At 42.7% G+C, this 71786-nt stretch overlaps 1 protein-coding gene across 4 annotated transcripts; it reads left to right on the top strand.

Moving 5' to 3' along the window:
• Positions 1 to 13010: 13010 nt before the first annotated feature.
• Positions 13011 to 57132, top strand: LOC128103297 (cytochrome b5 type B). Of its 4 annotated transcripts, XM_052727546.1 has the most exons (6): positions 13011 to 13535; positions 37161 to 37289; positions 37719 to 37748; positions 47214 to 47302; positions 48443 to 48471; positions 53112 to 53184. In XM_052727546.1, the coding sequence occupies exons 1-4, from the start codon at positions 13374 to 13376 to the stop codon at positions 47292 to 47294; spliced, it is 402 nt and encodes a 133-aa protein (XP_052583506.1). In that variant the 5' UTR covers positions 13011 to 13373; the 3' UTR covers positions 47295 to 47302; positions 48443 to 48471; positions 53112 to 53184. The 4 variants fall into 4 exon arrangements, with proteins under 4 accessions (XP_052583506.1, XP_052583503.1, XP_052583504.1 ...); XM_052727543.1 differs by lacking the exon at positions 47214 to 47302 and having other exon boundaries at positions 13036 to 13535; positions 48443 to 48516; positions 53112 to 57132; XM_052727544.1 differs by lacking the exon at positions 47214 to 47302 and having other exon boundaries at positions 13045 to 13535; positions 53112 to 57132.
• Positions 57133 to 71786: the final 14654 nt, after the last annotated feature.

Below are 71786 nucleotides of genomic sequence, written 5' to 3'. Positions count from 1 at the left end.
GCTGTTTGAAACCTGGGGCCTATGCAGGATTGCTTGGCTCGGCCTGGGAGGAGGGGACTGGACTTACCTGGACTGAGTCTACCAGGTTGATCTCAGTCTGTGGGGAAGGCTTTGCCCTGGAGGAGATGGGAATGGGGGGGGGGGGCTTGGGGGAAGGTGAGGGGGACGGGAGGGAGGAGAACAAGGGAATCCATGACTGATATGTAGAACTGAATTGTATTGCAAAAAAAAAAACAAAAAAAAAAAACAAAAAAAACTTAAAAACTTTTTTTTTTTTTTTTTTTTTTTTGGTTTTTCGAGACAGGGTTTCTCTGTGTAGCTTTGCGCCTTTCCTGGTACTCGCTTTGGAGACCAGGCTGGCCTCGAACTCACAGAGATCCGCCTGGCTCTGCCTCCCGAGTGCTGGGATTAAAGGCGTGCGCCACCACCGCCCGGCTAAAAACTTTTATTTATTTATTTGAAAGGGAGTCTCACTGTGTGGCTTTGATTGGCCTGGAAATCACTATGTAAACCAGGCTGAGCATGAATTTACAGAGATCCAATTGCCTCTGTTTCCTAAGTGTAGGGATTAATGGTGGTAGGCATAACCATGCCCAAAACATTTTAATCTAGTAAGTTTACTTATCATATTGATGACAAATTTACTCCTGTCACTCATGAATATTCATCTCTAGCTGAGGGTTTTCACATGGTAACACATTCTAGAAGGGTCCTCTGCCCTCAGTTCACATTGATCACTGACTGAGAGATCTGAGCGAGAGAAGACAATTTCCACGCTGGGTTCAAGACTGTCTGCTAACTTGTCATCCGGCAGAGAGGGTCTAGTCTCCTGGCTTATAGTATATTCCTCCTCTGAAGTCCTATCATCTACCCACGTCCCTTTGATAAAGATGGCAGGGGTCCCTGCTGCTAGAGGAAGTCCTAACCACTCTCCTATTGACCACCTTTGAAATCCCAACTCCAGTCTCCAGACCCTGAAGGCTTATCTACTTTTTTGTTTGTTTGTTTTTAGAGACAGGGCTTCTCTGTGTAACAGCCCTGGCTGTCCTGGAACTTACTCTATAGACCAGGTTGGCCTTGAACTCACAGAAATCCACCTGCCTCTGCCTCCAGAGTGTTGGGATTAAAGGGTGTGCCACCACCGCCCAGTCTACTTTTTCTTTTGAAGGACTCCAGATGAACTTTTTCAACCTCTCCCTTTGCCAGAGGTTCTCCCATTCTATCCTCTCAAGGTCGTTAAAAACATGTGCTTTCCTGTACAGAGGTAAAAAGGAAATGATGAGAATACTTTAACTAAATCATCATATGAATGACAAAGGTATTTTTATCATGATTTAAAATTCAGTGTTTTTCAGCACTGTTCACAGACAAACTGCATGAGAACCAATGGAAACACTTGCTAAAAATATTGATTTCTGGTTCTATATCTGTACCTACTGGTCTCCGCATGTGAGGCAGGGAATCCTCAGAAGATTCACGGGTACTGAGGTCCATTTTGAGCTATTCATTTATCAAATAGGTTCAGAGAGCTTGTTTTCACTGCTTTTGGTAATAATGTCTTCTGGAAATTAAATTACACACACACACACGCACACACACACACATAAAGGCATACTATATGTGTCTGTGTCTGTGTGTCTATGCTTTCATTGGTTTCAGAGAACTGGTTTCTGTTATTATTCCTAGCCACTTCTGGAGTCACGTGACTGCGCATCCCCTATCAGAAGTCAGGCAAAATGCTTAGTCACTCCAGGGCTTTACATCCTATGTAATTTGCATGCAGCATGATCACACAATCTATGCACATGCGTGGCATGGCTATGTAAACCCATATAGGCATGTGCAAAGTGACCTACCTATAATGCTCCCTCCTCTCTCCCTCTCCCTCTCCCAGAGGTCGCACGCACCCCCCACCCTGCACCTTTCTCTTATGAGGCCTACCTACCTCTACTCTTCTCTTCCCTAATAAAAACTCTTAGAGTGGGTTCCAGTTTACCTTGTGTTTTCTTGAGCCGGTAAATAATGCCGACAAATAAATAACATTGATGCCGTGACCAAACAGGCTCTGCCAGCACCCTGCACCAGGATCCTGAACTGAGGTTGGTTCATTTGTAATTGCCCATTCTCCATCTGCCTGGCCGCCAGATCGCTTCACACAACACCTGTGGTGATATTTTATTTGTGCTGAAATGTGATTTTATCAAGTTTGTCTGGAGATCAGAGGTCATAGCGAGCCAGGAACAGCAGCCAGGTGGTGGTGGCTCATGCCCTTAATCAGATCACATGGCAGGCAGAGTCTCTGTGTAGTTAAGGACACAGCCAAGCATGGTGACCCCAAGCCTTTAATCCCAGTACCAACCATAGGGACCTGGAGGTCTGTATAGACAGGGAGTGTCAAGGAAGTCATGTGGCTGGGCTTAGAGCCAATGAGAAGGCAGAACAGGAAAGCAATAAAACACAAGTCACACAGGAAGAAGGTCTCTCTCTCTCTGGGGAAGTGATGGCGGCGAGGTGGTAAGATAAGGTAGTCGTGACTCTCTTATCTCTTGGGCTATTTACCTCTGTATTTGGCTCTGTGTTTCTTATTTACTAAGACTTTCATCTCCCACTATGGCAAGAATTCAGTAAAAAACCGTTGGTGGCCTCACAGGCCAGGGGTTATTGGCCCCAGGTCTCAACCGTAGCTACAAGCGGTTACACGCAGCTGGAACTACTTTCGGCCAGATCGCCAACTCTAGCAGCTCAGGTCCGAATCGGCTCAAGCTGGAGCATGTGGCTGGACCTTAGCTTTTAGCTTTTTTCTCTTCTCCTGGTATCTCTCTTTGGATTTCCATCTTGGACGCTAGGTAGCTGTTTTGAAATTCCCTCGGACTTCTACTGTTCTACACAGACTTGGTAAGTCAATTAAGATATCAGATATCTTAAAGGGAGAAACTACTTAAAAGAGAGAAATTTTTCCCACATTAAAAAAATGGGAGCTATCTTTACAATTTCCTTAATTGGTCTTTGTTTGATAAAACATTAGGCAGTCTGAAAATGGAACAATTACATGAGAGGATTAATGTTGATGGGATGTATGTAACATCAATTATGCACATTATTTGTTTACTTATCCTTATTTTACAATTTAAAAAGATAGTCAATTTAAGTGCCAGGATAAAAGCTTTAGAAAAACCTGTTAAAATGAATTATAGAGAAATTCAGACTCAGACAGAAGAATTTAAGGGTGAAATTATTTCAGAATTGGATTATAAGGTTACAGAAAGACAACCTGTTTTCAAACAATCAAACTTAATTTATCCGATAACCACACAGCAACTACCTGATCAAGGGTACATACAAACTAATTGAAGAAGATTTAAGGAGGCTATAGTCTCTTATGGCATACATTCTCTGTTTGTAAAGCAAATGTTAAACTCATGGTCAGCCTGTAATAGGATTATTCCTCAAGACTGGAAATAATTAGTAACCGCTGTCCTGGAACCCAGCATGTGGTACAGAGTTGAGGCTAAGACCATAAAAAGTCAATGGAGAGCTAGAGGTATGGAAATCTCCCAGAATCAGCTTCTTGGAGAAGGCCAATATGCTGAAATACAAAGACAATGTTTATATAATAACCAGACCTTAATTCTATGCCACATGGCAGCCATGAACGCATGGGACAGAATTGAGGAAGCAGGAAAGAAAATTGAGTCTTTCACAAAAGTTATACAGGGCCCAAAAGAATTCTTCATGGATTTCTTACAAAGGCTGTCTTCAGCAGGAAATAGAATGGTCCTGAATTCAGAAGCTAGCCAGATAATAATCGAATCTTTGGCTTTTGAGAATGCGAATGCAGCATGCAAGAGAATAATCAGGCTGTTCAAGGCAAGATCTGCACCCTTGGAGGACTGGATCAAGGACATAAGCAATTTTCGGGAGTAGACAGAGACAGCTGGCAACCTGGACAGTCATCCAAAGTTCCTCCGTAAAATTGGGGCATCTGTCCTCAGCCCACAGGCCTAGAGTCTCTCAGTCACTTCTCTGTGTGTCCTGCAGAATGTCTGGCAGTTTCCTCTGCAATGCAGGAACCTGAAGGACCATTTTGCCAAGCAAATTTCAGTGGTCACCTTCCTATGGGTCCTACATGTCCAGTTGGTCAAGCAGTCCAGGCAAGAACAGTTTTTTGCCCAAATGGCTATTTTTGCCAAGAAGAAGATAAACTCCAAATAGAGTGTCTTCGATGTCCATCCTCCTCTCTGAAGTAAATTGGTGCTGCCAGGAGCAGACATGCCTTACTGTCCAGAAAGTCTAAATTTTTAAAACACTTTAAATGCCATATTCTGTAGGTCTTTGATGTGTTTGAAGATTACCTACCTAATTGAATTATATCTATATATACCTAGAAAACAACATAATTATGTTTGATTATCATAGATGACTAATTATTAATCTGTATTTCTTAATTATCCATTACAATTTAAATGAGTTACATAAACATAATACCTCCAACGAGAGTAGAAATATATACACAGTATAACAAAATTAAGTTTAAACTTTTATCAATAAACTGAAATCCGTTGGGCAGTGGTGGTGGTGGTGGTGGTGGTGGTGGTGGTGGTGGTGGTGCACGCCTTTAATCCCAGCACTCGGGAGGCAGAGGCAGGCGGATCTCTGTGAGTTTGAGGCCAGCCTGGGCTACCAAGTGAGTTCCAGGAAAGGTGCAAAGCTACACAGAGAAAACCTGTCTTGAAAAAAACAAAAAACAGGGTTTGGGGATTTAGCTCAGTGGTAGAGCGCTTGCCTAGCAAGCGCAGTGCCCTAGGTTCGGTCCTTAGCGCTGACAAAAAAAGAAAAGAAAAGAAAAGAAAAAAACAAAACAAAAAAATAATAAAAAAATAAACTAAAATCCATAGCAATGTAAAACATTTCTAAACAAGTTGTTGCTCTTTAAAAGTAGGTTCATTAATCTACCCTTTCATCCTATCATCTATTACTATCCCCTTTTCTTTTTTTAGAAAGAGATTGCATTTATAATCAACCTGCTTTAAATAAAAATATTGGTTTTTCTGTCCCACACCAGAGGGCTCTTCTGATGTGGGACAGAATAATCTCTCTACTATGTTAAAGTTAAAACCTTCCTTTTTGAAAAAAAGAAAAGGGGAAGTGCTGTGGATGTCCTTCTGTATGCTGTGAAAATGTGTTGCTCTGATTGATTGATAAATAAAACACTGATTGGCCAGTAGCCAGGCAGGAAGTATAGTATAGGCAGGATAAGCAGAGAGGAGAGTTCTGGAAAGTGGAAGGCTGAGACAGGAGATACTGCCAGCTGCTGCCACCGCCATGAGAAGTAAGATGTAAAGTTACCAGTAAACTACAAGCCATGTGGTAACTTATAGATTGATAGAAATGGGTTACTTTAAGATATAAGAACGGGATAGCAAGAAGCCTGAGCCATTAGGCCAAACAGTTTAAATAATATAAATGTCTGTGTGTTCATTTGGGTCTGAGTGGCTGCGGGCCGGGGAGGGACTGGAGATAACTCCAGCTACAAACTGGCTTCCTCCTTGGTGAGTTTTTCCGTCATCAGTCAGTATAAACAGTTTCCTGGACCCGTGGGAATGACCATCAATCATCCAGTGTCACTCTGGTGTCCTTGGAACTGGGGGTACCCCTGTCCACAGTCTTTAGTGACTATGATCGGCCCCCACCGCTGACTGTCACCCCTGGCCATTCCCCATGACTGCGGTCTGAGGCCTTGTTTTGGTTTATTTCTTGTCTCTTGGACCCTCATCCTTGGGCTACTACCCCAGCCCTCGCTCTTTGCTTGACAGAGCACTGAGCAACTTGTGCCATTATTGATCCTTACTTAGTGTCTGGGATGCCTGAGATATTATAGCCATTAGATCTCGTTTATTTTATTTTATTTTTTATTTTTTCTCTTTGCTGCAGCCATGGGAAATAAGGCCTCCAATCCCGTACATAAGCCCACATCTCCTCTGGGATGCCTTTTAGAAACCCTCAAACCTCTCAGCTTAATACCCTTCTTACAGACTTCCAAGCTTCTCCACCTCTGCACTAAAAAATGGCCTAAATATCCCATGGATAACAATAAAAATTGCCACCTAATGACTCACTGGACCCCGATATTTTACGGGAGTTATCTAACTTCTGTCAGCGAATGGGCCAATGGAAAGAGTTACCTTATATCCAAACTTTTCTCTATCTCAGCTCCAAACCCTCCCTTCTTGATTCCTAGTCACCTGCCCACATGCTCCTAGCTGTGCAACCCGAACCTGAGGAACCTCTTACTACTGCTTTAGACCCTGCTAATGAACCCCTGCCTTTCCGACCTCCTGCTCCTTCTTCTCTAGCAGCTGTTCCTTCGGCTCCTCCGGCCCCTCCTCCTCTCCAGCACTGGGCCACTCCAACCGCCCGGCTCTGGCCCCCACCTTTACTCCCTCTGTCATGAATTCCCAACTGCTAAGGAACCCCACCCCTGCCAAACCAACCTGGTGGCCATCCTCACTTTGTGAGAGGTGGCCGGGGTGGATTGACTGGTTAAGGTACATGTCCCTTTCTCACTGGCAGAACTCTCTCAGATAGAAAAGAAACTGGGTTCTTTTTTTTTTTTTTTCCGTTTTTCGAGACAGGGTTTCTCTGTGTAGCTTTGCGCCTTTCCTGGGACTCACTTGGTAGCCCAGGCTGGCCTCGAACTCACAGAGATCCGCCTGCCTCTGCCTCCCGAGTGCTGGGATTAAAGGCGTGCGCCACCACCGCCTGGCGAAACTGGGTTCTTATGTGTCCAACTCTACCTCTTTTATTAAATAATTCCAATACATCACCCAATCCTATGGTCTCATCTTTTATAATATATATATGATCCTAACAACCTACTTCCTGTGGAGCATAGATGAGTCTGGGAACAGGCTGGGATACATGCAGATGAGGTCCACCAGACTAATGCAGCCCATCCTCCTGGAGCTGAGGCGGTACCCGATCAGGATCCATGGTGGGATTGTAACACCCCAGGTGGCTCCCTAGCTAGGGATCAGTTTACTACCTGCCTCCTAGCAGGTCTTTGTAAGGCTGCCCTCAAACCAGTAAACTATGAAAAGCTTCAAGATATAGTTCAGCCCTGTGAAAGTCCCAAAGTTAAGGAAGAGCAAACTGATGCCCCACCAGCCTGTTCAGAAGCAAGTCTAGCAACACCCACTGACATTATTAAAACAGAAAATGATACAGCTGAGTCAGTTTAAATAAAATGGGAAAGCATGGTTTTGTTTTTATAACAAAAGCTGCTGTTGGATCTAGAAAGTAAAGATTTTTTATGTATATATAAAAATCTATCTCTATAAATTGTCTAGCTGAGGCAGGGCCTTCAGCTATCATTTGGTTTATAAATAGGTTTTAGCATTTGCATTTCCTAATGCCTGCACAGTTTTCAGGTGCTTGTTGTGTGAAAGTTCTGTAGATGAGTGCAAATTTAACAAAATGAAATGGTATGTGTAAAAATGTACGATTTTCACTTGTGAACTGTAAATTATAAATAAAAATATTTTGTTATAATAATAATTAAAAAAAAGATATAGTTCAGGGCAGGCAAGAGAATCTGTCTCAATTTCTAGAGCGACTTACAAAGGCCCTCTTACGGTGTACTAATCTAGACCTGAGAGCCTAGAGGACAGACAACTCCTTATGACCTATTTCTTTTGCAGAGCTTCCCCGACATTAGGGCCAAACTTAAGCATCTGGAGAGAGGGCCCTTGACCCCACAGGCAGAAGTCTTAGTGCTGGCTTTTAAGGTAGAAATGGGAGAAATGAGAAAGCCCATAAACAGCAATACCAAATTTTGGCCAAGATCATCCGACCAGGTGCCCAAGGGCCCCCAGGTCCTTGTTTTAAATATGGTTGAGAAGGTCATTGGGCTTGTACTTGCCCTGCCCCACATGGGCCACAGGGCCATGTCCAAAGTGCCACCAAGAGGAACGTGGGTCAGTTGACTGCCCCCATGCACCTCGTGATGGGGACATCAAATGCAGACCACCCTCCAGCCAACCATATAGGCCTGGCCATGGATGACTGAAGGTGCCCAGGCTCTGACCCAACAACTGTGACCTCCCACAGGGAGTCTCGGGTAGCCATTACAGTATGTGGCGATCCATTTCCTTCCTCATGGACACTGAGGCCACTTACTCGATCCTGAGGGAGTTTTGGGGACCCACCTCTCCTTCTTGTCTCCCTATTGTTGGGGTAGGGAGACAGCCTTACCTACCTTATCAGACGCCACCACTTAACTGTATTTTCAGGGATATCCCTCTCACCCAGTTATTTTTGGTCATGCCAACTTGCCCTGTGCCCCTAATGGGAAGAGATTTTTTTTAGCCAAGGTAGGAGCTTTCATTTCGTTTGCTCCCCCCATTCGCCTGATCCCAGACTCACCAGCAGCTCCTCTCCTCCTCCTCCTGGCCTTTTATCCCACCCCCAACCCAGGGGAATTCCTCATCATACACGGTGACATAAACAGGGCCCTGCTCTCTTAAGGTCCAGAGGACACCAAGATCAACTGCCTTGTCTCCATTTCCAGAAGAATGAAGTTTTGTCCCAAAATCGTATTCAATCCTACTGAATTGGGTACTCCATATGTTTTTCCTTCCTGATTCCCTCCTCTGCCTTCTCCTGTCTCTACCAACCACATTCTGCTTCATCAGTTTCCCTCTGTGTCTCTAATAACATATTCAAATTTCTAATTAACTACTCAGCTAACTGTTACAGGACCACCAACAGCCATAGCGTGGGAGGCACAAGGACCATCAAATATACTCAGGAGGGAGTTGGCTTGGACCCACCCGGACAGGGCTCAAAACAACAGCGAAGACCATCAGCTACCTCAAGAAAAGCCCGTCCCCTCACCCCCCAAAAAATTAACTGACACCCACCAACTCAGCTGGAAGCAGTTCCAAGAGACATGGCACCCCCATTCCCATTCACCCACCACCCCTAATCTATATATATATATATATATATATATATATGGAATGTTATTATTCCTAGCTAGTCACTCCAGGGCCTTCCGTCCTACATAGTCCGTGTGCAGTGTTGTCACATAATCTGCATGCAGCATGATCACGTAGCTACTACATAAACCCATATACGCACGTGCAAGGTGACCTATAAAAGCAGGCTCTCCCTGCTCTCCAGGGGAGCGCGTACCCCCACCCCCCCACCCCCACCCCGCACCTTTCTTTTCGGTAGGCCGACCCACCTCCACTTTTCTCTTCCCTGATAAAAACTCTTTTTTTTTAATTTATTTTAATTTATTTTGCAATACAATTCAGTTCTACATATCAGCCACAGATTCCCTTGTTCTCCCCACTGATAAAAACCCTTATAGTGGGCTCCATTGTACCTCATGTTTTCTCGAGCCCGGTAGGTAAATAATGTCGACAAACAAATAACAGTTTCTTTGATTTTTTTTTCATTTGTTCAGAGCTGGAAATTGAACCCAGGGCCTCAGGCATGCTAATCAAGCATCTTATTTTTACATCCTCAGCTGCCAGAGTTTCTTTCTTGTTGGAAGTGGTGACACACACATTTAATTTGGGAAATGGAGGTAGGTAGATTAGGAATTAGGGTCACCCTTTGCTGCAAGGCACAAAAATATACAAAGTAGGATTTCAGCTGATTGTGACAAAGATAATACCTGGAAAAAGCCAAGGGCCTTCCAGAGGTCAAGCTGAGGCTCAAGGAGCCTTGGTGATATTGGCTTTTGATTATCAGCTGTTTCCTGCTTCTTATGTGCTGTTGTAGCTTTTCCATCATTTACTGGGCACCATTTCCCCTCTACTAAAGGAATACTTAGATAACCTGCGCTGACAGCTATGCACAGCCAGGATCGCAGTTCAAGCCTCCCTGTAATTATCGCCATTGGCAGCATCCGGCCAGGTCCATCCCCAGAGGAGGAAAGTACCTTATCAGAGATACCTCTGTACTCTCTAAGAACAGAATTAAGCGTCCAGACTACCTGTTTGAGAAGGTCTGGCGGATGTGCCAATTAAGCTTAACTTCCTCCTTTCCCAAATCTTACCTCTAGTTCCAGATCTCCCTTCAACTATCACCAAAGGTATCTAGCTGTACTCAGGTTGCCTAGTGACTGAACACACCTTCCTCCATCCTGAAGAAAAAATGGCAGATAACTTGAATAGATAGGAGCCACAGGAAAAAACAAGGTGGTTTTATTTTCTCCCATTGACTAGGAACTTATAGATTCTTAACATTTTCTACCAAACACGTTTAAGATTATAGTTGAGCACATAAGACCCCTCTTCTTAGATATTACCCAAATTTAGCCTTTAGCTAATTCATTTCCCCATTGGCCACTTCCCTTTGGGATTGCAAATGATAATTAACGGTTATTGCCCCTCTATGTGATTCTTATCACACCGCTATTTGAACTTGGAAGCCTGGCTTTGCCCTGCCAAGGGATTACTGCTTGTAAGTGTATACATACTGGGACTTCCAGGGCATGAGAGGACAGAGAAGAGTAAAGAGAATTGAAGAACTAGATGGGCAAGAACTTGAGAGGAACAAACTGAGATGGGGAAGAACTAGGTTGAAGGGCTAAAAGAGAGGACTAGAGGAACGAGATGAAAGATGAGGAAGAGCCAGATGGGGAAGGACAAGATGGGAGAGAAGGATATGGGAGAGGAGCTGATATGGGAAAGAACTAGATGGATGAGAATCTAGAAGAACTAAGATGAAGGAATTAAGATAGAACCTAGAGGGGATAGCAGATAAATGTAGAGAGAAATTGGGCAAGAAAGGAGTTAAAAATGAGAGCAGAGTATAAGCTTGTAGAGAAAGAACTGGCACAGAATAATGAAGTGTATGGACTAAGGAATTTTGTGTACATAGATTCATTTCTTTTCTTCAAAGATTAATTATCAGCTGGTTGTAGATTCTTCCTGGACCCTGGGAGGGGACTATCGAGGGGCTGGACCCACATAGTCCCCGACAACCCTTGGCTACATGGTCAGTTTGAGGCCAGTCTGGGCTACATAAGACCTTGAGACGAACAAAACAAAACAAATAAACAAACAAAAAACAAAACCCCAAAAATCAAAATAAAAAAAAATAGGGGCCAGAGAGCTGCAGACAGATGGCTGAGCTTGTAAAAGTGCTAATCATCAAGCTTGAGGATTTGAGTTTGATCTTTGGAACTTGCATGGCAGGAGAGATCTGACTACTACAAGTTGTCCTCTGACCTCCACAGGCACGCACCCTCAAAGAAGTAAATAAAAGTACTTTTTAAAAGTGAAAAGAGCCAGGCAGTGGTGGCGCACACCTTTAATCCCAGCACTCGGGAGGCAGAGCCAGGCGGATCTCTGTGAGTTCGAGGCCAGCCTAGACTACCAAGTGAGTCCCAGGAAAGGCGCAAAGCTACACAGAGAAACCCTGTCTCGAAAAACCAAAAAAAAAAAAAAAAAAAGTGAAAAGAAAAAAACACAACAGGGGCTCAGAGGGTAAGAGCTCTTGCTGAGCAAATGTGAGGACCTCAGTTCAAGTCCCCACACCCACACTAAAAGCCAGACAGGCCCCATGCCCCTGTAATTCCAGTTCTGGGGCGCTGTTGGTAGAGACAGGCAGGTCCTAGGAGCTTGCTGGCCACCCAGAGAGCTAAAACAGACGGCTCCAGGTTCAGTGAGAGACCTTCTCTCAACGGAGTAAGTACGGGAATGGTAGAGGAAGACATCTGACAACTTCTCTAGCCTCCTGTGCACATATGTGCGTACACACACATTTGGAAACCACATACCCACACAAAATAAGGAAAATAAAATTAAAACACGACAAAGACCTTGCCTCTTAGTTCTCCTTCAAACCCTATTATAAAACTTGTAATGTAGTAAGCTTTCAGGAAAAAAAAATCCCTGAAACAAATCAAAATGTTTGAATTTAGTGGTTGTGGAAGATCCTAAGAATCATCAGGGTTTGCTCCCATAGAGACACATCTAGGAGGGGGAACCTGAAGTGAAGAAATGCCTCCCTTGGGTTGGCCTGTGGGCATGTCTATAGGGCATTTTCTCAATTGCTAGGGAACCCATGCTACTGTGGGCTGCACCATCTCTAGGCATGTGGGCCTGGGCTATACAGGAAAGGTAGGTAGTTCAACAAGACGAGCCTGAAAGCAAGCCAGCAAGCAGCAGGTCCTCTGTGGTCTGTGCTTCAGTCCCGTCCTTGAGTTCCTGCCCTGCCTGGCTACCCTGGATGATGGCTTTTAACCTATAAGCCAAGGAAACCCTTTCCTCCCCAGGCTGGTTTTGGTCAGTATTTTATGACAGCAATCAGGGCAAACCACAACACATAGTTTGTGTAATCAGGGAAGATGGAAAGTGGACATAGCACATGAGGATGCACACTGTGGATCTCTGTGAGCCCCAGGCCAGTCAGGCTTTCACAGTGACGTATGTCTCAAAATGAATGGGTAAATAAGTAAAATATTAGTGAAAGGGATTGCAAGTAGCTCACAGAAAGTCCCGAGTGGCAGGCTGTGGAAGTAACACGATGAAAACATTCTAGGACGATCAGCCTATTAGTTTTAATGGCAATGAAAGATAAGAGGCTCACAACTCTGAACATTAACTTGGAATTCTGAAATACCTAGACTTCTAGCAGGGGTCATCTGAAGTTAAGTCCCATGTTAGGTCATTTAGAAACTAAAACAGTGCAGACAAGCCCTGATCACTGAAGAATTCTATTAGAGATCATTTTGTCAGCAGTGGAGGAAACCTGGGGTATCTACCTTTGCCCCCAAGTTCTACTGTCCTTGTGCGTAGGGCCCTGCTGGCCAACGACAGCTGCACTTTACACAGCGACTTCTATGTGCTCAGACCTTTCCTTACACACTCCCATTTAGTGAGCCAAGTGTCTCCACAAGGAAGGGAGAGGTCATCACGCCCATTTTTTTTTTTAATCGCAGAGCCATTTGGAGCCTAAGGGGAACCAGAGTCACAAAGCTGTAACCCCGGGGACTGCAGTTCTGGTCGCGAAGATAGAGCTTCCGGTGACTCGGGGGACCCAGGCTGGAGGGAAGGGAAAAGAGACTTTGGAGACCCGGCTCTCTTCTTTTAGGACTCCAGCACGCCCTTGGGCCCAGAGAAGACGACTCCTCTCCCGAGGTGACACCTGTCACCCGGCAACGTTTAGGCGCGGGTCCAAAAATCACGGTTATCTGATTGGCAAGGTTGGAGGGGCTGGACGGCGCTGATTGGTTAGCTGGCCGTCGGACCAGGCTTCACCCGGTTACGGAAGCCGACGAGGGTCGAGCGCGGGGCCGGGCCTGAAGGAAGTTAGGCGCAGAACCCCAGGTCGCGGTGGCGAGGGACTCGGACCCGATGGCGACCCCAGAGGCCAGCGGCAGCGGCGGGAACGGCGAGGGCAGCGACCCCTCCGTCACCTACTTCCGGCTGGAGGAGGTGGCGAAGCGGAACTCCGCGGAGGAGACGTGGATGGTGATCCACGGGCGAGTCTACGATATCACCCGCTTCCTCAGCGAGGTGCGGGCCTGGGAGGCGGGAGGCCGCCGCGTGCTGCTGCTGCTGCTGCGGCTGCTGCTGGGGTGAGGGGTGGAGGCCACGCGCAGCCGTGGGGGACCGCGACCCTCAGAGGGACCTCGTGGTGACAGCGGTGCCCTTCTCAATGCAGGGAGCGCTTGCAGTAGGCTAGATCACATGCCGGACCATCACCCCGTTTTCCGGAAAGGGAAACTGAGGCTCGCAGAAGCCTTGAGAACTCTCAAGGTCACACACTCAACGACCTAATCCATTGGAACCCGTTTCAGAACTGCTCCTTTACAGAAAGTATGCCTTAGGAAGCAATGCCCTTGGGGCTTTTATTTTCTTGAGGAGAAGCCCAGATTTTTTTTTTTTTAAGTTAAAAACATTAAACTATGTATCTGTACGAGGGCTTGTGTATCTGCGTTTCGGTGCCTGCAGAGGCCCGAGGTCAGAACCCCAGGAGCTGGAGTAACTGGAGGTTGTGAGCCCCTGAGGTGGACTCTGGGTGCTGAACTTGGATCCTCTGAGAGAGCAGTTTGTGCTCTTAACCAATGAGCACTCTCTCCAGCGGAGCCCAGATTCCTCCCACCCCTGTTACTGATTAAGCAGTTGATTTTTGTTGTTGTTGTTAAGACAAGGTCTCATTGTGTATCCTTGTCTGTCCTAAGAGTCTATGTAGACCAGGCTGGCCTCAAGCTCAGGGAGATCTGCCTGCCTCAGCTTCCTGAATGCTGGGGTTAAAGGATGGCCTGATTTTTTAAATCTTTTCTTACCCTATTTTTTTGGGGGGGGAGGGGGGTTTCGAGACAGGGTTTCTCTGTGTAGCCCTGACTGTCTTGAAGCTTACTCTGTAGACCAGGCTGGCCTCGAACTCACAGAGATCCGCCTGCCTCTGGCTCCCTGAGTGCTGGGATTAAAGGCCTGTGTCACTACCGCCAGGCTTCCTCTCCAATTTTGAGTTGACCTAGAAGCCATGATTTTTCCCATTTTGCCATTGACTATATAGTCCCTCACTCTATTTTTCATTTTTAAAACTTTTTAAGGTATTGGGGATTGAACCTGGGTCTTGGCCATATTAGGCAAGTGTTCTACCATTAAGCTCAATCTCTGATCCCCTCTACCCTTTTTCTTAGCTCTCTTCAGATAAAATCTCATTACACAAGATCTCTTTGAGACCGTTGTGCAACAGATCATTTTTTTTTCTCTCCTGAGACAGGGCCTGATGTGTCCCATGCTGGCTTCTGTCTCGACTACACTGTCATCTATGTAGACCTTGAACTTCGAATCCTCCTGTGTGTGCCATGCTAGGGATGCAGTCCTTCCTGCTTGTCAGGCACTCTGTCGGCCGAATTACATCTCTGGCCTTAGGTTTGACAGTTGTTCAGCCGTACCGTCACCCCTGAGGAAGCAGCACTTTCAGTCCCCTGAAGTGGACCTTCTTGTTCCTCTGCTGTCACTCTTAACATCAGGGAGCCAGTGATGAGCGGTCACCAAGGGTTCGTCTGGAGCTTTGACTTGTGTGACCGTTTTTATTCTGTGATAGGATGATGATACCCTTATGGTTGATATCTGATAATACAGCTTGGTTCTGAGGACAGTTCATTTCTTTTGGTGTGTGTGGTACTGCGTCTGAAGGCCTTGCACATACCAGGCAAACTCTTCTTCTCAACTGTTTTCCCAGAGCCACACCTTCCCTCCAGGGTCTCAATATGAAGTTTTGCAAAGAGGACATTATGCTAATGCATTTTTTCTAGTAGACAATGAACAAAATTCAAGAATTTGGTAATTTCTTACATTTGTATAGTAGACGATTACCACCCCCCACCCCCAAGGCTGGGAAAGGAACTCAGGACCCTCACACATGCTAGGCAAGTGAAGTATTCTACCCCTGAATGTCATTGTGTGTTTGAGACAGGGTTTTTCTCTGCAGCCCAGGCGAGGCACTAAACTCTTTGGAGTCCTTCTGTCTCAGTCTCCTGAGAGCTGGGATGGCAAGTCTGCCACCACATCTGACTCTCAGGTTTCTTCTTCCTTTTTAAACCTTATAAATGGTTCTTCAGAGTGAACCCAGGGCCTTAGCTGAGCGCAGGGCAAGCACTGTACCCCTGAACCCTACCTCCATACCCAGCCCAGTTGTTTGCTTTGCTTGTCATTTTGAGATAGGATCTTATGTAACCTTGAACTCTTCATTCTCCTGCCTCTACCTCCCCAGTACTAGAATTAATGATAGCCGTGTAACACCACTCCTGACCAGGCCTCTTTTCTTTTTCCTTTCCTTTTCTTTTTTTTTTGACATGGCATCTCTCTGTGTAGCCCTGGCAATCCTGGAACTCATTCTGTAGACCAGGCTGGCCTCAAACTCACAGATATTTGCCTGCCTCTGCCTCCTGAGTGCTGGGATGAAAGGTGCCCCAGCTTAATTTTTTAAAAAACAGCTAGTTGAGAGTGACATGATAGGATACTAGAAACAGTTTCTGTGAGATTATGATCGTATAATTATCTGATGAGTGACGGAGTCGGCCTTAGAAGATCCCTTGATTTCTTTTGTCCACATAGTATTACTTCAAAATCCTAGTCTTAATGATGTCTTCTGGTATTTGCCTTCTAATACATTTTCTGTTAAAGTATAGTCCATAATATGGAGGCACTCCTTTTTACTTCAAGTTTTGTGGTTTTAATTTTCCCAGAATTTATTGATTGAGCGTAGACAGTGAATTTGGAAGGACCCAGATAAGGAAAGGTTAGCAGCCGATTTCACCATGCACTGATGGAGCCAGAGACGGCATCTGGTAGGCAAGGCTTCCCTTGAAGCTTGAGATATGCATCCTTTTCTGCAGTTAGCTGTTTCTTTGTCGTCTTTTTTTTTTTTTTTTTTTTTAAGACAGGGTCTTACCTGTATTCCAGGGTGGCTTTATGGTACCCAGGATGGCCTTGAGTTTGTGGCAATCCTCCTGTGTCAGCTTCCTGAGTGCTGAGATGACACGCTTGAACTACCATGCTTATGTTGCAGTTAGCTGTTCCCGGTTAACCTGTTCCATTATCTCTATCCCTGTTTTGTTCATTCCAAGCTTATTCATTCAACTACTTAGGCAAATAATAAACCTTTACTCGGTGTCAGATACTGTTTTAGGTACTAAGGATACAGAAGTGAATAAACATCTGTGCCGTCTAGAGTCTACAGTGCCTAGGAAGCAGACAGTCAACAGAGCAAATGAGTGAATTGTATTCCATGGTTAGATGTAGATAGGTGCTGAGATGAAAGAGGATGGTGTGGTCTGCGTGTGTGTGGTAAGAGGGTAAAGATGAGGGGCTGACAGTTTCCGCATAGAGGCCAGGGATAGTGTCATGAAGGTGACACATGAAGGCCAGGAGTAAAGCGAGAGAGCATCCCTGGGGGAGGGCACAAGAGCCGTGAGGCAGGAATATGTCTGGTGTGTCTGGGGACAGTCGGTGAGGCTGCAGTGGTCGGATAGTAGCCCAGGAGATCAGAAGGGTTAGAGGGCCGATCACGTTCCAGCTTTGTTGGCCTTAGGATGCGATTTGATTCTTGTTCTGAGATGGGAAATCATTGAAGAAGCAGCATGATGTAATGCAATTTCATGTTTAATTGGGTCATTCTGATAGCTCTTGAGAAAGCAGTGATGGGGGACAAAGGTAGAATTGAGGAGCATAGTTAAGGAAGATGCTGTAATTAAAGCAAGGAATCGTGGCTTGGACCAGAATAGTGGTGACAGCGGTAATAAGAAGTACATGCTGGCCGGGCGGTGGTGGCGCACACCTTTGATCCCAGCACTCAGGAGGCAGAGGCAGGCAGATCTCTGTGAGTTCGAGGACAGCCTGCGTTACAGAGTGAGTTCCAGGAAAGACTCCAAAGCCACACAGAGAAACCCTGTCTCAAAAAACCACAAAAAAAAAAAAAAAAAAAAAGAAGAAGAAGAGAAAAGAAAAGAAAAAGAAGGATAGTATAGCCAGAGAACTATGCAGAAGCCAGAAAATCTGGCTTGGTAGGTAACTCACACTAGGTGTCTGTGGAGACTAGATGTTGGATCCCCTTGAACTAGAGTTACAGCAGTTAAGAGCCACCTGGTGTGGGTGCTGGGAACCAAACTTGAATCCTCTGTAAGCACTTACAATTAATCTCTGAGCCATCTCTTCAGTCCCTGCATTGCTTGGTTTTTTTTTAGACAGGTTCTCACCATGAAGCCTTGGCTGATCTGAAACTCACTGTGTAGATCAGGCTGGCCTTGAACTCACAGAAATCCTCCTTTCTCTGCCCCCCTCAATGCTAGGATTAAAGATATGCACCACCAGCCTGGCCCCTGCATTTTTTTTTTAAACCTGTGTATCTGTTTTAGTTCCTGTTCTGTTGCTGTGAAGAGACACCATGACTAAGGATATTTATAAAAGAAAGTCTTTAATTGGAGGTTTGCTTACAGTTTCAGAGGGTTAGTCCATGAACATCCTGAAAAGGAGGAATGATGTAGGAATAGTAGCTGATCCACAAACTGCAGGGAGAGAGAGAGAAAGAGAAAGAGAGCCTGGGCCTAGTGTGGACTTTGAAACCTCAAAGCCCATTCCCAGTCACACACAAGGACACATCTGCTCCAACAAGGCTATATACCTTCTAATCCTTCCCAAACAGTTCCACCAACTGGCAACCAAGCCTGAGTTCAAATATATGAGTCAGGGGGCATTCTCATTGGAATCCCACAGACTCTCAAGGACTTTTCCATGTCAGTACTTGGAATATTCTTCATTATAGTTGGATAGGACTTGTAGATAACCTGATTAATTTAGGCAGTTTCCTATTGATAAACATTTGGGGTGTACCAGTATCTAGTTTCCCTCTAACCCCAAGTCACTTTTATTGACATTTTATATATAGGCAATGAAGTGTACAGATATTGGACATAGAGTTAAATATTTAAGCTTGGGCAAATGTTACATTTGTGACCACCATTAAAATCAAAAAGAATATTTCTACCACTTCTAGTGTTGCCATTGATCTGATTTCTAACGTAGAATAGTGTATATGTCTCTCACTTCTTTTATCTGTTCCTTTTCTGTTTTTTTTCTTTGTATGGATATGCTATTTATTCACCTGTTGGTTAACTTTTGGGTAGTTCGAGTTTTTGACTGTTATGACTAAAGCTGCTATGAACTTTCGTGTACAAATCTCTTTGTAGACATAAACTTCCATTTTTATAATAACCTAGTAGTAAAATTGGTAAGAGTGAAACAATCTGTAAATTTTTAGGCAGTGGTCAGTGCTTCTCTCAGAGTTCACATCATTTTGCACTCACACCAGCATGAGTTCTTTAAAGTCTGCTTGTCTTCACTGACACATTGTATTTGTTAGTCATTTTACTTTCAGCTATTCTGGTGGGTAAGCAGTGACTCGTGACCTTTGGTATTGTTTTATGGGCTTTATGACCATCTTTTTATAAGATATCTTTTCAGTCTTGCATACTTTTTTTTTTCACTTGTTTTGTTTTGTTTAAGTAAGTAGCACTATAAAGACCCTTCCTTGTCTGTAAACTGGAACTAGTAGTACCTTCTTCGTAGGGTGGTTTTGACTAGTAATTTAAATGGGACACATAAAGACTTAGTATCCAGCATAGAGCTTAGTAACTTATGGATTTTTGCAAATAATGTAGAACTGTGTTGTTCCCAGCAATATTTATTTATTTATTGCTGGGAAGGTCAAACCTGGGACTTCCCATATTCCAGCCACAGTTTGCAATGCTACGTGACAGATGCTTTGAAATAGTTAAAGGTGACTTAGATGCCTAGGAGTAGCAGGAAGGAGCTGGCAGTAGTTACTGTCATATTTGGGAGACAGTGGCTTTGCCTGAAGGAAGGCAGAGGAATACAGTCTCTATTTGGTATAATCTCTAAACACTCATGAGAATTGCTAAACCTGAATTTGAGACGGGTAGTTTGGTGTCCTTGTCAGGTTACACCCTTTGGCATCAGGTTTGTTTCCTAGGCAACGCCCCTCTTCCCAGGCTCACTCTCATCCCAAGCAAATGCCATCATTTCCTCCTGTCACTCCCTAGCTCTGTTATCTTTCTTTTCCCTGCCACACTTTAATCTTCGTGTTTGGCTTTGGTGATATAATGTATTTGGCTAGAGATTGTGTTTTTATCACCCAGCCTAATTTTTGCAGCTTCCTCAAGCTGATCTTTCTCAGTTCCATTTTCCAAGTCAGGTGGTGTCTAGTAGAGTTCCGTTGTTACATTTTCACTGCATCAGTATGGAATTTCCATCCACACACGACATGAGTCGTTTTTTTCCAGCTAGAATTTTATACGGTAATTGTCATTCCTTACACTCTCTTGTCAGTCCGTCAGTCCTGTTCTTTCCATGGACTTAGTAATCGGGAATACATTTCCATTAGTAATCTCTCCTATCTCTTCTCTTCTCAAGCATAGATTTTTTCTGTCCTCTGTCGGAGTCTGTAGTAAACTAATTGAATTTAAGACTACTGCTCCCTACCACATAGTCTTTGGATGGTTGAATTAACTAAGATCCGTCACAAGATGATAGTCCAAGTTTCCTCATAGCTGTACAGTGTTTTATTTGGTTATTTTTGCTTGAGTGAGTTAAAAATATAGGCCACATAGGCAATTGTTTCTTCTCTTTTGTTAGTTTATATGGTAACTTACATGTGCTTTAAATGCAAGCCATCTGTGGTATCACTTATCTGAAATCCCTGTACCTATTAAGTTGAATTGGGAAAATCTTGAGTTTGAGAACTGTCTGAGTTACAACAAAACTTCAAAACTAAATATACAAGAGATTTGTATGTAAAGTAGGTGCTAAAGAAAGTGGGCATTGTGTATTGTATAATACTAGGTTTTACTTAATCAAAGTAGGTGGGAATCTTACTTGTTTTGGTGTAGAGTTTGAACTGAGGACCTTGGGCTTACTAGGCAAATACTCTGTGATTGAACTCTATCTCTAGCTCCTGTGTATGTGATTTGTTCAGATTTATTTTTAATTTTGTGTGTGTGTGTATATCTGTGCACTTGAGTGCAGGAGCCTGTAGAGGCTAGAGTAGGGTGTTGGGTCTCTTGGAACTGTAGTCATAAGTGCCCATTGTCCTCCTTAAGAGCGGTAAGTGCTCTTAACTGTGGAGACGTCTCTCCAGCTCCTTGTGACTTTTGCTGTTATTGATATGTTTTGTTGTGTTTTGCTATGCTAAGAATCAAATCTTCTGCATGTTTGATAAGCAAGTTGCCACTTCCCAGGCCAAGGAAGAATCCCACCCCACCCCCAACCCCTGAGACAGGGTGTCTCTGTATAGTTTTGGTGCCTGTCCTGGAATTTGCTCTGTAGACCAGGCTGGCCTCAAACTCACAGAGATCAGCCTGCTTCTGCCTCCTAAGTGCTGGGATTAAAGGCATGTGCTACCACCGCCTGGCTGAGGAAGAAATTTTTTATTGTCCAGTAGACTTAATTAGTATAGACACCCAGTCTAGATTATTGAGGATAACCTGCACTCTTGTCTTGTTTGACTGTGGTTTAGACAAAAGCAAATTTTGGGCTTGTGTTAACTGTTGGTATGTAAATTAAACTTCTGTTTTATAACAGTAAGTGGTGTATATGTATATGTATACATATACATATATACATAATACACACATATACATATATATATAACTATCTTTACCTTTTTTACTTTTGTTGTGTTGAGGATTGTCCCATCTATACACTTAGCTCTCCTCTTTTTTCTTTTTGGTTTTGTTTGTTGGCTGGTTGTTTTTTCAAGACAGGGTTTTTGTTTTATTCATTCATTCATTCATTCATTCATTTATTTTCTGAGACAGAGTTTCTCTGTGTAACAGCTCTGGCTGTCCTGGAACCCACTTTGTAGACTAGGCTGGCCTTGAAATCACAGAGATCTACCTGCCTCTGCCTCCTGAGTGCTAGAATTAAAGGTGTGCACCATCGCTGCCAGGCTTAGACAGGGTTTCTCTGTGTAGCCCTGGCTGTCTTGGAACTTACTTTGTAGACCAGGTTGGCCTCAAACTCAGGGATCTGCCTGCCTCTGCTTCCTGAGTGCTAGGAGTTGAGTGCCACCCCCACCCTGGCTTTAACTCTCCATTTTAACCATTTTTACCTGTACAATTCAATGGCACTCATTTCATTTACAGTATTGTGTAGCTATCACCACATTCTATTTCCAAAGCTTTTTATCACTTTGAACAGAAACTCTATAAGCATTAAGCAACAACTCTCCATTATACTCCCCAAATTCATGGTAATTTCCAATTGTGTTTATGAATCATTCTGTTTTATATAAGTTGAATCATATAATGCCTTTTGTGCTTGTCTTAACTTACTATATGCTTTTTAATTTATATATTTACTTGTGTGTGGGTGGGGGGTGGGTGAGCCATACTACAGTGTATATGTGAAGGTCAGAGGAGATCTTTCTGGAGTCTTTTCCTTTCTCACCTTTCTAGTGATCAGACTCAGGTCGCTAAGTTGGGCAGCAAGGACCATCACCTACTCAACATTGATGAGCCATCTCATCAATCCTTTACTCTTTGAATGAAAAACATTCTTATTACAGATTTTTTAACCATTTTAAGTATATAGTTTGGCATTAAGTACATTCACATATTTTTTTTGCAGCTATCACCACCATCCATCTTCAGAGCTTTCTCAGTCCAAATTCAAACTGTACCCATTAAGCAACAAATCCCAATTCCCTGATGCTCCCAGCCTTAGCAGTTCACTGTTCTGATTTCTGTTTCTATGAATTTTATCCATAGAAATGAGATCATATAAGTCAGCTGTGGTGGTTCATGTCTATGATCCCAGTATTCGGGAGGCTGAGGCAGGAGGATTACTGTAAGTTCAAGGCCAGCCTGGAGTTCTTTGGTTTTAGTTGAACTTAGGTAGTAATTCTTCTAGATGCTATTAAGTAGAATTCTTTCCTTCCTTCTTTCCTTTCTTTCTTCCTTTGTTTCATTCTTTTTATTTATTTATTTATTTTTTGGACAGGGGTTGGGGGGATTATTCATTGCTGGTTCATGGAAACGTTTTTTTTCCAAGCTTGTTCCCCAAAACCTTGCTGACTTAGTTTGTGAGCTGTTAATACTTTTCTTGTATATTCTTTGAGCTCTTCTGTTTCTCTCTTTCTCTTTCTTATTTTTTTTTCTTCCTTTCGTTCTTCTTATTTGGATTTCTATTTATTTGTCTAAGTGTCTTGGCTAGAACCTTAAGTACAGTACTGAACAGCAGTCCCGAGAACTGGCATCTGATCTTGTTACTGATTAAGAAACAGTCTTTCACTTTTGAGTATTCTTTTGTGTGTTTTTCATAAGTGCTCTATATTATATTGCTGAAATTTCCTTCTTTCTAGTTTTCTAAGATTTTTCTCAGGGTATTGAACTTTGTCAAATGCTTTCTCAGTCTCTAGATGACTAGGTTGTTTTCCCCTTTCAATTAATGTGATGTGGTACATTGATACATTTTATTTTTTTTTAGAAATTTTATTATGATTAAACATTTTATTTATTTAAAATGTAATTGTGCACATGTACATGCCGTAACACACATGTAGAAATCAGCAGACGACTTTGAGGAATCTGTTCTCTCCTACCATGTGGGTCACGGGGAATGAACTCAGGTCATTAGGGTTGGTAACAAGTGCTTTTACCTTATGAGCCATCTGAGCCATCTTGAGGGTCCTCTACCTTGTCGGGGAGGACTGTCACCGAACTGAGTCCTCATGTCCGCTTCCCCTACTCCTGGATTATAAGCACACGCCACTGTGCTGAGCTTTGCACATGGGTGAGTCCTTATGCTTGTGTGGAAAGCACTTTACTGACTGAGCAATCTCCCCAGCCCACACTGATCATAAAAAAATCAACCCAGAAAGTTGGGTGTGGTGATGAACACCTGTTAACCCAGCACTGGGGTGGGGCAGAGGCAGGCAGAGGCAGGCAGGTCTCTGTGAGTTTTAGGCTAGCCTGGTCTACAGAGTTCACAACAGCCCAAGCTATGTAGAGAGACTCTGCCTCAAAAAACAAAACAAACAAAAGAAATTCACTTTTTTTTAAAGAATTCTTTTGTTGCCATTTATATTTATTTCTTTTAAATTTTTTTTTTGTAATTTCATACATGAGTATACTGTATCATTTCTATCCCTTAATCTCTCCCTTCTAACTCCTCCCATGCCCTCCTTTAGTGTTGCTCACGTGTACATGTGTTTAGGACTGATGCTTGGGATTGGATAGTCTCTCAGGAGGCTCCTCCCTGGAGAAAAACGGATTCTTTTCTCAGCAACCAATCACCTGTAGCTCTTCATGTAGGAGTGAGGGCTTGTGAAGTTTCCTCTATTCATGTTGGCATGCCAACTGGTGTGGTCATCATAGGATTTAGCTTAGGCAACCATGTTGTTCAGATTTCATGTGTGCAGAGTCCCTGTCTAGCAGCAGGTATCCTGGTCCTCTGGCTCTTACACTCTTTCTGTCCCGCGTCTAGGGTGTTCTTTAGGTGTAGGGTTGTTCAATCCAGGTATTTCTAACCTATTAGCATTAGCATTATTTGCCTATAGTCACATGCAAGGATTGAAAGTTGAGCTTTTGGCTGGGCAGTGGTGGTGCAGACCTTTAATCCCAGCACTCAGAGGCAGGCAGATCTCTGTGAGTTTGAGGCCAACCTGGTCTACAAAGAGAGTTCCAGGACATCCAGAGCTTTCATACAGAGAAACCTTGTCTTGAAAAACAAAGAAACAAACAACAACAACAACAAAAAACCCACCTCCGCCCCCCCCTAAGAAAAACAAAAAAATGTTGAGCTTTTAATATTGAACTGCCTTCATTGGCTTTCCTGGGAACAGGGTGAATAAAACTTTTGTTTTGGGTATCCCATGGCAAGCTTGAAAGTGTTAAGAGCTTTAAATGCCACAGGTCACGTATGGGGCAAATATTGAGTAATAAAAAATCCTGTATCTGTCTTAAGCCTTGCTTTGGTTTGCTCTTGAGCTGAATAGGTTATTACACAATTTGTGGCTTCCCACAGAAGATCATCATTTTTACTCAGAAAGGCTGAGAATAATTTATCCTGCTCTCTTTAAGTTGAAACTTGGTTTTCTTTCTTGACTCAACAAATAAAGGAGTGAGGATGGAGCTGTAAAGAAGAGCATTTTGTTTTATTTTTGGAACAGGGAATCATTATAGTCCTGGCTGTCCTGAAATTCACGGTGTAGACCAGACTGGCCTTGAGTTCACAGAGATCCACCTGCCTTGCCTCCCTAGTACTGGGATGTTTGTTTTATAAAGAGACAGTCTCAAATCTCAGTGTTACCTAATACCCCGGCTGGTCTTGAAAGGCTAAGCTCAAGCAATAATCTTCCTGCCTCAGTCTCATGAGAAAGCCCAGACTACAATGTATTGTATGTAACCCTAGCTAATCTCAGACTTGCTGTGAGGATGACTTTGAACTCCAGGTCCTGCTTTCACATCACAAGTATCAGTATTGCATGTTTGTACCACTGTGTTCAGTTACCAAAGCCTTTTTTTTTTTTTAAATAAACACTGAATGTCTCCTATATAATTGTTGAATACTATGTAGTATATTATTGAGTTACAGCTGTTTGCCCTCGTGATTGGATGGCCAACTGGAAAGTGGTTTCCTGTCACTGTCTGTGAGAGAGTATCATACTGTTTATCACTAGTCCCAAAAAGCTAAAAATTTGGTGTATGTTTTTTACTGAATGCATATCAATTTTTCAATACTGTAAAGACCAAAATATAAGGCAAACCCTGAGTCACAGTCGCTCTCTACACAAAGAGATGGGAATTAAAATACTTCACTATTCAAATCACTTGGCCTGGCAAGATGGCTGAATGGGTAAAGGTACTATAAATAAATCTCTTCCTAAGCAGGACATAATGGTGCATGCCTTTAATCCCAGCACTCAGGAGGCAGAGGCAGGTTGATCTCTGTGAGTTGGAGGGTCTACATAATAAGTTTCAGAACAGCCAGAGCTACAAAATAGACTCTATCTCAAAACAACAAACAAACAAATCTCTTCCTGATTGGGGATCACAAAAATACTGCTTATTCTCTATTTATTAGCTAAAATATTTTTTAAACAGTCTCATGCTTTGCTGACTTTTTTTTCTTGAAGGCCTTTGGTTTTGATAGTTTAATTTACATGGCTTTAGTAACTATTAGTTGTATATAAAAAACAAATCACCGGGCTCACGCCTTTAGTTCCAGCACTTGGGAGGCAGAGCCAGGCGGATCTCTGTGAGTTTGAGGCCAGCCTGGTCTACAGAGCGAGATCCAGGACAGGCACCAAAACTACATGGAGAAACCTTGTCTTGAAAAACCAAAAAACAAACAAACAAATAAAAAAATAAAATAAATAAAAAAAACCCAAAAAACAAATCAAGTCTACGTGATTGAAATTCACAACTAATTCTGGCCTCCAGGGTTTCTGCTTATTCCACTCTGTCCCGTTCCTTTGCTGCCTCGATGTCTTTTCAGTGAATGAGGTGACTGTCAGTTGTATCTGGATTGTCACTAGTATAGTAGTAGCATATCTGTACCCTTCAACTAATGTGGTTTTGCATGTTAAATAGCTTTTAATTAGTTTGAATAATGAGGCATAAATATAGCACAGTTCCAGTATCCTTTTCGTTACATGCTTTGGACTGTCAGAACCTGTAGTTGACTAGAACTGTCAGACTAGGGGAGGGTATCAGCATTTCCTCACAGTCCCAACATTGAAGTGTGGTGAATACATGCAGTGTTGTCCTACTGAAAAGAATCCAATGTTATTACCAAACCTTAATGTTGAAGTTTTTGAGGTAGTTGAGTTGCTTTTGAATTTATGTGAATAGATGTTTTGCCTGCATGTATATCTATTTACACACACATACACACACACACACACACACACACACACACACACACCCCTTTGCCAGTATAGGCCAGAAGAGGGTGTCAGAGCTCCTGGAACTGGAGTTACAGACAGCTGTAGGCTGCCATATGGGTGCTGGGAATTGAACCTAGGTCCTCTGGAAGAGCAGCCAGTGCTCTTAACTGCTGAGTCATCTTTCCACCCCTAGTAGTTGAGGTTCTTGAATAATTGGACAGCCAATGAAGAAGTTAAACTCTCATTTAGAAAGTTTTCTTTAACAATTTAAAACAATTTAAATTAGCATATAAGGCATTATATATCGCTATGACGTTTTTCTTCTGAAGAAGTAAGAAGAAAAGTGAAAGGTGGGCTAGCAAGATGGTTCAATGGGTAAGGGTGCTTACTGCAAAGCTTGGGTTCAAATCCTGGGGTTCACGTGGTAGGAGGGAACTGACTTCTGCAAGTTGTCATTGGACTTCCATACAAGTGACTTGAGGTGTACACACAGGCAGGCAGGCAGACAGACAGACAGACACACACACTAAAAAAATGTAATACTTTTTTTATGAAGAAAAACGAAAGTTTATGTCAGAAAAGAAATACAGCTGGAGAGGTGGCCCAGCATCAATTAAGAGCACTTGCTGTCCCTCCAGAGAACCCAAGTTTGATTCCCAGATGGTGGCTTACAACCATCTGTAACTCTCTTCCAGAGAATCTGATACCTTCCTCTATTCTCTGCAGGCACAAGGCACGTGTGTGATACCAAAACGTAACTGCAGGCACAATGCCCATATACTTTAAAAAAGAAAAGAAAGTACAGGAGGCAGGGTGCTGCATAGATGTTCTTTTTGCTGTTGTGCAGCCTTGAGTCATCCACTTCTTTGGTTCCTCTCTGATTTCTGCCTCTCTGGCAGTGAAAAGTACTAGAAGAAGCTATGGAAACCAAGATCCACCACAGTGCAAATGTCCTGCCATGTGAGAGGCACCTCCTTCAATCTCATCTCATGGACTTCTCCCTTTTTTATGGCAGTATTTCAGATTTATATCCTTTCTGTGCTTGATTGGGGAGAATGGGAAGTCGAACAGAGGTACTTTATGTAAGTTGCCTCATCTGAACTCGTCTTTCAGTAGCTTAAAAAAATACTTATTTTTTATTTATATGTATGTGTGTGTGTGCGCGCGCGCGCGCATGTGTGAGTACAGGTGTTTGAAGAATCCAGAAGAGAGGCCACGTCCCTGGAGATGGAGTTGCAGGAAGTTGTGAGCCATGCAATATGGCCACTGGGAACTGAACTCTGGTCCATTTCAAGAGCAGTTACATCTTCTTAATTGCTGAGCCATCTCTCCAGCCCCCTGAGGCTGGTCTTTTGTTGTTTTTCTGTTTGTTTGTTTGTTTGAGACAGTTTCCCTGTGTAGCCCTGGCTGTCTCTGGAACTCACTCTGTAGATCAGATTGGCCTTGAACTCAGAGATCTGCCTACTTCTGCCTTCTAAGTTCTGGGATCAAAGACATGAACCACCACTGCCCAGTGAGGCTGGTCTTATTCCTGATAATTTTATCTCTGCCTCCTGAGTGCTAGGTTTGCAGTCATGTGCCAATATGCCTGGCTTCTTATTTCTTATTATTCTAGCCAGGGCAATACTTAGCACTACTTTATTCGTTACTTTTCTTTTTGCTGTAACAGAGTAGCTGACATTAAGAAGGGATTTCTTTTACTCATAGTTTGGGGGATATGGCCCACCGGGGCAGGGAAAGCATGATGACTGAAGTGAGACTGGTCATATGTTTGCAGTCAAGAAGAGAGAGAGGTGAATGCTGATCTCATCTGACTTTCTCATTTTGCCCTTTTTATTCATTTTGGGACCACAGCACATAGCATGCCACCCACATTCAGGGTGGGTCTTAGGTAAGTTCTAGAAACCGTCCTCACAGTGTGTTTTCCAGGTGATTCTAAATCCTGTTAAACTGACAGTGAAGATTAGCCAACAGAAAGACTGGTAGACAAGAACTGCTTGGGCTAAAATTGAACTTTGTCCCACCTCTTGGAAAGTTTGGGCTGTGTTTAGAATGTGCTCTCACCTGCCCTAGGACGTTCCGCCTTTGAGTCAGGTTGGGTGGAGTGCCTTGTGCACTATTCTTGGTTCTTTTTTCCTTATCTGACCTCTTAAAACAGCCACAGCAAGCTCACAGAGTTAGACCCAAAGTTAACCTGTAAGCCCCACCTGCCCAAGGACCGGGTAACTTCCTGGGGTTTGGGAGTTGTAGTTCTTGGAGAATAACAACAGAGCCTCATGGTAAAGTATGGTGGCCTAGAGGTTCTGTCTGTATAAGCCCTGCCAACATGTGTCTCGAGGCCACACAGCTGCAAAGTTTCCAGATGGTGGTTCTGACCAAATCCCATCTTGGTCAGTATTTATCATTTTAAATAAAAGCTTGCTTAAATTCAGCCAAAATTGTGGAACTGTTTTTTGTTTTTGTTTTTGTTTTTTCTGGTGAATTTCAGGATTAACAACAGCAGCATATGTATTTATGTATTGGCAGTCTACAGGTATGCTCTCCAGGACCTGTGGCACTGAAGTTAGGGACGTGGAGCTCTTAGTAGTATTTAAGACTGCCTTGTGTCTGCTACTGGTATTACCAGTTTGTCATTTAGTTCTACTTGTCCGTTTGTATGTGTGGATGGTTTTTAGATTGGTTCTTGAAGATTGTTGAACACCTTAATCACTTGTACTTATTTGTACATATTGGGCTTCCATCTAAAATAATGCTTGGAGAAAGTGCTATGCAGTGAAACACATTCGAAAAACTCTACCTTTTGCCCAGTCAGTAAATATATCCAGGTGTTTCCCCTTTTCTGCATAGTTCTGAAGACATTTTAAAAAATCTGTAACACAAAATGCACAAAGCCTGAAAGCATGCTCGATGAGTTTTTTTTTTTTTTTTTTTGTGTGTGTGTGTGTGTGTGTGTGTGTGTGTTTTTTTTTTTTGAGACAAGGTTCCTCTGTGTAGCTTTGGAGCCTGTCCTGGAACTTGCTTTGTAGACCAGTCTTTCCTGGAACTCACTCTGTAACGCAGGCTGTCCTCGAACTCACAGAGATCCGCCTGGCTCTGCCTCCCAAGTGCTGGGATTAAAGGTGTATGCCAACGCCACCCCGCTGCTCAATGAGTTTTTCTTCAGTTCATACATCCATGAAATTGCCTTCCAAGTTCTGATAGCCCTCTCGGTGTGTTTTTTTTCCTAATCAGTACCTCTTCTCTTCCCCAGAGTGACCACTGTGGTAACTTCTAGCTTTTTGCATAATGTATTGTGTTATAAAGCATTCCTTTTGCTCATTTATGTATAAATCTTAGTTATTATGGATTGACTTAGAAATGCCCCCTACAGGCTTATGAACACTTTTCTGCCAACTGGTGGCACTATTTTAGGAGCTGTGAATCTTTTAGGTGATAGAGCCTAAGCTGACAAAAATAGGTCCCTTGGAGTGGGCCTTTTGAAGTTACACCAACCCCTGGTTCTAGCCCTACTCCCTGCTCTGTGGTACAGACCATTACAGTATGAACCTGCGTCATGTGTTCCGTTACCATGCCTTCCCTGCTCTGATGGACTAGAGACCCCCTGAAGCAGCCACAAGAAGTCTCTCCCCCTCCCTAGTGTTGTTTCTGTTATATATTTTAGTCACACTGATGCAATAGTAGCTAATATGGTGATTATTGCCAAAACCAAAAATTAGAACCTTAACAATCAATCAGATTGTTGTGGGGTATTCACCAGAGAAGATTTGCTGGGACATGGATTTAATCCAATAGAAAGTCTTTATTTGCCGAATTGCAGCTACTCTAGGTGTTCGGGATCCCAGTTCTCAGGACAAGCTTTTAAGCACAAAAACTGTCCTGGGTTGACATACTTTACTTAACAAGATCAGTTGGCCAGAAGAGGAACTACAGAATCCAAGAAGCAAGTTAGTACACTTAAGAGACTTTCCCAGAACTATGGACTTTGATGGATTAGGTCTTCGTTTTCAAATTTGGCAGGTGGTGTCTACGTGCAGAGTTTTACAGCCTGAATGGTACTTCCCGCATGGAGTCAGTTGTGCTAACGTCTGGGGGCCTACTAAGGTCTGGGGCCCGGTTAGAAAATAAGCTTTTACATGTGAGGCATGGTTTCCCATGCTCTGGGGAGGCAGAAGCAGGTGGATCTCTGAGTTTGAGGCCAGCATGGTCTACATAGTAAATTCCAGGACAGCCAGGGCTATGTGGGGAGACCCCGTTTCAAAATGTAGCAAAAATCAAATAAGCTGCTACCCATTTTTTTCTCTTATCTCATGCCCCAACTCAAAATAACTATCACTCCTAATTCTATTTTCATAATTTCCTTTTTGTTTTCAAGTTTTATGGCATCTGTATGTGTTTTATATATATAAGCATACACATTTCTATTTTTAGTTGTTTTTTTTACCTAAAATTATATTATGATGAAAACATGTAGCATAAAATCTATCATCTTACCCTTTACATTTGTCGGGTGTTTCGTGAGATAGGATCTTGCTATATAGGGTTAAACTCCTGACCCTCCTGTTTCTATCTCTTGAGTCCTGAGATTTATAGGCATGTACCCATTATGCTGGGCTTGGCTTGTTTTATTTTTTTTCTCCTCCTCCTATTCTTCTTCTTCTTTTTTTTTTTTTTTTTTTTTTTTTTTGTGTGTGTGTGTGTGTGTGTGTGTGTGTGAGAGAGAGAGAGAGAGAGAGAGAGAGAGAGAGAGAGAGAGAGAGAGAGAGAGATAGGGTCTCACTATGTAGCCCTGACTGTCCTGGAATTCATTATGTAGACAAGACTGGCCTCAAACTCATAGAGATCCTCCTACCTCTGCCTCTCCAGTGCTGGGATTAAAGTCATATGCCACTACACTTGGCTTCTTTCTTTTCCTTTCCATTTATTTATTATTTAAAATTTTTTTCATTTTACATACCAACCACTGTTCCCCTTCCCTCACCTTCTCCTGTCCCCCTTCCTCCCTTCTTTACTTTTTGTTTTGTTTTGTTTTCATTTTATGTGTGTAAGTGTTTTACTTGCGTGTATGTCTGTGTTTCACATTTGTGCCTGGTGCCTATGGAGTCCAGAAGAGGGCATTGGATTCCTTGGAGCTGAAATTACAGACAGTTGTGAGCTGCCATGTGGAGCACCTGAATTGAACCCAGGTCCTCTACAAGAGCAACAAGTGCTCTTAACTGCTGAGCCACCTCTCCAGCCTCTTGGTTTGTTTCTTTTTTGGGGAAGGGGTTTTGAGACAGGGTTTCTCTGTGTAGTTTTGGTGCCTGTCCTGGATCTCGCTCTGTAGACCAGGCTGGCCTCCAACTCAGAGATCACCTGCCTCTGCCTCCCGAGTGCTGGGTTAAAAGAGTGTGCCGCTGCTGCCTGGCTTTGGTTTGTTTTGTAATGATGTAAGATGGGTTGGTTTACTTTGTAGGGTGAGGAGTTATTTGTTCATGGTTACATCTACTTAAAATTCTATTTATTTTTATTACTGTTATTATTGTTGTGTTTGTGTGAATGTGGGCATGCCTTTGCCATGGTACATTCTTGGAGGCAGGGGACAGTTTTAGGGAGTTGGTTTACTGTTCACTATGAGTTCTAGGGATTAAACTCAGTTTTTCAGGTTTGCCATCAAGTGCTTTGCTGGATAAACCATCTTACTGGACCTACATCTACTTCTTGACAGAAATGTCACCCTGTCACTTCTCTGGGACATTTAATCCAGGTAGAATATCCCTGGGCAACTCATATCTGTATGTCTGCCAGATGTTGCCTTTGCTGTCATTTTACAACATTGTATAAAACATCTTAACTAGAATAACTTGGTCTTCAGTTCAACTGAGTGATATACTTACTGTATGTCAGCTTTGATTTTTCTGTTGATTTGATATTTTTTTTAATTGATTAATTTTTTTGTTTTGTTTTTTTGAGACAGGGTTTCTCTGTGTAGCTTTGGAGTCTGTCCTGGAACTCATCTGTAGACCAGGCTGGCCTTGAACTCACAGAGATCACCTGGCTCTGCCTCCCGAATACTGGAATCAAAGGCGTGCAACCACGCCTGGCTGATTTAATATATTCTTTTTTTTTTTTTTCCTGGTTTTTCGAGACAGGGTTTCTCTGTGTAGCTTTGGTGCCTGTCCTGGATCTCGCTCTGTAGACTAGGCTGGCCTCAAACTCACAGAGATCCGCCTGGCTCTGCCTCCCAAGTGTTAGAACTAAAGGCGTGCACCACGTGCACCACGTGCACCACCACCACCACCACCACCACTACCACCCGGCATTGATATATTCTTTTAAAAATTTTTAAAAATTTTATTCTATGTGTGTGGGTGTTTGCATGCATGTATGTCTGTATACCATGTGTGTCCTTGGTGCCTGAACAGGCCAGAAGAGGGCCTCCTCTTCGGATCCCCTGGAACTGGAATTACACACAGTTGTGAGCCCCCAGGTGGGTGCTGGGGACATAATCTGGACCCTCTATTTGAGCAGCTCGTGCTTTTAACTGCTGAGCCATCTTTCCAGCCCCAATTTAATAAATTCTTAACTCTGAGGCAAGAACCTTTGTAATATAACCCCTCTTCGATTCTAAATGCACTTGAGAATATAGCAATATAGTAGTCATTCATTTTCCCTAGACAGTATTCAAAGATCTAGGTATGCTGAGTCTGTCCTGGCACTAGGTATTCATGCTGAAAAGAGTTGTTGTGAATAGAATTCTGACTCTGTTCTTCATATCAGTTGAAATGAACAGGGAAATTTCATTTGTTCATCTGTTAATGCATTTTTAGTAATGAAAATTATGAACTTTGTAAAGAAAATGATTAAAATACCAACACAAATATATTTATCCACAAAAATAGTTTATTATGCTTAAAGTTAGAACTGACTGCACATACTACTTAGTTATAATTGATAATGCTTTTCCAAAGGTTTGCCTCTTTTTCTGCCTATTATTTCTAGTGTTAACAGAAGAAAAAAGTTAAAACATTTTTATGTATCTTTGTGTGTGATGTGGGTGGGTATGTTTGCGTGTGGTGTTTGTGTGTGTGTGTATACATGTATGTAGAGGCTGAGGGTGACATCAGGGGTCTTCTTCCCTCAGTTGAAGTCAGAGCTCACTGCTAGTCTAGTTAGCCCAACTGTCTCCTGTGATCCCTTACCTCTCTCTGCCTTCCCAGCTCTGGAATTACAGGCAGGCTGCCAGGTCCACCTGGTGTTTACTTGACTTCCAGTTTTCACTTACGTGGGATAAGCAGTTTATCCACTGAGCTATCTCTCAGCCTTAAGACATTTTATTTTTAATTTTTTCTGAAGCCAGGCACTTTTAGTCCCAGCACTTGGGAGGCAGAAGCAGGTGCCTCTCGGTGAGTTCAAGGACTACCTAGCAAGTTCCTGGACATTCAGGGCTGCATAGTGAGACCCTGCCTCATCGCCCCTCCCCTCCAAATAGGTATTTTTTTATATGATATTATTTTTTGTTGTTGTTTCTTTTATATGTTAGTGTTTTGCCTTCATGTATGTGTGTGTACCACAGATGTGCTTTGGTGCTTGCAGAGGTCAGAAGGTGTCAGATCCCCTGTAACTGGAGTTACAGATGGTTGTGAATCACCATGTGGGTGCTGAGAACTGAACCTGGGTCCTCTGCAAGAGCAACAAGGGCACTTAACCACTGAGCCCCTCTAAAACATTTTTAATTTGACTTTTTCCTTGTGAATTACCAGCCACACACTTATCATTTCCTGTTTTCTAGTATCAAGGCTCAGAGAAGAATGGTCCTGCTGCATGTCCCAGGCTTGTACAGCTTCGGTTTTTTCAGAGAAACTCCATTGCAAACAGTAGTTACCAGGTTAAGGGCAACTTGTTTTTAGTCATATTTTATTTCTTTTTCAAAAAATTGTTTGTTTTTGAGATTGTATTTTAATCACAGCATTTCTTCTCCAAATCCTCTCATATATTCCTCCCTGCTCTCCTTCCAATTTGTGGCCCCTTTTTTCATCAGTTGTTATTGCAGGCATGTATGTATTTGTAGATACATACATATTCCTAAAAACAACCTGTCGAGTGTGTATAGTTTTACCTGTATGTTTGTATGTGTGTATGTTTGTTTGTTTGTTTTCAGGGCTGACCATTTGGCACAGGCCTACCAATTGGGGTGTTCTTCCCTGGGAAGGATTACCTCTCCTCCCAGCTTTACTCAGTTGTAAGGGCAGCTCTTGAGTCCTCACAGGGATCCACCTCTGCCTTCTGGGTGCTGGGGATTGAAGGTGTGTACCACCATGGCTTTTCATTTTGATACAGGTCTGACAGAATAGCCCCAGCTGGCTGGCTTGAGTTTAGGATGCTCTCCTCAACCTCTTGTGATGATAGGATTATTGGCCTCTGCTGTCAGGCCTGGCATATCTTCTTACTGTGAAAGCCTGTTTGCTGGGATATGCCATAGGGGAAAATATCTTCCCAAGTTTTGACTTAGAGCAAATTGGGATGCAGTTCCCTATGCAGTGATTTCATTTTATCTCCAGATGAAACAGCTGATTGGTTTCAGATGAAACAGGTGAATGGCACTCTTACTTCTGCATTAAAATAGCTTAGATGCTGGGCTCTCCTGGGTGGGAGACCAAGATAGAAGCTGTTCTGACCCTCAGGGAACTAGCCAGTAAGTGACGGTGACTGGCAGGTAACTTTGAGAGGTTTTGTATTTCTCTTGAATTAATCTTTAAAACATTAATACTGCTTAAGTGGTTGTTACAAAAAGTAACTAGTTAAAAAACACTAGTATTTCAGGAATACAGGTTTGGATGTGTTAAATAATGAAAATTCCATATCCGCTAATAAGTACATGTCTGCTGAGTATTGGAAGTCCAGACTGAGTATTAGTTTAGAAAATACAGTTTTGGAATAGGTAATACTTAGTTTAAAAAACAAAAAACAAACAAACAAAAAAGTTTTAAAAGACATGGACACGGTGTTTACCTTGTGCGGCCACCAGAGTCCCTTTGACATTTCCAGGTATCTGTAGCATGAATCTTAAAGAGCTCTTATATTAAAATCAAACCTGATGCCAGTTATTGGGGTGAAATGCTGGAAGGTCAGAGAGACAGAACAAGCCACAGCTCACCTCACCTGGCCAACTTCTCAGGTGGTCTTGTTTCCTCAGACTGGAAGCTTCTGTGTTCTCATCCCAATGGCTCCCAGCTGAACTGCTGCTAGAAGCCTGAAAGCTTAACCAGCCAAAAGCTTCTAGTTTCTGGTCTCCATGCCTTATATACCCTTCTGCTTTCTACCACCACTCCCTGGGATTAAAGGCTCGCTTTCTGGGATTAAAGGCGTATGTCACCATGCCTGGCCGTTTCCAATGTGGCTTTGAACTCACAGAGATCCAGAGGGATTTCTACCTCTGCTAGGATTAAAGGTGTGAGTGCCACCATTTTCTAGCCTTTGTATCTAGTGCCTGTCTGTTCTTTGACCCCAGATAAATTTATTAGGGTACACAATATTTTGGGGAATACAATACCACCACAGGTATCTACTTTTTGTTTGTCTGTCTGTTTTGAGACAGGGCCTCTCTGCAGCCCTGGATGCCCTGGAACTCACTGTGTAGGCCAGACTGGACTAGAATTCAGAGATCCTGCCTGCTTCTGCCTCCCAAGTGCTGGGATAGAAAGTGTGCATCATTATTCCTGACAGGTGCCAAGTTTTTAAAAATTTATTAGTTTGTGTATGTGTATACATGGGTATGCAAGCCTCCCCAAAGCATGTGTGGAGGGAAGTCAGAGGACACCTTTTGGAAGTTGGTTCTCTTCATAGGTTCCAGGGATCAAAATCAGGTTGTCAGGCTTTCTCCTACTGAGCCATCTCCCCAGTGCCAAGTATTTGTAGCCCATCGTGTGTAATAGCAGTAGCTGTCAAGATAAGTACTCTCACTATTCTGTTTACAAGTATGGATGCAACGATATCTCAGTTTCTTTGTAACTTATAATTGTAGAATGTACTTCCCCTGTCCTACCTACTTACTTATTCTTTTTTTTTTTTTTTCACTCAAAAGCAGTTTTAAACATACAGAGAAGTTGCAAGAATAACCATTCAGGAAGCTGAGGCAGGAGGAATTCATGCATATGCACACACATACACAAGAGAAAAGTTTTTTAAAAAAAGAAAAGAAAGAAATAGAATGGGCAAGGGACGTAGCTCAGCTGGGAGAGAGTGCTTGCCTAGCATGAGTGAAGCCCTGTGTTCAATCCTCTTCCCTCTGTCTGCCTGTAGTGGCCTCCTACAATCCCAGGAAACAGGGAGAGCTGCTCTTTAAGGTCATCCAGGGCTATATATTGAGTTCCAGGTCAACCAAACTACATGAGGCCCCATCTGAACAAAGGAGTCAGGATGAAGGAGGAGGAAGAGGAAGAAGAAAGAAAAATGTAAAAAACAGAATAAAGAATTCCAGAAATTCTGGAGTTCCCACTTGTGGTTTTCATTGTTGTTGTTTTTGTTGCAGTTTTAATGTTGACGGAGAAAATCGATTATTACCCACACTGTACATTTGGGGCCAGACTATTGTAGAAAACGGTGCTGTGTTCTTCCTGATGCCCTCACAGGAGATACACAGTTTGTTCCATTAAAGGAGAAGGGGGAGGGAAGAAGCGGGTGGAAAGAAAAAGTATTTTGCTTTTCAGAGAGCGCTCTATTTAGCAAATGCCATTTCCTTCCAGCATCCTGGTGGGGAAGAGGTTCTGCTGGAACAAGCTGGTGCTGATGCAACGGAAAGCTTTGAAGATGTTGGCCACTCCCCTGATGCCAGGGAAATGCTAAAGCAGTACTACATTGGTGATGTCCATCCGGTAAGAACTGTCGTATAACTCAGTCACTTATGCAGAGAAAAACTATTGGACAGCCACTAACAGGATGAGAGAATGAATTATTTAGAGTAGAAATTCATTCAACCTAGCCTCAAGCCTGGTTTTCTCCAGAATCATCAAGCTCCTGTGTAGCAATAGTATCAGAAAAGCCAAGGGAACTGGTTTTTGTCTTCTATTGACTGATTTTTGTAATTACTAACACCTGTTCCTAAGACAGCGGTTTGGTTATTAACTATGGATTGTAAGTCCTTCTGTGCTTCACATTCTAATAGGGGATCCTGATATGCTAAAGGGTGGAGCTGGGCCCCTTCTTCAGACCCTGAAATCTCTGAAGAATAGGAACTAACACATTGCTGGAGTTCATTTAGATCCATCTTCAACATTGTTCTCTCTCTCTCTCTTTTTAAACAGAGTGACCTTAAACCTAAAGGTAGTAACAAGGTAAGAAGTCATTACTTTGTCTTATGAGTTTCAAGTATTTCTTCCTTTCTCTTTTTAAAAAAAATATTTGTTTGTTTATGTATTTATTCATTCGTTTATTTATTCATTTATTCATTGATTGATTGATTGATTGATTGAGAAAGGGTTTCTCTGTGTAGCTTTGGCTGTCCTGGATCTCGCTCTGTAGACCAGGTTGGCCTCGAACTCACAGAGATACACCGGTCTCTGCCTCCTGAGTCCCGGGATTAAAGGCGTGCATCACAACTGCGTGGCTTTTAAAAATAATTTAAATAAGAGAAGTAGAAATGGGCTGTAGAGATGGCTCAGTGGTTAAGAACACTGGTTGCCCTTCCAGAGGACCCAGATTCAAGTCTCAGCATCTACATGGTATAGTTCATAACTGTCTATAACTTCAGTCCTAGGGGATCCAGTGTCCTCTTCTGGCTTCTGCTGACATTGCATGCATGTGATGAACAAATGATATTCATGTAGGCAGAACACCCATACACATAAAATAAAAATAAAGGCTAAAAAAAAAGAGAGAGAGCTGGAGTATGGTGGTATATGCTTTGAATCCCAGCACTCGGGGAGGCAGAGGCAGGTGGATCTCTGTGAGTTCAAGTTTACTTTTATCCAAACCAAAATTCTATTTTTAAGGAATTTGGACTTTATACCTATCAGGACAAAAGAATAGCTAAATCTTAAACAGAAGGAAACATTTTAACATTTTGGTTGTGAGCTTAGCCTTAGGAAGCATTTTGTTAATGCTTTGTATGCTTTATTATTGAGACTCCAAAGTGTGTGTGTGTGTGTATGTGTATATATATATACTTTTTTTTTTTTTTTTTTTTTGAGACAGGGTTTCTCTGTGTAGCTTTGGAGCCTGTCCTGGAACTCACTCTGTAGCCCAGGCTGGCCTCAAACTCACAGAGATCCGCCTGCCTCTGCCTCCTGAGTGCTGGGATTAAAGGCATGCGCCACCACCGCCCGGCGAGACTCCGAAGTCTATTTATTGTGGTTTTGAAAGAAATTAGGTTATGGGTTCAGTTTGGGAGAAAATCTTATTCTTACTTATATAAAACATGATAAATGCTCTGATTAAATTTTTTCTGCAAGATATCTTCTTTATCTATAAACTAGAGGTCTTTTTTTCTGTCTCTATTTCCTCAAATTAATTTTTTTAATCCTGTATGCTCAAATTGTCCCATGCCCTTCCCAGTTTGCTCACTGATGCAGCCAAAACAAAAGATGCAGTATTTGAGTATTTGAAAACCTTAATGTGCTTTGCCTTATGTACCAAGAAGAAAGCTTAGAAACCTTTTCTGCCTCCCACAAGCAGGGTGGTGTCATTGCCCATGTTTTCTTCGCTTTCCTGTGACTTCTGTCCTTTAGAAGGTTATTACGCTGCCCTCTGACCTCCAGGGAGAGCAGTCAAGGTGTTCCCTAGCTCCTGGTGCACACAATAGAGACTCCCTCATTCCTCCTTCTAGATTCTCATTCATCATTGAGCTAGGAAATAATGAACAGGTTTGGCACAGCAATTTGAACTGGACTTGGCACAAGAATTCTTTCAATTCAAGAGATTGCTTGCTTGGCAGTGTCTACCTTCTGTTGCTCTGGAATCTAGGTGTTTTTATACATTAACTCTTCTGTCTTGCTCCTGTGCTACTCTGAACTGTTAAATTACAAAGGCAGATGAAATGCTCTTAAACATTTGTAAGCACTGGTGGTTGCCTTTGTCTTTCCCTCCTCATGCCTTACCCATTCTTCTCTCCTCTTGGGACATTAGGGTAAAATTTGAGCTAATTGTGGCCTCAATTGAACATGTTCAGAAAATGCCACTCTCGGTTCATTTCATTCAAAGGATACTATATTTTTTTGAAGAAACACCTTGAATTTAGCAATCATAAAAGCACTCTTTTTTTTTTTTTTTTGAGACAGGGATTCTCTGTGTAGCTTTGGAGCCTGTCCTGGATCTCGTTCTGTACACCAGGCTGGCCTCGAACTCACAGAGATCCGCCTGGCTCTGCCTCCTGAGTGCTGGGATTAAAGGTGTGCGCCACCACCGCCCAGCGAAATCACTCTTTATGTTAAAAAGTAGAAACATATTTATGTAGTTACTGTGTCTAGAAATCTATCAATTGTTTCTTGTTGCTAGTTTTCTTTCTTGGTAATAATAAAAAACAAACAAACAAACAGGAGGCCGTTAGGAACCTTTGTGGGGAGTGGACAGCAGTGTTCTAGAAATTCTGTTGCTTGCATCAACCTAAATTGGGATCCCCTGGAATGAACATGAAAATACAAATCAAAACCGGGCGGTGGTGGCGCACGCCTTTAATCCAGCACTCGGGAGGCAGAGCCAGGCGGATCTCTGTGAGTTTGAGGCCAGCCTGGACTACCAAGTGAGTTCCAGGAAAGGCGCAAAGCTACACAGAGAGACCCTGTCTCGGAAAAAAAAAAAAAAAAAAAAAAAGAAAAGAAAAGAAAAGAAAAAGAAAGAAAGAAAATGCAAATCAAGTGTTCATTTCCTGGTCTTTGACTATTCCTGTTCAGAATCTGTGCAGTTGCTGGATTTGTATTTTGACTAGCCTAGGTGATAGGAAGGAAGCCAGGCACCACACTTTCTGCTGAATGCTGTGCCTGTCATTGCTTTTGAAAAGAGATTGATTAGCTGACATCAAACTGATAGGCCTTGGACTTTTTGTTGTTGATGTTCCATGCAAGAAGTATAGAAAAAGCCTCTGCCGGGCGGTGGTGACGCACAACTTTAATCCCAGCACTAGGGAGGCAGAGCCGGTGTATCTCTGTGAGTTCGAGGCCAGCCTGGTCTACAGAACGAGATCCAGGACAGGCTCCAAAGCTACACAGAGAAACCCTGTCTCAAAAAACCAAAAAAAAAAAAGAAAAAAGAAAAAAGAAAAAGAAGAGAAAGAAAAAAGTAAAAGCCTCCTCGGCTTGCCAAGTGTTCTGATAATTTAGAACTACAACTGTAGTGTAGCCCCATCCTAGGTTAGGGAGGGACTGAAAGCTGGGCTTTCAAGCCTGTTCTTCTACAACTCCTTGTTCCCAGGGGATCTGTCTCCATTAGGATGATTCTGGCTGTTTGTTTCCAGTCAGGCTGTCTGTTATTCTTCAGGCAAATTAGGCAAAGAAAGCCTTTTGGAAAAATTTCAAGAATACCTACCAGGTTTTCATAGAATTATATTCCGAACTGATTTTCTTTTCCAGAAAGAAATTCTTGATCCCTCAGTTTATTTCTGTGCTTGATGTTACCAAAAAGGCTGAGAAGCAATCTGGTTTCTCACAGGTTGAAACTTCTATCCTAGGATATAGGTATCTCTTTCCTTCACTTTTTTATCTCTGGTTTAACATTCACCATCAAGAAGTGGGAGGAAAGCTCATTTTATTAATTCGTTTCTTTTCTTGTGATTCAGGGTTTCTGAATCTGTAAGAAATGATTTTTTTAAGCTTCATTAAGCAGAGCCTTAAGCTTTATAGGGTGGGGTTTAGTTTACATTCTCCGTTTCCTTCTGTGGCATCACTTCTCTCCGCCTTCATAGAGCCGCTCCGCTCTTCCCGTGGAGTGGGGGAGCAAGACAGAAGCAGACATGCTCACTGTCTCTGTTTGGGAGTGTAAGTCAGTTTCCATGCCCACGTCTTCGTCGTTTGCTTGTTAGTCAAGGTCTGTCATATCTGCTAAGGATGACCTTGACCTTCTCACCTTCCTGCCTTCCTTCTGGAGTCACTGTGCCCAGTCTTAGTTTCCCAATTCTTTTAGAAGCAGCTTTTCATGTTACTTTTACTATGGCACAGGTAAATAAGTGGTCATGGTCACTATTGTTTATTTGTAGATTCATAATACTCTCGTTGATAGCCTAGATATACTACGATATAAAAATTTTAAAGATTTGTAATTTATAAATCTGACAACAGATATCACAGTTTCGTTTTTGTTTTTGAGATCTGGAACTCAAAGAGATCTGCCGGCCTCTGCCTCCCTAGTTGTGAGATAAAAGGTATGCCATGATGCCTGGATTTAGTCAGTAATAACTATTTAGAATTAAAAAACATTGGTGGTGGCGCATACCTTTAATCCCAGCACCAGGAGGCAGAGGCAGGTGGATCTCCGTGAGTTTAAAGACAGCCTGGTCTACAAACTGAGTTCCAGGACAGTCAGGGCTATGCAGAGAAACCCTGTCTGGAAAAACAAACAAACAAACAAACAAAACAGACAGAATTTGTGCTTTGGGATATGGTGATGCCAAAGGTCACATGGTGAGACTCTTGTCTTCAAAAAGAAAAAAGAAAATACTTTGTCTTGATAATTGGGGTGACGAGAGTCAGTACTTCAAACCCTCCCTAGCCACGCAGCAGGTGTGGCTACAGGAGAGCCTGTTTCAGAAAAACTCTTTACTGTTCTGTAGGAACAAGGAGTAACTGCTGTGATCAAGGGCTTCTACTGGGCTATGACGTTGCTCCCTGTAGTTTGTCAGACACTTATGGTCCTTGGAAATTGAGCGTAATATGTCATGGCCAGTCACTCTTGAAAAACAAAATACAGTTGTTTTCTGAGCAGTGCCAGAGATCAATGCCTTCTATGAAGTTCTAGAAATAAAATGAGGTATGAGAAGAGCCAGGCAATGTCCTTTTGTACTTTCCAAATAGAATTGGTGGGTCACACTTTTCCCCTTAGAGGTCCAAATAAGGGCGATACCTGGAATGGTCTCAAACTCACCATATAGCAGATGATGACCTTGAATTTGTCATCCTCTCCATCACCTCCTAAGTTCTGGGATCATTTGTGTGGGCCACCACATCTTGTTAATATGGTATTGATCAAATCCAGGGCTTCATGTGCGCTAGGCAGTTGTCACTGTACCAGCTGAACAGTGCCCCAGCCTTTTCTAGTGATGTGCTATGTGTCCTGTCGCAGCGGGCTCTTTTTTTTTTGAGACAGTTTCTCAGTATGGATCCTATAGTAAGTTCTCAAGAGAATCTAGAAATTTGTATTAGGGAGTGTTTCTTGTTTTTAAATTTTGTCATGTCAACAGAAAAGTGTTTTTATATACAACTAGACTGACTACAGGGACATATACTTTGTGAAGCAGTAATTATTGAACTGTATTTTCATCTAGAAAAATTGTTTGGGACTGAAGAGGTGGCTCAGCAGATAAGAATGCATGCTGCTCTTTCAGAGGACTGAAGTTCAATTCTCAGTATCCATATTAGGTAGCTCAACAGCCTAAGGGACCCCATACCTTCCTTTACCCTCACATACATACTCACACATAGACATAATGTACTCATAATCACCAGTAATAACAAAGTTTTTATTGAAAAAGAAATCATTTTCAGTTAAAGCATGAAGGCTGTCCCCAAGATTATATACTACACAACCTTATGTAATTGGGTCTATAAAATATTTAAATCTTAAGTCTTCTGTCCTCTAACTTTTTAAATGGTAATGTGCACCTAATAATAAATTCAAGCCAGGCGGTGGTGACGCATACCTTTAATCCAAGCACTCAGGAGGCAGAGCCAGGAGGATCTCTCTAGGTTCGAGGCCAGCCTGGTCTACAGAGTGAGAGCCAGGACAGGCACCAAAACAACACAGAGAAACCCTGTCTGGAAAAAACAAAAGAAAAAGAAAAAGAAAACATTAGAGAATACACACTTAAGGAATGTGGTAAACTTCATCACCAGAACATAAAGGTAGCAAAGAAAGAGCCAAATTTATGATTATGAAGCATTAAAATAGAGATAGGGTATCATCAGCTAATCACAGATTATACTTAGGCTTTCAAAAGTATAAATAACAGATGCATAACATGTATAAGGAGCTTGTGATTCATTCCTAAACTGTATTTGCTATTCAAAGAGGATTCCAAGTATTTAAAACTTAAGCCTCAACACATCTTCAATAAATCTAACAGTAGTTCCCTAGCTTTTTACTTGCTCACTATAGCTTTTGTGTGGCCACTGACTTAAGAAAAACAAGTCAGGAACTTTTTATTTAAAACAATACTGGAAAAGACTCTCTCCCAGAATTATATCATGGCCCCTATATCACAATGTACTACTATATAAATTTTATTTTTGTTTGTTTTTTGTTTCCAAAATAAGGTTTCTCTGTGTAGCCCTAGTATCCTGGAACTCATTCTGTAGAACAGACTAGCCTCAAACTCAGAAATCCACCTGCCTCTGCCCCTCCTCCACTGACCCCAACATCCCTGTCCATGACTGCAGACAGACATTTCTCCTTCTCATTTTCACAGTGTTTATTGAGAAAATATCTGGGAAAACATTCTTTTGTGGAGCTAGTGAAAGAGAAAGAGATGGGCGTGTGGTAGTAGTGTTCTTCAGTCTCTCTAGACATGAGAGAGCGTTGTTTCTTCTGCTGCTGATCTTAAAGGTCTTGCTAAAATGCCTTGGCTCAGAACATTGTGCTGGAGTAATGATTTTAGAATTTAAGTTCCTCTGAATTTTCACTCTACAAACAATGAAGCTGAGTTAGCCCTGAGCTAGAAATACTATATATAGTTCAGTTTGGGCAGATTTATAAAGAGTCTGTTTGGGACTGGAGAAATGGTACAGTGGTTAGAGCACTAGCTGTTCTTTCAGAGGACTGGGGATCAGTTCCCAGAACCAATGTGGCAGTTTACAACTGTCTGGTAATTCTCGTTTGAGAGGATCCAGCGCTCTCTTCTGATTTCCATGGCCATTGCACCCATGTTGTGTACATAAGATAAACAGAAAACCATCACAGAAGTTTACTTGGTGTGCTAGATAGTTTTTTTGGTTTTTGTTTGTTTGTTGGTTGGTTAGTTGGTTTTTTGAGACAGGATTTCTCTGTGGAACAGTCCTGGCTATCCTGGAACTCACTCTGTAGACCAGTCTGGCCTTGAACTCAGAGATCTACCTCCTCTGCCTCCCAAGTGCTGAGATTAAAGGTGTGCACCACCACTACCTGGCCTGTGCTGGATAGTTTTATGTCAAGTTGGCACAAGCTAAAGTCATCTGAGAGGAGGGAATCTCAATTAGGAAAATACCTCCATAGGATGTAGGGCATTTTCTTAATTGGTGATTGATGGGCCCAGCCCATTGTGGGTGGTGCCATCCCTGTGCTAGTGGTCCTGGGTTCTCTATGTAAGCAGGCTGAGTAAGCCATGAGGAGCAATTCAGTAAGCAGCATTCCTCCATGGCCTCTGCATCAGCTCCTGCCTCTAGTTCCTGCCCTGTGTGAGTTCCTGCCCTCATTGCTTTTGATGATGAACTGTTATATGGAACTGTGAGTGAAGTAAACCATTTCCTCTTCACGCTGCTTTTGGTCATGGTGTTTCATCACCACAATAATAACCTTAACCAAAACACTTGAGCATAAAATATTTCCTTTTACCCTACAAATCCCATCTTTAGTATTATTGTTCATAAAAATATACTTATTTTACTTATTGGTTTTATGAGGAATTAAACCCTTAATACCTTGTGCTTTAGGACTGAGTTTTGTTTTAAATTTTGTGTGTTGTATTTGTGTATGTTTTGTGGATATGTGCACGCAGGTGCATGAGCTCAGGTCTTCATGCAGCAGGCAGTTTACTGACTAAAGCCATAGCCTCAGTGCAGGAACCAGTTTTATTTGAGCAGGCAGTCTGTTTTGTTTTGTTTTTGAGACAGGGTCTCGAATAACCCATACTGGCCTTGGGCTCTTAATCCCCCTGCCTCTACCTCCCAAGTGCTGTAATTACAGGTGTGCCATCATGCTCAGCCAAGCAGTTAATTTTTATTATTAATAATATTGGGCTAAAATAGCTGGGCAGTGGTGGCACATACCTTTAATCCCAGCACTTGGGAGACAGAGGTGTGCAGATCTCTGTGAGTTCGAGGCCAGCCTGGGCTACAGAGTGAGTTCCAGGAAAGGTGCCAAAGCTACACAGAGAAACCCTGTCTCAAAAAAAAAAAACCAAAAACAAAAACCCAAAAAACAATATATATATATATATATATATATACACACACACACACACACACACACACACACACACACACACACACACACACATATATATATGCTAAAATAATAGCAGACTCAGATTTTGTTTTGCAAGTATATTCCTTGAAAAATAAAGAAGCATGCATATTGCTTATGTGGTAGGGCTTCTGCTGGAAGAACTTAGGATTTGATCTGATCTCTCATAACTGAAATCTTAGTTTCCATATGAAAGGTAGAGAGCACTAACATCTGGGTATGAACTTCCCAGCCAGATGTGCCTGAATACCAAAAGAATAAACTACATTTATCTGTAGCCTGTAGGAATTTCACTTAAGTGTAATTAGACTCAGCAGAGTTTTGCTATGGAAGTAAGGGTTGTGGGAAGTGTGTGAGAAGGCAAGAAAGTTACTTTATTTTTTTCTTCTTAGTTTTATAAAATTGAGGAAAAACTGAACAACAAAAGCAAAGCTAAACTAAACTTAGGTGGCTTCTTTCCAAACTGGCTGGAGGACTTGGCTGTTAATAGCTGTGCCTTATGTATCTCTTTTAATATTTCTGACTAAAAAGGAGGGCCACAACTGAGCCTTTACTCTGTTGTCGGGGTCCTGAAGAAAATGGATGATTTCTCTTTCCATTCCTCCAGTGTGGTAGGCAAGTTTTTCTTTTTTTTTTCTCCCCTCCAGGAATGGATTGTTCTTAAAGCAGGGGTATTTTAATGGTATTTAGTTATTAAACATGACATTTTACATTATTTCTTGTTTGTTAGAAATGATTACTATCTCAGCATACTATAGGCTTAGCGCTATCTATATTCTTTCTCCCTTCTTATAATGTAGTCCAGGGCTCACTGTAGTTAGCACATATTCAGAACTTCGGTTATGAAAAGAGTATAAAAGGTTTGAAATGTAGAGGTTCCCTCTGTGTGTTTTCAGGATTGAAGTATGTGTTAATCTGTATGACTGTGCTGTTAGTTCATTCATTTACAAATGCACATACAACAATAATTGCAATCAATTTTATAACAATTTGATCACTGTGAAAAGGAACCATGGCCAGGTAGTGGTGGTGCACGCCTGTAATTCCAGCACTCCGAAGGCAGAGGCCAGCCTGGTCTACAGAGTGAGTTCCAGGAGAGGCACTAAAACTACACAGAGAAACCTTGTCTCAAAAACAAAACAAAACAAAACAAAACAGAAAAGGAACCATGGACCTATTACCAGCCATATTCCATTTACCTCCCAACCCCTCTTGTCCAGCCTAAGGCAACTGCTGACCTCCTGTTTCAATTCATTGTCCATATAAATGGACTTATATAATAGATGGCCTTTTGTGTCTGCCCTTTATCACTTAGCATAGCATAATGTTTTGAAGGTTCATCCATGTTGTTGCATACATCAGTAAGTAATTACTTTTTATTCCCAAAATGTATTTATTTATTTTATGTGTCTGGGTGTTTTTTTTTGCATGCATGTCAGTACACCATGTGTACCTGGTGCTTGTGGAAGCCAGAAGAGGGCATCAGATTCCTATGGGACTGCAGTTACAGACAGTTGTAAGCCTCTATGTGAGTGCTGGGAATTGAACCCAAGTCCTCTGGAAGAGCAGCCATTGCTCTTAACTGCTGAATCATCTCTCCAGCCTCCAAAATCTAAGTTTTAAGATTATTTGGATCAAGTTATCGTGTTGCACACTTGTAATCTCAGCACTTAGAAAGCCAAAGCAGAAGGGTCTTGAGTTTAAGGCTAGCCTGGACTATGCGGAGTGAATCTATATTTAAAAAAAAAAAAAAGAGATTCATTTAGTATTTTTTTTTCCCTTAAACTGCTCTTCCCCTTTTCATTGTTAAATAATCCCAGGTTGGAGAAACGGCTCAGTAGTTAAGAGCATTGCTTGCTCTTGCAGAAGACCCGGGTTCTATTCCCATGAACCATATGGAGGTTTTCAAATGTTTGTAACACCAGTTCCAGGATGTCCAACACTTGCTCCTGGTGCACATACACACATGCAAGCAAACACTTAACACGTAACATTAAATAAATCTTAAAAACAACAACAGCATCAAAGGTTAAATAATCCCCAAAGTCCCAAAAAGTAAGCTAGATCATTTCTGTAAGCTGTGAAGTAGTAGTCTGCATGCCCAAGAGCATTTGACAGTTGATGGTTTTGCAAGAGAAGAGATTTGAGGACTTTTTAAAATGTTTTCAGAAATTGTGATCTTAGCTATGCTGTGGTAAGCCCAGTTAAATAGGACTGTCATTGTGACCCAAAATATTGGTCCATTTCAATAGACTTGTTTTGTTTTGAGACAGGGTTTCTCTGCATAGCCCTGGCTGTCCCTGGAACTCACTCTGTAGACCAGGCTGGCCTTGAACTCACAGAGATCCACCTGCCTCTGCCTCCTAAGTGCTGATATTAAAGGTGTGTAGCACCATCACCTAGCCATTTCAATAGACTTATATCAATGATATTTTTACATGTAAAAAGCTTAGGTCATTTCTATATTCTCTTTAGTAATTATTCACTAAGAAATACCAATGTATTATTAGAAATAGAAGACTTTAAGCCTTTTACCTAGAGGCTATAGGCATCAAATGTGTAAAGGAAATTCTGTTATTATTTACAGTTTATCTAGATATCCAAGAAGACTTACATGCACTGTACTAATGCTCTCTTTCTGTTATTTTTGAACATGTGACTTCTTCAGGATCCTTCAAAGAGCAGTACGTGCAAAAGGTTAGTATCTCCCTATGAAGTTCCTTACACTCTGCATAATGTTTGGTAAGAGGTTCTTTTTAAGTGTACGTTTGGGGCTAGGGAGATGGCTCAGCAGCAAAGAGCACTGGCTGTTTTTCTAGAGGACCTGGGTTTGAGTCTCAGCACCTACATGGTGGCTCACAACCATCTCTAATTCCAGGTCAGGGGGTGGGGGTGGGATCTGATGCCCTCTTCTGGCCTCTGGACATTAGGCATGCACATTATACAGACAGATATGTAGGCAAAATATCTATATGCATAAAATTTAAAAAGAAAAACCAAAGCAAAGAATTTCTATGCAGATACAGGCAGCAGTAGTTCGTTTTGGGGAGGGAAGGGTATTAATTATTTTAAAAATAGGGTGTGAAGTTGGGAGGGAGACAGGGTGGAAACTCTGAGCAGTGGTCCTCCATCTCCTAACGCTACAACCCTCTAGTACAGCTCCTCTTGCTGTGGTGACCGCACCATACAGTTATTTTTTTTATTTTTTATTTTTTGGTTTTTTGAGACAGGGTTTCTCTGTAGCTTTGGAGCCTGTCCTGGACTTGCTCTGTAGACCAGGCTGGCCTCGAACTCACAGAGATCTGCCTGCCTCTGCCTCCCGAGTGCTGAGGTTACAGGCGTGCACCACCACTGCCTGGCTTCCATAAAGTTATTTTTGTTGCTACTTCATAACTGTAATTTTCCTGCTGTTGTGAAACATAATGTAAATATCTGTTTTCTGATAGTCTTAAGTGACCCCTGTGAAAGGGTCATTCAACCCCCAAAGGGGTTGTGACTGACAGTGGAGAACCATTGCTCTTGAGAGTTGGAGGGGGTAGTAGTGGAAGGACATCACCAAAATATAACATATGAATGTATGAAATTTTCAAAGATCATTGTTGTTTTTAAAAGAATTATTATACAAAATACATAAAGAATCTTGCAAATAAACTTTTAAAAATATCCCAATAGAATATGCAAAAAGATTTGCATTTAAATACTTTACACGGAGTTGGGGATTTAGCTCAGTGGTAGAGCGCTTGCCTAGCAAGCACAGGGCCCTGGGTTCGGTCCTCAACTCCAGAAAAAGAGAAAAATAAATAAAAATAAATAAATAAATAAATAAATAAATAAATAAATAAATAAATAAATACTTTACACAAATAGAGGCATGTAGAAAAAGGTTTGGTGTCATATCACTAAAATCTATTTCACACCTAGTATGTGGGCAAAAACTAGAGTTCCTACACATAAAAAGACTTGCTTATTAGGAAGGGAGTTACCAAGACTCTTAATCCCTCTTCTGGGAGCATTCACTTTGAGAACATTTTGGCAGTGTCTAGTAAATAACTTTTGACCTAACAATTCCATTTTCTATGGAAGCTACAATAGAAACATGTCACAAATCAGAGCATAGTGTGCCTGCCTTATAGTCCCAGCTACTGGGAGGGTTGTTTGACCCAGAAGTTTTGAGACCAACCTTGGCAACATAGTAAGACTATCGTCCAAAAGAAAGGTACATGGAAACAGATACGTGAATATTTATAGCTGGGGCTGGAGAGATGACTCAGTGGTAAAGAGCATTGTCTGCTCCTGGAGAGGACCCAGGTTTGCTTCCAGCACCCTCATGGCAGTTCACTATCAGCTCTCTAACTCCAGTTTTGGGGGATCTGACACCTTTTGACCTTTGAGAGTGCCAGGAACTCATATGGTGCACATACATATAATCAGTCAAAACACCCATACACATAAACTAAATAAATTATAAAAAATTAAAAAAAAAATGTCAGGTGTGGTGCCAAGGCTGTAGAGTGAGACCCTATCAAAAAAAAAAAAGATATTTATAGCAACATTACTCAAGACATTCAAACACTGGAAAAACTTCAAATATCTATTGAACGAGTAATAAAATGAACTCTAATATAGTCATATGGTAAAATAATACTGAATAATAAAAATTAACAAATCACAATTATTTGCAGTAACCTGGATGAATCTCCAGAAAAAAATGCTGTCTCTGGCACAAAATTATTATTGGTGCTCAGTCTCTTTGAGTCCAGTGGAAAAGCAATTCTTGTTTGTCTTCACACTTAAACAGTAGCAAAAGTGATGTGAGACTTGGTGGCAAGTCTTCTCTTTGTACTGGAGAAGTTTTCTTCGGTGTTTTCTTGGGGCCCTCTCTCTGGACTCGAGTCTTTCGCAGCTGCTCTTCAGAAAGCCTCAGTTACTTAAGGGTTCCCGTGTTCCACAGTCTCTGCTGTGCATGCTGTCTTGGCCTTCTAAGCAAAGCTGCCTGCCTGTCATTCTCATTGGTTGGGAGTAACTTGCCACTGTACTTCTGTGTGCACTGTGCTAGATGTGTTTAGGCAAAGAGAATAATTTTGTTAACAATCTCAGCTGGCTTTATTTGTTTGGAACTTTTTTATACCAAGATTGGATATGTCTTAAATAGAGGGGCAGCCAAATCATTTGGGTCACAAAAAGCCTCACAGCTTAAGCCTGGCAGAGCTAATAAGCTCTAGTAAAGAATTGTTTTAAGGGGGCTGGAAAGATGATTCAGCAGTTAAGAGCACTTGCTACTCTTCTAGAGGACCTGGGTTCAGTTCCCTACACCCACATGGCAGCTCACAACCGTCTGTAACTCCAATTCCAGGGGATCTGACACCTTCTGGTCTCCTCAGGCACAGGGCATGCAACTGTATAGAGACTTACATACAAACCAAACACCCATACACTATACATATATATACACACACACACACACACACACACACACAGACTAAGAATTGTTTTAAGGAGAGTGGTGTCTGCTCTGAAACTCCTAAAGGAAGTCACCTGCAGTACTTCTCATGGCATTGCTACTTGCTTAACTTCTTTCAGAACAACCCGTGTACTCTGTATATCCTCAGTACTGTCCAAAATTAAAACTAGACATTAAGGGGTTAGAGAGATGGCTCAGTAATTAAGAGCAATTGCTGCTCTTGCGTAAGATCTGGGTTTGGTCCCCAGCAGCCACATGGTGGCTTGAAACCATCCACAACTTCAGTTCCAGGGAGATCTGATGCCCTCTTTTGACCTCTGAGGGTACCACAAACCCACATGGTGCATATACATTCATACAGGCAAAACACTCACAGATATAAAATAAATAATAAATCTTAAAAACAAACAAACAAATAAAACTAGACATTGAGAGCCTGGCCACCTGACTCCCATTAGCAGCTTCATACTTGGCATGCAATAATAGGATAGATAATATTAATATCTATATGGGGTCTGGCCTCCAGCACCATACACATAAAAATTAATATTGCAATGTAATAATTTGTAAAAAAAATCACAAAGGCAAATTTTAATATCTATAACCCCATAACCCAGAAATAACCAGTATGTCTTGATAGAAACACCTAGAAAGATATTTATGTATATCTAGTTGTTGTTTTCTTTTTAAACACCAGAGCAACTGTGAACTTTTTTCCTAATATTTGTGTGTATCTGTATGCATGTGTGTGCATGGGAATGCAGATTTCATCCTCAGGAACACTGTCTCCGAGACATGGCCTCTCATTGTCCTAGAGCTCACTAGTTAGGCTAGACTGGCACATACCAGGGACCTGCCCATCTTTATCTCCCCAGCACTGAACTTTTAAGCATAGGCACTGTTCCCTGAAGTTTTACTTGAGTTCTGGGGATCACACTCAAGTCCTTAACTTACTGTCTCCTGCTCCTCAAACTCTTGATCTTCCTGCCTCAGCACCCAAATGCTGGGATTATGGGGTATGTATGTGTGTGTGTGTGTGTGTGTGTGTGTGTGTGTGTGTGTGTGTGTGTGTGTGTGTGTGTGTATGTGTGTGTGTGTGTGTGTTTCTTTTTTTGTTCTGTTTGTGTGTTTGACAGCATATAGCTGGGGTTGGGCTGGCATTTACAGTGTAGCCTAGGCTAGCCTTTAAGTTGCAGCAATTCTCCTGCCTCAACTTCCAGAGTGCTGGGTTTGCAGGCATGTACCACTGTGTATCTGTTTTGATAGCATACTATGCATTCTCTTCTTGTGTTCTGGTGCTAGTGCTCAAACCCAGGGCCTTCTGCATGGTAGGCAAGCATCTATCACTGAGCTACAGCCTTGTTTTTGTTGTTGTTTGTTTTTTGTTTTTTTAGTGGGGTGTCACTCTGTGGCCTTGAACGCTCAGAGATTTACTTGCTTTTGTCTCCAGAGTGCTGGGGTTAAATGGGTACATGACCTCTCCCTGCAAGTTAAATCTTTTTTTATTTTTTTACATCCTTTTTAAAAGGAAGGCTTTAGGGCCCTGCAAGATGGCTCAGCAAGTAAAGACACCTGCCGAGTCTGGTAGCTGAGGTTCCCACGTGGTAGGAGAGAACCATTCCCGCATGTTGCCCTCTGAGCTCCACATGCACATCACACCATGCATGAGCGCATCCATGCACAGGCACAGATAAATGGAGAGTTGTGGTTTTTGTTTGTTTTCCTTTCAAATACTGCATAGTAAAAGTTTAAGAGAAAATCAAAGTAAATCAAATCAAGATTCCTGTCTCATGAGTTTTAAAACATAGGTGCTGAAAAACATTCTGTTATTTGGGTAAAATAGTCTTAACTTCATTGCTTTTTCTTCCTGCTCCAGTTGCTGGGCATATTGGATTCTCCCCGTCGTGGGCGCTATTCTTGTAGGTTTCCTGTATCGTCACTTCACGAGCGACAGCAAATCCTCCTGAGGAGACCGTGCTGAAGTGTGGGAGCGCATGCTCCAGGGAGTGAGAAGTAGAGACTGACTTTGGAGGCTGCAGCAATGCTCCCTCCTTGAATCCTGCCAGTTCCCCCACTTGAAGCCAAGATGGTTGACCAGATGTCTATCCTCCTTCGATCTAGGACCAAGGTCCTTCGCCAGCCAGAGCCTGATGCCCAGAGCAGCTACTCACATTGTGTCCTTGCCAGGGTTTCTTCTCACTGGCTTCCACTTGTTCCCTTCATTTCGAGAGTTAATACTGATGATTAGCGTTCCTGTGTTGTATTGACACGGCCTTTGGGGACAAGATATGATTTCTGATACTTTGAATTTGCATTAGATATATTTAAGGGAACAGTACTCTAGTTTTGAATCTTTTCCTGTTTTTCTTTTAAGTAAATTTATTTTTTTAATTCTGATTTAATTTTGACATTTATCATAAGGGGTTTAATTCATGAAGTTAAGATGTGTCTCTCTTAGTTAAAACATAGCTGCCAATTATCTTATTTATGATTATTAAAAGTAAGGGGCCTGAAAGATAGATCTTAGGGTAAAAGCAATTGCCACAAAGCCTGATGACCTGAGTTTCATTCCCTGGACCCACATGGTAAAAGGAGAGAATCAATTCCCAAAAGTTGTTTTCTGACCTCCACATGGATGCTGTGGCCCTAGTGTACACGACAGGTACACACTTTTAGACATAACACACACAGGCACAGGCCAAGCACACATTAAACAAATGTAATTTAAAAAACATATACAAAAAAAATAAAAATTAAAAAAAAAAAAGACTATGTGGTTTTCTCCCTCCCAGATAGTGTAGCTGATGGCACCTCCCGTCCCTAAGTCCAGCCCCTTTCTTCCCAAGAGTACTTTACAAAACTCTGCATCCCTTTGTTTCATAGGTGTAGAAGAGCTGAAGAAAGGGACCAGTGAGTTAAGGTGAATTCAGAATAATCTCTTTTCAAAAGGGAACAAAACACCACTTACAGGACAGCAGTTTAAAGAAGCAAGCGACTTGCTCTCTCTGCCCAACACCAGTTTCTGATGGTCTTCCACCCTGGCCGTCTTTACTGGGGAAAGATAAGTGTTACCATGGAGCTTCCCTAAAGCCTGGGATTATGTCTGTGGGGCTTCACGGAAGGCTCTTGCTGTTTTTCTGTTTACCCATGAACAAAGTTTTGATTCCCTGTTTTACCAAAGTAAGAGACTCAAGTTTGGCCTTATCTCGGTAAAATAACTTACATATAAATGTCTTTGTCGGGGCATGCCGCTTCAGATCGGGAGACCTTGCCAAGAGACTTCTGTTCTCGTCTGTGGTTTACCTCCATGGCTCCAACTTGGTGATCTTGTTCTACTTTTCTTTTGAGGATTATTATGATAAGTCTGGAAGCTTTTTCCCCCTCTCCCTTGGATATGAATTTCATTGGAAAGTAGTTAATCGTTTAAAATTACTGTTTCTCATTGGCCCAGGCACTTTCCTGGCATCTTTGGCTTCATTCTTTTCCCCGTGGCGGTACCTGACAGTTTTCCAGCTGTTTTTTACCCATTAGCCAAGATTTTCCAGCACATCCTTTGTTCATTACCAGTCTGCTTCTGGGCTGTTGTCACATCCAGCAGGAAGCCATTCAATTCTAGAAGGACCAGAGATGCTGGGAAGTGTCTCCTGCCTCCCTTCCAGCTTGCCAGGGGCTTGACAGGACAGGAAACTGCACATTAAACCAGTCTGCCATGCAAACTATTTAAGAAAAAGTTCAGCCCAGGACTTCTATCCTGTGATTTAGCAGTTGAATGAATTCAGAATTCATCAAAATAGCATTAGCCTTTTCCTTACATACTTGGATATGATATTTTAGAGTAACTTCTAGATGACTTTTATATATCAGGGATATAGACTTAAACTTTCTCTTTAGAGATGTCTGTGATATGATAGATTGAAATTGTCGTCATTCTGTAACAAGTGCCGTGACTGAGTACGCCTCCACTTAAAGGCGAGGAAGGCTTGTGTGCAGTGAGGCCTGGAGTCCACTTCTGTGCTAGCCAGGCTACATGGAAAGAACAGAGGTACATGGAGGTACAGGAATGTTCAAGCTGACACTAAGCCTGAAGATAACTTGGATCAGTTGTGAATATGTTGGCAATCGGCTTTGCATCCAGTGAAAAACTTCTGGTTATAGGAAATGTTAAGAACTGGTTTTGGCTGGGCAGTGGTGGTGCACACCTTTAATCCCAGCACTTGTAAGGCAGAGAGGCAGGAGGATCTCTGAGTTCAAGGCCAGCTTGGTCTACAGAGCAAGTTCCAGGACAGCCAGAACTATATAGAGAGACCTTGTTTCAACACCCCCCACAAAAAAGAACTGTATTTTTTAAGTAAAATTGGTGTTTTGATATTTCTATGGTAAACATCAATACAAAAATCGTGTTTTTCTGTTTCACATCTGTGTCCTTTCCCTGCTTTTATCTGAGTTTGTTTCTTTTACTGAGAGCCAGAAGGAAAAGATTTTCATACTTTTGTCTTTGCCATTTATGAAATCCATCTAATACCCAGGGCTTCTTTTGAACCACTGATAATGTGATGTCATTTTATGTTATAAAAAAAGTTGCTTTTTTTTTTTTTTTTGGCCAGGCATGGTGGTGCATGACTTTATTCCCAGTGCTTGGAGGCAGAGGCAGACAGTTCTTGAGTTTTAGGTCAGCCTGGTCTACATTGCAAGCTTCAGGCCAGCCGAAGCTACATAGTGAGACTGTCTCAAAACAAAATCACAAAACCCCTTTTAGGTCTGTCCGCTATATAATTCTGTTGCCTACATAAACAGCTAGGGGATGAGGGAGGTCTTAGCTGAGAGTTTGTTAAGACTTTTCCTAAACAAAGCAATACAGCATGTGCAGCAAATGCATTAAGAAAGACTGAACTTGTTAAAGAAGCCTTGACATTTGTGGGTCATGCAGAATGTCCCTGTTGGCTGAGAGTACCCCTAACTTGTGGGGTGTTTGGTTGTTTATTCTTAAAGTGGCCTGCTGCCATCAAACACAAAAGAGGGAATTTGTGCTACTGAGACACAAGGTGTTACTGCCCATTCTCTTAAAGTTCCTACCTGGCCCTGGGAGCTGGTTTTCCTTTCCAAGTGACTGCATGTTTGGAAAGAAAGCAATGGGGCACAGTTTATGGGCTGTGTTTACAACTCCTTGTGTGATTACTTAAGCAGAGACGAGTCTGTCTGTCCAAAGCTATCATTTGAGCTATAGGCTCTTTCAGCAGTTGCTGCCGGGGCTGATGGTGTTGGGTTTGTGCTCATTTCGTGCTGCTGTGGGGCAATGAGAAGTGCTGTTACAGACGGATGTGTCATCACGGATGGCACTCACACTTCATCTCAGGTGATACCCGTCTGGCTGAAGTCCACCTGGGGGACTGAAGCACAGCATGACTGTTGTTGCCTCCTACCCCAAGGGAAATGCATCCAGACATGGCATGTCTCAACAAGAAACTGAAGGTTTGAAGCTGTGCGATTCAGTTGCCAGATATCGCAAAAGTAAAGGAGAGCTCCGCCATATTTGGCCAGCTTTGGAATTTGTGGGGGTGACCTAGGAGGGGGTTTCTGAAGAAGCAGAGATGTGCCAGTCACCTGCCTTATGCCCAGTGTCTTACTCAAGAATTTCAGTGGTCACTCCTTGCCCACGCCTGTATCGCCTACACTGGCTGCTTGGGCAGAACACCATTTCAGTTTTTTAACTTGCTTTCTACTGCACCCTCCACTGTGAGTAACTAATATTAACATTCCTTCTGTGTATTCAGTGATGGAGTTTGTTTACCTATTTGATTTCAGCTTATTTTGAACAAAGATCTTTGTCTCTTTCTACTGGCATGTGCACACAGTGAATGTTTGTTAGAACTACACAATAAAGATACTGTTTTCCTTTTCTTGCCCTGACTACAGTTGCTTTTTAAATTAAAAAATCGGCTTTTTTTTTTTTAAAGAAATGTTGGTGCTGTACTCCTCAGGTATTCTGAATGAAAATAGTTGGGGTGCACAAAGTTCTGTATCTCTGCCAGCATTTGTTTGACCTAAGTGACAGTGTGCTGTGGCTCTCCGGGGTTCCTTGTTGGAAGTGGATCTCTCACTTGATAGTTGCAAGATAGACCAGCTCTCCAGGTTCTGCCGTGCTGAGAGATGATGTGAGCAGGAACCAAAGAACAATCTGGAGTTCTATTTCTACTGGTGAAGAAAAGCCAACACGAGGTAATGTTTTATTATCTGCAGCGCTGGGCCTCAAATGATTGTTTTTCTTGGAACTAGCTAAACTGTTGGGGAAATTTAAAAACAGAGGTTGAGGTTCTGGTGATTGTGTGAAGGAAGGGAATAAACCGTTTTTATAATTACCTCTCTCCCAGACGGATAGCCTTCTAGCATGACCAACAGTAGGTCAGAGTAGATCACTCCTTAGGGCCTGGTGATTCCACTGTGGCAGGAGTCGGGATCAGTGACAGGAAGGGATAGCCCCATTCTTATGCCAGCCTTTGAACCTCATGTCTAACCTCTGATGCTAATAAGAATTCATTATCAGGCCTTCTTCCTGCTGTTTGGTAGATGCGTGACAAATCTTGCTTGATTCATGATAATCTGAGAAGGCTATGATTCCATTTACAAAAATTTAGAGTAAGAAAACCCTACGTAACTTCTGTGTATTCAAAGCTTGATCAGTCAGTCACTTTTATGCTTGCTTGCTTCTCTCTCTCTCTCTCTCTCTCTCTCTCTCTCTCTCTCTCTCATTTTTTTGTTTGTTTGTTTTGTTTTTGTTTTTGTTTTTTTTTGAGACAGGGTTTCTCTGTGTAGCTTTGCGCCTTTCCTGGAACTCACTTGGTAGCCCAGGCTGGCCTCGAACTCACAGAGGTCCACCTGGCTCTGCCTCCCAAGTGCTGGGATTAAAGGCGTGCGCCACCACCTCCCGGCTCTCTCTCGTTTTTTGAAAACAGGGTTTCTCTGTGTAGCCTTGGCTGTCTTGGAACTCGCTCTGTAGACCATGCTGGCCTCAAACTCAGAGATCTGCCTGTCTCTGCCTCTCAAATGCTAGGATTAAAGTTGTGCACCACCACTGTCCAACTTGTGCGTGCATTTTGAAAACTTAATTTTTGAGGTAGAGATATGGCTCAGCAGTTAATAGCACTGGTTGCACTTCCAGTGGACCTAGGTTCAAGTCCGGGTACCCACATGACAACACACAATCCAACATCCTCCTCTGACCTCTACAGTCACTGTTCATAGGTGATACACAGACATATATACAGACAAAACACCTATACACATAAAAGAATATAAAAACAGACGATTCCTTTATAAAGCACTGAAAAGAGACAAATTGTTTTTCTGATGAATTAGGAATGCAGCTGCAAAACTTTATCACTTACGTGACACCTGCTGTGTGTTACCAAGTGACTGATGGCTCCAGACATTACTGATCTTTAGTCTTACTGTAGCTCCTGAGTGAAATGGGATGTCCAGGTTTCTCAGATTTTACTATTGAGTCAGAAAGTCATGGGGGTGGGGGGCAGAATTTGAACCTGGCTGGCTGGGGTTTTTGTTTTGTTTTTGCTTTTTCAGACAAGGCCTCACCATGTAGCCCAGGATGGCCTCTGAATTCAGCATCCATCTTCGGCGTCCCTAGTGCTAGGATTATAAACTGATGCCACCACCTGTTTCTGTATTGACAACAGGCTCAAAATAACTCAATGTTCTGGCAAAATAGATTCTGTTGTTGTTTTCCTGGTGCTGATGATCCAACCCAGGGCTTTCATACATGGTAGGCAAGTACTGTACCACTAAGTGGCATCTGCCACACCAAAAGTGTTTATTAATTATTTAAGCGTCTTGCTGTCCACCTAAGCTGGCCTAGAACTCCAGCTCGCCTACCTCACACACTTGCGAGCATATGGTTAAAAAGTATTCAGATATGCAGGTATCAAGGAAATGCCTCTGGCTATCCAAGTGAATGCCTGTAATCTCAGAGCTTGGGAGGTTGGGGCAGGTAGATCTTGAATTTGAGGCCAGCCCAGGCTTCAGAGCAGAAATCCTGCCAAAACAAACAAAACCTTCAAGCTGATGTACAAGAAGGATATGTGTTCGGGAACTGTCCTTAGAATGGTCTAGATGATGGAGGAAAATCACTGCGTGTGGGAGCACAGAGGAGCCTGTGTGGGTGCTGTGTATGAGAGTGCACACTGATCTCTATTTAAAGTGTAAAGTCAGGCAGCAGTGACAAAAGCCACGAGAACGTTCTGTTCAAGATGGCATTAAATACCAGAGGAAACCTCAGAGTTGAGAAGCTTTCCTGTGGCTCAAGAATTGGGAGGAGAGCCGGGCGGTGGTGGCGCACGCCTTTAGTCCCAGCACTCGGGAGGCAGAGGCAGGTGGATCTCTGTGACAGGCCAGGCTGGTCTACTGAGTGAGTTCCAGGACAGACTCTAAAGTTACAGAGAAACCCTGTCTTGAAAAACTGGGTGGGTGGGGGGGGAGAAAGAAAGAAAGAATTGGGAGGAGAACTGAGTATGGTAATACACGCCTTTGATCCCAGCCCTGGGAGGCAGAAGCAGGCAGGTTTCTGTGAGTTTGAGGCTAGCCTGATCTACATAGAAAGTTCTAGGCCAACCAAGGCTACACAGTGAAACCCTGCTTTAAAAAATTATAAAAAAAAAAAAAAGGAAAAGAAAAAGAGTAAGTGGGGAGTGTATTAGTCCAAGTTCTCTATAGGATCAGAACTGATAGAATGAATTTATATATTATATAAATTCTACATAGATAAAGGGGATTTATTAGAATGGTTTACAGGCTCTGGTCCAGCTAGTCCAAAAAAGGCTGTCTAACAACAAAACGTCCAAGAATCCATTAGTTGTTCAGTCTACGAGTCTGGATGTCTCAGCTGGTCTTTAGTATATGCTGGAATCCCAAAGAAGTAGGCTCTAATGCCAGGGAGGGAATGGACTGGCCAGCCAGAGAAAGCAAGCAGGCAGGCAGGCAGACAGATTCCTTTTTCCATGTCCTTTATATAGACTGTCAGTAGGTGTGGCCCGGATTAAAGATGGATCTTTCCACCTCAAAAGATTCAGATTTAGTGTGGGTCTTCCCACGTCAAATGATTTAATTCAGAAAAATTCCTGACAGGTGTGCCCAGCTGCTTGAGTTTTAGTTAATTCCAGATGTAGTCAAGTTGACAACCAAGAATAGCCGTCACAAGTCTGACCCTTGTCAACTGGACACACACTGTACCTCCTAATGGGGCAACCTGGGTATGGTGGCATACCCCTTTAATCCCAGCATTTAGGAGGTGGAGGCTGGAGGATCAAAAAATGACGATCATCCTTGGCTATATAGTACATTGGAGATCTGTAGTCAGAAGGTTTCTCTGGTCCCACCAAGCCCCCAAAGTCCCATGGCCCACTTAGAAAATAATCACTCAGAAGCTTATATTAATATAAGCTTGTAACTGCTTGGCCATTAGCTCAGGCTTATTACTGACTAGCTCTTACACTTAAATTAAACCATAATTCTTATTTATGTTTAGCCATGTGGCTTGGTACCTTTTCTCAGTTCTGCCTTGTCATCTTGCTTCCTCTGTGTCTGGCCGGTGACTCCTTCGGTGGCAGCTGGTGTCTCCTCTTTCTCTCTTTTCTTCTTCCTCTCTATCTGCTTGAATTTCCTGCCTGCCTCTAAGCTGCCTTGCCATAAGCCAAATGCTTTATTTATCAACCAATCAGAGCAGCACATATTCACAGCATACAGAAAGACATCCCACAGCAAAAATCAGTCTGGTCTATAAGAGACCTCATTTCAGAAAAAGCAGACATCAGGCTGGGTAGTGGTGGTGCACGCCTTTAATCCCAGCAGGGAAACACAAAACAAAAAAGCGAAAATCAAGGCTGGAGAGATGGCTTAGTGCTTAAGAGCACTCACTGGCGGCTCTTCAAGAGGAACCACCTTAAATTCTCATCACCTACATGGCAGCCCAAATCTGTAACTCCTGCCCAGGGTTCCACCACCCTCTGAGGGCACCAGCCACACACATGGTACACAGACATGCATGTAAGCAAAATGCCCATATACATATAATAATAATAATAATAATAATAATAATAATAATAATACTTTTAAAAAATGGGCAGGTGAGATGGCCTAGTGGGCAGAAGTACATTCTATACAAGCCTCACAACTGAATCAATCCCCCAACCCATGTAAAGATGGGAAGAGAGAACAGACATTTGTTCCAACCCCCACACCTGTGTGTGCCTAAACTCACATACACATAATCATAACAAGATAAACAACTAAAAACAAAAAAGAACTGGCGAGGCGCCAGCCTGGTGCCACATCTATAATCCCAGCTACTTGCGAGAGGGTTCGTGGTAGGTCCATGTGTGGCTCTCCATGTGGAAACTTGAAGAACCAGTCTGCTCTAGCAGGAGACTGTAACACTATTAACCTTTAGAAATAAGTACATGTGCTGCATTGGCTCAAAATACAGTTTTCAAGCCGTGCGTGCTAGCTAGTTTTATGTCAGCTTGACACACCTGAAATCATTTAGAGAGCCTCAACTGAGAAAATACCTCCATCAGATCAGGCTGTAGGCAAGCCTGCGGGACATTTTCTTAATTAGCGATTGATGTGGGAAGGCCCAGCCCATCGTGGTGCTGGTTCTGGATTCTATAAGAAACTGGGCTATGCCGGGCGGTGGTGGCGCACGCCTTTAATCCCAGCACTCGAGAGGCAGAGCCAGGCGGATCTCTGTGAGTTCGAGGCCAGCCTGGGCTACCAAGTGAGTTCCAGGAAAAGGCGCAAAGCTACACAGAGAAACCCTGTCTTGAAAAACCAAAAAAAAAAAAAAGAAAAAAAAGAAACTGGGCTGACAGCCTGGGTGCAGATTCTGACTCATAATTCAGCTTGTGAATGTAAGCCATGTAACCTTTTATTCCTCAGTTTCTCTTTCTATAAATGAGGGATGATAAAAGCGCTTTGGTAGGATTTCTAAAGAGAACTAAATGAGGTAATGTATATCAAGTGTCTCATAAGCACTGTGTAAGTGTGAAGTCATTTTTAACAGAATAATCACAGTTAATTATCAATTCAGATGTAGGCCTGACTCCAGGACAAAATATTATTTTGGCCAATGTGCTTTAGACTAAGACAGAAAAATAACAAACTAAACTTGACAATTTTTTTGTATTATTTTCACTAAAAAAAGTATGTGTGTGTGATTTTGAGATCATATCACATATAGCCCAGGTTGGCCTCAAACTCACTATGTATCTCAGGATGTCTTTGAACTATTCGTCTCCTCTCTCCTACTCCAGTGCTAGCATTACAGGTGTGCACCACCACGCCCAGCGTCTTAGTCAGGGGTCCGATTGCTGTGATAATGCACCACGACCGAAGAAACTTGGGGGAGAAAAGAGTTTATCTGACTTATGCTTCCACATCACTGTTCATCATCAAAGGAAGTCAGGGCAGGAACTCAAGCAGGGCAGGAATCTGGAGGCAGATGCTGATGCAGAAGCCGTGGAGGGGTGCAGCTTACTGTCTGGCTCACTTCCTGTAACCACGGATGGTATTGTCGAGTTTGTGGTAAGTACTTCATATGCATCTTAATATAGTTATTAACTGAGCTTATGAGGCAGCTGCTGCTACCCCCAGCTCAGAGTACATGCACTGTGAACCTCTCTCTCTCTCTCTCTTTATTTATTTTATTTACTTATTTATTTTGGTTTTTTGAGACAGGGTTTCTCTGTGTAGTTTTGGTGCCTGTCCTGGATCTCGCTCTGTAGACCAGGCTGGCCTCAAATTCACAGAGATCACCTGGCTCTGCCTCCCGAGTACTGAGAATAAAGGCGTGTGCCACCACTGCCCGGCCATGTGAACCTGCCTTGTTTGTGACTCAATGTGTAAAAATCGTTTTGGTAGAATCATTATTTTTAAATCCATTCAGTCTATATTTTATCAAGAAACCGTTTGTGCAAGCAGGGCGGATCGGCAGTTCTATAGCCCCTGATCTACGCCCACTTGGGAGGCAGAGGCAGGAGGACCACAGTAAGTTTGAGGGCACCCTTTTCTATGTAACAAGTCCGGACCTGCCAGAGTTACGGATGGAGACTCTAGTTCAAAAATTAATTACTATGTTATCAGTTAAGGCAGCCAGCAAGGAATGGCATCTTATACGTAAAAGTCATAGCACTTGGGAGACTGGGGAATCACAAATTCAAGGCCAGTCTGGACTACAGAGTGAGACCCTGTTTCAAAGTAAAGAAAAAAAAAATCCTTAAGTCTGTTCAGATATGTGATTTTTTTTTTCTAAATGACAGATTTTTTTGTTCTGTTTTCTTTTTAGAGAGAGCGTTTCATTTGGCCCAGGCTGGCCTCAAGCTCCCTACGTAGCCAAAGATAGCTTGAATGAAGGTCCTCTTGCCTCAACCACTCGAGTGCTGGGATTCCAGGTGTGCACAACACCCAGTTTATGTGGTGCTAAGGATTGAACCCAGGACTTCACGAATGGTAGCCAAGTACACTACCAACTGATCTATGTCCCCAACCATTAATGAAAGTTGTTTTTTCCTGTTGTTGTTGTTTTTGTTTTTTTTAAAAAGGGAATATACCATGGCTCAGTAGGTAAAGGCACCTGTCACCGAGTTTGATCCCGGGAACCTACATGGTAGAAGGAGAGAATCGACTCCCTCAAGTTGTCCTCTGGCCTCCACATGCATGCTGGAGCACACACATGCCCCTCTACACAGGACTCGTAAGTGTAATACAAAGCAAATGTACTTACACAATTGTTCCCATTGTTCACCAGCTGCTTCTGCCGCTTTCCACCTCTGCCTCACCCTTTCTCCTCGTGAGAGCTCTCTGAACCACCTACCCGCTACCCCAGCTGCCCGAGGAGCTTTGTCAATGGCTCTGGCTCCAGGGTAGGTTACTGGGAACACTTTTTGGACTCGATGGGCAGGAAGAGAGAGGTGGGAAATCCGAGGTCCATTTCCCATACGGGCCTTACTGAGTCATGCCTTGGTTTCACAGTCCAACCCAAGTCTCAGTCTCCATGAAACCTCAAATGACTCCAGCCCAGGTTGACTGAATTCTCCGTTGTTCAGACCTGTCACTTTTCTTTGCTTAGCCCCTGAATAGCAGTGTGTTCTGTTCTCCCGTCTACACTGGAGTTTCACCGAGGGCAGAGGTTGGCCAGGGTACCTCCTGTGAGATCCCTCACTATACCCAGGCCAACAGAATGTGTTGTGCTGCTTGCTTGGGGTCAATTATAAGAAAACGGAACCAGAGACTGTGCCCTCTGCTGGCAGGGTGGGGAAGAGCACTTCTGTTAAAGTCTCTACAACCTTGACTTGACCTTGTGCAGCTTCCAAGTGACATTTACCTAACTGTAAAGCGGATCCTGAAGGTTCTTAAGAAGCAGACTTGACTTCACTGGGATGTTTTATTTTATGTGTGTGAGTGTTTCTACAGGTACACGTATCTGTGCACCATGTGCGTGCCCAGTGCCCGTGGAGGTCAGAGGAGAGTATTACATTCCTTGGTGCTAGAGTTACAGACAGCTGTGAGGCACCACGTGGAGGCTGGGACTTGAACCCCGGTCCTCTGAAAGAGCAGCCAGTGTTCTTAACCACTGAGCCATCTCTCCAGCCCCTGGGCAGGGTCTTGAAATCATGAAATACTCCACTTAGTTCACAACAGCTTACCTCAACCTGCAAAGTGGAGGTTGTGGAGCTATGAATAAAAGGCACATTCCCAGTTGACATAAGAAGGAATACATGACTCAGGTCACTCGCAGGGAAAAGTTGAATCCAAACACGAATGCAAATTCAAACATCCAGGGGCTATCAAGTGGCAGAGATCCTAACAGCTAGTACAAGGAAGGTCACCACACAGCATGTTATATATATACGGTTTTTGTCATTACAGTTTATTATTATTTATTTTTATGTGCATGTGTTCACCTACATGTATGTCTGTGTACCACAGTGCACACCTGGTGCCTGAGGAGGGTACTGGATCCCCAAGGACTTCGTTACAGACAGTGTGAGCTGTCATGTGGATGTTGAGAATTGAACTCTGGTCCTCAAGCAGTGTTCTTAACCACTGAGCCATCTCTCCAGGTCCACAGTGGGTTTTTTGTTTGTTATTTTACTTTGGTAGAAACAATAAACTCATTTAAATAAAGCATGTTATTGATGTATTTTCTTTTTTTTTTTTTTTTTGGTTTTTCGAGACAGGGTTTCTCTGTGTAGCTTTGCGCCTTTCCTGGAACTCACTTGGTAGCCCAGGCTGGCCTCGAACTCACAGAGATCCGCCTGGCTCTGCCTCCCGAGTGCTGGGATTAAAGGCGTGCGCCACCACCGCCCGGCTCGATGTATTTTCTTATAATGGTAATATTACGTGACAGAGGGTTACATGTGCTGATAGTACCTTATAAATGTGGTACAATTAAAGTATTAAAAACATTTGTGACTGGGCCTAGGGAGATGACTCAGTCAGTAACAACTTTGCTTTTTAAACCAAAATGCCACATTATTGGTACATACGCACTGTGGTGGCTGTTCTTGGTGTCAACGTGACTACATCTGGAATTAACTAAAACCCAAGCATCTGGGCACACCTGTGAGGGATTTTTCTGAATTAAATCATTTGAACTGGGAAGACCACTTTTAATCCAGATCTTTTGAGGTGGGAAGATCCTCCACCTTTAATCTGGGCCACACCTTTAGCTGGCAGCCTAGATAAGGACGTGGGAGAAGGAAGCTGGCTCTCTCTGCCTGCTTGCTCTCCCCCTGGCTGGCAAGTCCATTCCTTCACTGGCATTAGAGCCCAGTCTTCAGGATTCTGGTGTGTACTGAAGACCGGCTGAGAATCCAGCCTTGTGGACTGAACGACTACTGGATTCTCGGACTTTTCATTGGTAGACAGTCAGTGTTGGACTAGCTGGACCCCAGCCTGTGAGAGCCACTCTAATAAATCCCCTTTCTACACACACACACACACACACACACACACACACACACACACACACACACTCACACACACACACACACACACACACACACACACACATATATATATATATATAGAGAGAGAGAGAGAGAGAGAGATTCATCGTATTGGTTCTGTTCTTCTAGAGGACCCTGACTAATACATGTACATATCTATATAAAATGTTACATATGGCCGGACGATGGTGGCGCATGCCTTTAGTCCCAGCACTCGGGAGGCAGAGCCAAGTAGATCTCTGTGAGTTGGAGACCAGCCTGGTCTACAGAGTGAGTTCTAGGACAGCCAGGACTGTTTCACAGAGAAACCCTGTCTTGAAAAAAACAACAACAACAAAAAAGTTACATATGTATATAACACAGTAACTCACCATTAAAAGCTATCTGCTATTTATACTATCATTTACAGACGTGTAAATTTTGCTGTTTAGCACAAAGATATCATTATTGTATTGCCATTAGTTTGATTACTATTTACTGATAAGGGAATCTATCACTCCATCTTCAGTGACAGATTCTTCCAGTTGGTGTTTGTTCAGTGTTTTCATTAATTAATTAATTAATTAATTAATATTTTTGTGGGTTTTTGTTTGGTTGTTTTTTTTGTTTTGTTTTGTTTTTTTGAGACAGGGTTTCTCTGTGTAGCTCAGGCTGTCCTGGAACTCACTCTGTAGCCCAGGCTGGCCTCAACTCAGAGATCTGCCTACCTCTGCCTCCCGAGTGCTGGGGTCAGAGGCGTGCGCCGCCACTCCTGGCTTCACCCAGTGTTTTAATACGATTATGACTCCCACATTGAGAAAACAGAGTACATTCCCTGTTACTTCATGAAAAGAAATTGATGGTGCTAGAAGCTGGCTCAGCAGGTAAGAATATTTGCAGCTCTTGCAGAGGACCTAGGTTCAGTTCCCAGGACCGACATGGCAGCTCACAACCATCAGTAACTCCAGTTCCAGGGGATCTGTCACCCCCTTCTGACCTCTAAGGGCACTCCATGCACAGACATACATGCAGGCAAACACCCATGCACATAAAATAAATCTTTTAAAGAATAAATATAAATGCAGACACATATGACTCCTACTCATAATTCTTAAAAAGAAAATGTTGGGCTTTTTTTTTTTTTTTTAACATATTAGGTCAGTAAAAAGAACCTGGAATCTTCTGGTGAGCCCATGATCACTATTGTTGTACCTTGTAGCATTTAAATGGCATGACTCTTGTGTGTGGCAGGCCAGCATGTGACTTGAAAGAGGTAGAATTTGTCCTAAGTGTAGACTGAGACATTATGTCCTGTGTTTAGCATAACTGGTAACAGACACTATTCCAATAACTTGCAGAAAATATCTTCATGACTCAGTGCCCAAACCGGCAGCTCGGAGAGACAGGGTCATTAGCATTCAGGGGAGAGAGAGGGTAAGGACTGCTGTGTTTACTTTGCCATGGTCAATTTGTTCCTTCCTCACAGTCGCTTACCCCTAACCTTGAACCTCCAGCACTATGTTTAGCCACAAATCTCTGTTTATAACTCTCGCTACCATTTAGCGATACGAAGCGTGTTGATAAATACAAAGCAGACGTTTTCGGTTTCGTGATGTGGTTCTTCATACAGAGCTATGGAGTGGACACCTCAGTGTCTACCCCAGCCCCAGTCGGGGGGGGGGAGTCAAAGACAGCTGGAACAAGCCCATCCACCTAGTCTGGTGGGCTGCACATGTTTTTTTCTGGGATGTGATGGGACATCTGAGAGCGGTTTCTTCTCCAAAAAGAGAGAAAGAACTAATGTGAACATCTTGTTAGCTTGAGAAATCCACAACCGCCGAGCCTAGCCAAATAGCCTCATGCAGGCCCCCCCCCCCCCCCCAAAGCTTGCCCTATAGCTGGTCTGCCATTTCTGGAGAGAGCACAAATCTTCCTATTGTGGAGGTTGTTTGCTTGCGGTTTCTATTGCTTACAGCTGGAAGCATCCTCACTGATAAACTATGCCGAAGAGAAGTGACTCATGGGAAAATAATGCTCCCAGCTTCTGATTAACTCTGGCCTCTCGAGATAATTATCTGGGCCATCAGATATATAAAAATATGGAGGTCAGAGGATTAAAATTATAGTGGCTGCCTTTGGGGAGAGGGTGGGGAGTGGCTGAGAGGGCCTGAGAGGGGCTTCTGGAATGTTACTCATTTCTTGATTGGGTGGTGTTTTTGTGAGAGTTTATTTTGGGTAAATTCATTGAGCTGTACTCTCAGGGTCCATGCGTTTTTCTGCCTCAATTTTCAGACCTTGACTGGAAGGCTACGGATGGTGGATCATGGTCATTTTACCAGATAGGCGAATGAACCTATAGGAATATGTTTTTTTTTTAATTTAAAAAAATGGTTATTATATTTACAGGTGGATCCAATGCCTCTGGCTTCCAAGAGCACCAACACTCAAATGCACATATCCACACAAATACACATAATTAAAAATAATAAAATAAAGTTAGCCGGGCGGTGGTGGTGCTCGCCTTTAATCCCAGCACTCGGGAGGCAGAGCCAGGCGGATCTCTGTGAGTTCGAGGCCAGCCTGGTCTACAAAGCGAGTTCCAGGAAAGGCGCAAAGCTACACAGAGAAACCCTGTCTCGAAAAAACAAAAAATAAAATAAAATAGTAAAGTTATTTTAAAATTTATTGCATTTATTTATCTATGAATAGGAGGTAGGGAAGCATGTGTCCTCCACACCTGTGGAGATCAGAGAACAACTTTCAGGAATTGGTTCTATCCTTCTGTTGTGTACCCAGGGACTGAGATCTGGTTATCAGGCTTGGCAGCAGACGCCATTAGCTGTCAGCCATCGTGCTAGCCCAGGATATATCTTCTTCTGTAAACTCCCAGAAGTTCTCTTGACAGTTTCCCGGTCACTCATGTAGAGCCAATTCGCTTCTCTCAACCTAAATTTTTCTCCTTCGTGTTTGGATGGAAAAGCCTCAGGAAGAACTCCATAGTTTCTAGAATTTAGTCACAACTAATATTAAAAACCAGAATAAAAAACCAACAGATTAAAGACTGTTCATGGAGGGCTTCCTTCCAGCAAGAGTCTTAGGGAGAGGTTTTAGTGATGATGGGTTCACTCCAAGGAAACCTGGCTTCAGAAGAAGGCAACCATTAGCTTCATGAAGGAGGAGTTGTAATTTGTTTAGTCAGTGGACTTTGGGGACTGTGGTTTGAATGAGACTGGCCCCCATGGGCTCGTATATTTGAATACTTGGTCCCCAGTAAGTGGACTGGTTTTGGAAGGATTATGAGGTGTGGCCTTGGAGGAGTTGTGTCGATGGGGGTAGACTTTGAGGTTTCTAGACTTGTATTGTTTCTTGCTTGAGGATCAAGATGTGAGCTCTTGGCTGTTGCTCCAGCCACCTGTGGCCATGCTTTCACCCTGCCATCATGGATTCTAACTCTCTGGAACCACAAGCCCAATTAAACTCTTTTCTTTTATGCATTTCCTTGGTTATGGTAACCGTCGCAGTAATAGAAAAGAAACTAATAGAGGGACCCGTTATCTGAAGATAGCTCTAACTCTTCTAGAGAAAGTCTAGCAAGGGCAACTGTGGTAGGACAGAGCATAGAGAGTTGGAATTAGAACCTTAAAGGCAAGAACCTGGAAATAGCAATCCCCAGGAAAGGGACTGGCTGGCAAGATGGCTCACTGCAAGGAGCCTACAGCCAATACTGACAACCTGAGTTCAGTTTCTGGGATCCACTTGGTAGGAGGTGAGAACTGATTCCTGAAAGTTGTCCTTTGATCTCTATACACTCAACATGGTACACATACATCTACATACATGAACACCCATACACACAGGCAAACTCAGATAAGTAAATAAATTGTAATAATTTAAAAAAAAAGTCTCAATCCTCATGAAGGAAAGGCTCTAGGAAGCAACCATATTAGGAAGCCAAATGTGGAATGTGGTTGGTTGGTGAGGGAGAGTCCTGTCCTGCTGAGCAGCTATACAGAACTGGAAACACATGAGAAGAATTTGCAGACGTGGTATGCTACGTTTATGTTTCACCTAACTCTTCAAGGTGTGTTCACACTGAGCATTGCAGCCATATGAGACAATGTTACCATGAGGGAGGCCATGACTAAGAACAGGCTTTAGAGTCAGGCCAGCCTGGATTTGGATCCTGGTTCTATGTTAGTAGTAGAAAGGGATTGCACAACTCACTAATCTGTTTCAGTGGTTCCTGTCATAGTTAGGGTTTCTATTGATTCGAAGAGACATCATGACCATGGCAACTCTCATAAAGGAAAACATTTAACTGGGGTGGCTTATAGTTTCAGAGGTTGAGTCCATTATCCTCATGGTGGGACATGGTGGTGTGCAGGCAGACGTGGTGCTAGAGAAGGAGCTGAGAGTTCTACATCTTGATCCACAGGCAACAAGAAGTGAACTGTGTAACTGGGCATAGCTTGAGCATAGGAGACCTCAAAGCCCACCCCTACAGTGACACTCATTCTTTAACAAGACCATGCCTACTCCAACAAAGCCACACCTCCTAATCCGTGCCACTCCCTTTGGGGCCATTTTCTTTCAAACCACCACAATTCCCAACTCTAGGGCACATTTGACATCATCTAGAGAGGGTTAAACATAGGGCTTTACACACACTAAGGACAATCCATACCCAGACCTCTTGAGACATTTTAAAAAATGATTTATGAATTTTTACTTTCTGTATATGTGTGTGCCTGTTTGTCTGTATGTGTACCACACGTGAGCAGGTGCCCTAGAAGACCAGAAGGCATCAGAGTCCCTGGAGCTGGAGTTACAGGTGTTGTGAGCTGCCTGATGTAGGTGCTGGGAACTGAACCCTAGTCTTCTGCAAGGGTACCGAGTGCTTTTAACTGCTGATGCATCTCTGCAGCCCCCACTGGAGACATTTTTGATTGTCACAGCTGGAGGAGTGCCAATGACATCTAGTTAGGAGACTCCCGGACTGCTGCTAACCATGTCATGGTGCATGTGTTAGCCCTGCCCCCTTACAGATAATTGTTGATCTCAGAATGTGCACAGTGCTGCTCTTAAAGAACCTTGGGCATGCTGGGTGGTGGTGGTGCACGCCTTTAATCCCAGCACTTGGGTGGCAGAGGCAGGTGAATTTGCAGCCTGATCTACAAAAGGAGTTCCAGGACATCCAGAGTTACATAGAGAAACTCTGTCTTGGAATAAATAAATAAATAAAGAAAGAAAGAAAGAAAGAAAGAAAGAAAGAAAGAAAGAAAGAAAGAAAGAAAGAAAGAAAGAAAGAAAGAAAGAAAGACAGACAAAAAAGAACCCTGGGCATTGCCTGGTTCTCAGTCTCTTTGTCTGTAGAATGGATATATCTACATTGCCTCACAGACTGTTAAAGAGATTTGGTTAAGTAGGAGTTGATGTCCAACAGTCTGTTCTGTGCTCCGTGTTCAAGGCCATGCATGTATCTCTACAGAAGCAGACGTCTGTGTGCTCAGAGCCGTCTACTGGGCTCCCATTCAGTTCCACAGTTTGTGTCTCATTTTGCA

Source organism: Peromyscus californicus, unplaced genomic scaffold (assembly GCF_007827085.1).
Source record: "Peromyscus californicus insignis strain IS unplaced genomic scaffold, ASM782708v3 Scaffold_8__1_contigs__length_139910024, whole genome shotgun sequence".
Classification (NCBI taxonomy): Eukaryota; Metazoa; Chordata; class Mammalia; order Rodentia; family Cricetidae; genus Peromyscus; species Peromyscus californicus.
Note: the sequence above shows the minus strand (reverse complement) of the source record. Positions and strands in the feature narration are given on the sequence as shown.

Bases quoted from the DNA above. Each gene is read 5' to 3' on its own strand.
- LOC128103297 (XM_052727543.1), top strand. From the start codon at position 13,374: ATGGCGACCCCAGAGGCCAGCGGCAGCGGCGGGAACGGCGAGGGCAGC. The intron at 13,536-37,160 runs GTGCGGGCCTGG...ATTTCCTTCCAG, and splicing joins TCACCCGCTTCCTCAGCGAG to CATCCTGGTGGGGAAGAGGT. The intron at 37,290-37,718 runs GTAAGAACTGTC...CTTTTTAAACAG, and splicing joins ACATTGGTGATGTCCATCCG to AGTGACCTTAAACCTAAAGG.